Raw genomic sequence first — 72,089 nt, 5'->3', positions numbered from 1 at the left:
TTGTCGGAAGCACATGGATTCAGGGGCACCTGGGTGGCTCAGTTGGTTAAGCATCTGCCTTCTGCTCAGGTCTTAATCCCAGGCTCCTGGGATCGAGCCCCACGTTAGGCTCCTTGCTCAGTGGGGAGCCTGCTTCTCCCTCTCCCTCTACTGCTCCCCTTGCTTGTGTTCTGTTGCTCTCTCTGTCAAATAAATAAAATCTTTAAAAAAAAAAAAGTACATGGATTCAGCATTTTGAACTATGAAATACATAATCTAGGTTTTTGTTTTTTGGATTTTTTTCTTCAATAGCAGTATGATCATCACAAAAATTTCATGAAGATTAAAAAAAACAAAAGCCTACCACTATGTCCAAGTAATCTGTGCCTTCCCTAACATTTTTAGTCACATCCTTCCAATGCTCTTGTCATCATATTTGATTCCTGTAACGTCTTCCTAAGTGGGCTCTCCTCCAGTTTCTCCCATTTCAAATGTATCTAATCTACTTCTAGATTATCCTAAATAATGTTCATGTTACTCCCTTTTAAAAACTGCAATAGTGAACCAATGTCTATAGGATAAAGCTCAAACTCTTTAGCTTCACATAAATATTCTTGAATCTTTGCAACCTTATTTCTTTTTACCCCTAACTCAACTATATGCTCCAGTCAACTCAAATGCTCAGTCTCTTCAAGAAACACCTACTGATTTATCTGCCTAGCAACCCTTTTTCTGAGAACTGTTCCCCTTTTTTTCTAACAACATTCTAGCTGCTATACATGGCCAATATAACTCCGCAGACTCCTGGGCATTGATGGAAGCAGATAGAACCTGAGAAAGATCTCTCTACATTGTCCTTACAAAGTAACCCTGATTACCACTGGTGATTGATCCAAGGGAGACACCTGACCCAAGCTGTTCCAATGAGGAATTTTAAATGGAAACTGAGACAGTCTAGACTCAGTCTGGCTGTCATTTTCTGCCACACAGACCAGGAAGAAGAAAGAGCTGATCTGCAGTAAGAAATGATGCAGATATGTAGAGGAGAGCAAAGACAAGAGATAAAAAGGACTTTAGTTTTCATCTATTCACCTGACCCAGGTGCATTCTGCCGTTGGGGCCCAAGAGACACCGCTGCAGTCATAATAGCAAGTTACCTCCTTTGCTTAGGTTATTTTTTTTATTTTTTTAAAGATTTTATTTATTTATTTGACACAGAGAGAGAGAGAGAGCACAAGCAGGTAGAGCAGTAGGCAGAGGTTAGAAGGAGAAGCAGGCTCCCCACTGAGCAGAGAGCCAGAAATGGGGCTCGATCACAGGACCCTGGGATCATGACCTGAGACAAAGGCAGACACTTAACCAATTGAGCCATCCAGGTGTCCCTGCTTAGGTTATTTTAAATGAATTCTGTTACTTGCATCCCAAAAGAGTTGTAATTAATCTAATGATGTTTGCCTTTTAGAGAGTTCACTCTGTGCACAATGTGGAAGGAAGATGGGCTAATAAGGGAAAAGAGTCAATGAGACCAGACAGGAGGCTACTGGAAGAATCCAAGAACAGAATTTAGTGATGATTGGATGTGGGAGGTGAGCAAATGTGGTGAGAACTGTGGATGACCTAAAGATGGATGAATGGGTGGAGAGTGGGAAAATACTAAAGAATTTGTTGTGTGGTCATGAATTCTGCTATACGTGAGATAATTCTCGTGGAAGCAACTAGGACAATGCCTAGGCCATAGTAGACATTCCATACATGTAAGTGTCCTAGGTTCCACGCCCCACCCCCCACTCCATTTATTTCTGTCTCCCTTATTAGGCTGTATGTAAGCTCTTATAGGGCACAGATTATACACTACTCCATTGCCCTCACAGTAACTACTCAGGTCCTGATACACTGTAAACATTCAGTAAATATTTGTTGATTTCATTTTATTTTTATGTAAGACAGCTTTGTTTTGATTGCTTACAATATATCTTGTCAAAGTGAACACTCAGAATATATTGTATAGACTTGCTTTTTTAGACAAAGAATCAAAAGAATGCTTTCCTCCTATAATCTTGTTTGATTTTGGAGTGGTCTTGAGAAAGTCTGAATTCCAATAAAGGGTCATTTTGTTTTTGATGGGTAAGAAATAAGTAAAATCCAGACACAAAAAGAATAAATAAACAAGCTTTTCATTTATAAATATGTATAAATCTGAAGGTTCTCAGTAAACATCAATGCACAATACTTAAAAATAAATCTGAAAGCTGAATACAGAGCCTGATTCATAATATAAACACAAACTAATCAAAGCCAAGGATTTAGAATTTGAAACAGCTCCTGTTGTTGAATCTCAATCTCTATCTCACATATAACTATAAGGCTTTTTGGAAATTAATTCTTTCCTAATTCTCCATACAAAAGATTATTCTTATTATCTAATATCCATTATCTATATATAGATCTAATATAATAATTATATGGAATATATAATCATATAATAAACGTATACATAAATTCTAATGTGTATTATTATATAGAGACAAAGAGTACAAATGTGGCAAACATTTAAATTAAAGATTTAAAAACTCATCTTAACAAATTCCATTGCTGTAGATATACACAATCAATCTAAGAAAATCATGACTGGATAGCTTTTATTAACCTTAACTGAAGAGGAGAGATGAGCCCATGCATGGCTGCTATACATGGCCAATATACGTCTGCAGACTCCTGGACATTGATGGAAGCAGATACAACCTGGGAAAGAACTCTCTAATGCGGGAAATGTAGGCCAGCCAATGTAAAATGTGATCGGAGAGGCCACCTATCATAGTACCCCAAATTCCACCAGTGGGGCATTCTTTTGAGTTAAGGAGACTTCTCTGGGAGACTTCTGTTACAATGCATGTATTCAGGAAAACTGATAACACATTAACCTGCTGATACCTATAAACACATTTTCATGCTTAGTTTTTTAAGTAGCTCCCTATCACATAACAGAGAACCATGGTTTGGCCCTTTTGGCCCTACCTACCTTCCCAACCTCATTACTTGTCACTCTCCTCTTCCCAGCAGACCCCCACCCCCATGACTAGTGCCTTCTCAGTGCTTCAGGTTTCAAATTAAATGAGATCTCTCATAAAAGCCTTCCCTCACCACTCCCAACCTAAGTAGAGTCCTACTCTATCAGAGCTTCCTTCAGAGCACTACTAACAATATGTTATTCTTTTATCTTTTTTCATTTACTTGTTTATCTGTCCCTCCCTAGGGGCTTATGGTCAAGGATGAGGATTATCCTTTCATCCTTGAATATATTATCCTCCATTATAATCCTAGCCCTTACACAGTATCAAGCACATAGTAAAATCTTGCTAGATATGTAAGAGAGTGAATAAATGATAAAATAATGTAACATTTCTAGAAGTTGATTTGTCTATAAATATCAAGACCTTAAAATGTTGACACAGATTGATCAAATAATTCTTTTTTTAGAGGGGGAAGGGGCAAAGGGAGTGGGAGATGGAAGAAAGAGAGGGAGAATCTTAAGCAGGCTTCACACCCAGTGCTCACCTCAGAGCCCAAACCTGAAATCATGACCTGAAATCAAGAGTGAGAAACTTAACCAACTGAGCCACCCAGGTGCCCCAATCAAATAATTCTTCTTCTAATTTACCTTAAGGAAATAATTGGAAATGTTCAGATTTATGACAGAATTTTCATCACAGACTTGTCTATAAAAGGAAAAAACTGGATCTGAATGCCTCGAAATTAGAAAAAGATTAAATCAGTGACATTTTAGAAGAATACTTAATACCATGATAAAATGCTCATGATAGAATGTTAAATGAAAAAGTAGGATAAAAGAGTTTATAAAGTATGATCACAATTTTGCAAAAAGGAAAAGAGTATATATGTATAGAAAAAAATTGTTATATGTGTCAATGTACCAAAATGTTGATGGTGCTTATCTATAGGTGACAGATATGTGATTTTTATTATTAATGATATTCCTTATTTTTAAAAATTCTCCACATGACTATGTATAACTTTTATGAATGGATAAGAGGAATACATTTCAAATCTAAATAAACACCTAATGTGAGAAAAGCATTCTGCTAATTACTGAAGGATTCAACACTTTCGAATGGATGATCAACACTTCCCCATTTTCCAGCAGTTTGTAATTTCTGACATAAGTAAACTTTTCTCCTAACCCAGATGGGAGCTGGAAATAGGAGCCATTAGCAAGTCGGGAAGAGAATGAATGAAGACGTAAGAATGATAAGATGGAGTGAGGGAACTGGGGCACTACAAAGGAAGAGAAGGGAAACAAGTAGGGAGATGAGAGTATTCCAAAGATAAACTTCAACTGCTTTCATCCTTTCAACAAATACTTTCTGAGTGTCTATTGAGCCAGGTATTTTGCTGGGCCACAGATTAATAAAACACAGTTGCAGCCTGCCCTGAAATTGCAGTGGGGCAGGCAGGTAAGAAAATCAATTACATTAGAGCTCAATTACATGATTATGAACAAGATGTTCTGGGGTATAGACAAGGGGCAACTAACTCATGCTGGAATGGGAGTGGTCAGGCAGCACTTAGAACATACTCATGCTAACTTCCAAAGGACAAAATACAGAATTCCAGGCAAGTGAGACAAAACATAAAAAGGTATAAAAGCATGAAATCAGGGGCACCTGGGTGGCTCAGTCGTTAAGCGTCTGCCTTCAGCTCAGGTCATGATCCCAGAGTCCTGGGATCGAGCCCCACATCGGGCTCCCTGCTCCACAGGAAGCCTGCTTCTCCCTCTCCCACTCCCCCTGCTTGTATTCCCTCTCTCGCTGTCTCTCTCTGTCAAATAAATAAATAAAAATCTTAAAAAAAAAAAAAAAAGCATGAAATCACATGGCTATCAGGACGCTTTAAGCCGCATGCAGCCCTAACCAGGACCCTGGGTATGTGCTGGAAGTTAAATGTCATTGCTATGGGCTCTGTATAAAATACAGTGGCCGAAATGGCAAGTTTGCAAACATCCCTGAACAAGTCTTTCCTAAGCAAGTCCTGATAGAATTAATATTTATGAACAGACCAGTATGTCTCAGATATTTTTACCTGTTATTTTTTTAATACTCTAAAAAGCTCCTTCTCAGCGCAAATAGCATACTAGAATACACAACTGCAGGTGGCGGGTCGTCTGGAGCCACCAGACACAGCAGCAGATCTGAAGGGCACAGAAAAGACTCCTTCATCTGTATCGCCAGCCCTTTCTCTGGGAGGCAGAGGGGAATCAAGCTGACTTAATATACTGGGTACATGGTACCATCAATATATCACGTATTTTTATGTCTCAATTGTCCCTCTTCTGCAGGCTGTTTAAATTCAGTTGGGTGGGGTAGGGAAGGATGGGTGTATGATATAGGTGAAGGGGATGAAGGGTACCCTTGTGATGAGCACAGAGAAATGTATAGAATTGCTGAACCATTATATTGTACACCTAAAACTCATATAACACTGTATGTTAATTATACTTGAATAAATAAATAATAAATTCAGTTTGGTGGGGTTATGTGAGCAAAGCTATACACAGTGATGACCTATTTTCTCACCCCTCTGCCTCATGCAATATCCCAGAGCTACCCTTACATCAAAGCCTGGGAGTAAAGAATTAGAGAATCTGCAGCCACTGCCTCTGCTGTCCAAAATCATCAGATCCCATGTGGACCATAACAATATGTGACATGACTGCCATAGACACCAACTGAATGAATATTTAGTAAATTTAAAAAGGAATAAAATATTTATAGTTTACCAAAAGATCCTCCAGGCTACTTGAAAGAAAAAAAAAAATTTGCTTTCCTTTTATGCCTTAATCTAAAGCTTAAATCATGAGTGCACTTTTAAGTCTCATTTTCAATAATTCAGAGTTTGGGGGAACAACCCATAATGCCAGGATGCCAGTGTAATAGCTAAAGAAGCATTCTTACAAAGTAACAAAATAAATTCGGTTAGCTTCCAAAAGGGAAATCTGCTATATTTTTTAACTATTCATACTTAATATTACATGACTGGGGGCGCCTGGGTGGCTTAGTTGGTTAAGCATTTGCGTCCGGCTCAGGTCATGACCCCAGGGTCCTGGGATTGAGCCCTGAGTCAGGCTCTCTGCTTGGCGGGAAGTCTGCTTCTCTCCCTCCCTCTGCCTGCCACTCCCCCTGCTTGTGCTCTCTCTCTCTCTTTCTGCCAAATAAACAAATAAAATCTTAAAAAGAAAAAAGAAAGGGAAAGAGATTTATTATAAGGAATTGGCGGGGTGTGCGAGTGGCTCAGTTGGTTAAGTGTCTGCCTTTGACTTAGGTCATGATCTCAGGATCCTGAGATCAAACCCCAATTCCGGCTCCCTGCTAAGTGGGGAATCTGCTTCTCCCTCTCCTTCTGCCCCTCCTCTCTGCTTGTGTGCATTCTCTCCCTCTTTCTCTCTCTCAAATAAATAAAACCTAAAAAAAAAAATAATAAAGAATTGGCTTTTGATGTAAGAGGCTGTCAAATCCAAAATCTGCAGGGCTGATGTCCCAGTTCAAATCCAAAAGCCATCAGTCAGAACTCTCACTTACTTGAGGTAGGGTCAGCCTTTTGTTCTAGTCATGTCTTCAACTGACTGGATGAGACCCACCCACATTATGGAGAGCAATCTGCTTTACTCAGTCTACTGATTTAACTGTTAAATCAGTTAAATCTCCTCCAAAAACACCTCACAGAAACACCCAGAATTCTTGACCAAATATCTGGGCACCCCATGGCCTAATCAAGTTGACACATAAAATTAATTACCACATTTATAGTCTAAACCAAGAATATTTCACATGTTGGACTAGATTTATGTCTTTTTAGATTATCTGTCCTTTTCTCTGTTTTGTTTGTATGCTTATAAATTTTGCATTTGCTCAGCAGGACTTTACCTCCATGCCTTTGTTCATGCTGCTCCATGCACATAGAATGTTTTTCCTGTAATTGCCACATTTCTAAATCCTAAATATTTTCAGGCCCTGCTCAAATACCCCATCTTTCAGAAAGCCTTCTCTGATTCCTCCTGTCTGACAGACACGTCAAACTAGGAGTAACTCTTCCTTCCCAATACCCATAGTGCCTGACTCTCCTTCTCTAATGGCATGTCCCACATCTACCTTGTTTTACAGATTTTTATGAATAGGTTTTTTAACTATAGATTTCTTGAGAAAAGAATTCATGTCCAAGTCAGTCTTGAATCTCCTGAGTATCTTACATTGAGTAGATATTCAACATATATTTGTTAAATTAATAGATTTTATATCTTTTCCATATAACTAAGGAGTCAGTAATTTCTTGGATAACAAATAATTCAAGATATTTTTATTTTTAAGATTTTATTTATTTATTCATCAGAGACAGACAGAGAGAGAGAGGCAGAGGGAGAAGCAGGTCCCCCACTGAGCAGGGAGCCCAATACGGGACTCAATCCCAGGACCCTGGGATCATGACCTGAGCCAAAGGCAGACGCTTAACCGACTAAGCCACCCAGGCGTCCTCAAAGATATTTTCTAATGAAGAGTTTAAGAAATTGTCTCTTGATAAATCCATGTATTGAATAGTTTGAGATAACCACACCTTTAGCTGATTAGATTTTCAGCACTTTATAACAACTATGTTCTACATATTTAATATAATTTTAAGTATTAATTGTCAAATTCACTTAATGTAAAGTACAGGGAAATTGTTTTGGTTATAATAGTATTTTTCCTTTACTGCCACTTTTCCCACCAGTGAAGCCTGAAGCAACTAATCCTCTTATCATTCATCCTTAGATATGTTTATTTATTGCACTTACTCTTGGGTTAAGGTACGCACTGAACAAAACTATAATTTAGCTATCAACCACAGAATATGTTGTTCCTCATGCTTTAAAGAAGCCACATCATCTTTCTGTTACATTATTTCTATAGGATCCCATAGAATTGACAGATCTCCAACAGCCAACAGTATCTGTTAATGCCTTCCTTGAATCCTTATTCACTACAATTAATACATTTTGCCACTGGCATGTAACTAATCTCTCAGATTTGTCAAAATTTTCAAAGCTTTTCTTGTTTCTCCCTCTAGTGGTCAATAACATTCATTGACATGGAAACCCAGATAAGGGTGATCTTAGATGTGGGTGAAAGATGGAAATGAACGCTCAATTTTGTTGTAAACAAACGTGAAATGTATTCAAATCTATGTCTCATAATCTGAAAAGAGGTGTATTTGAGATATAATTTCTTTAGATCCACAGATACTGTCTATATTCTTTGAATAATATATATTTCTATTTCATAGTAATCATTTTTTAGACATTCTGTATAATTAATTTCCTATTCATAAAAATGTGATTTTCAACCAAATTATCTAATATATTTGAGTAATAAGCACATCACTAGATAATTTTAATTTTTTTTCCTTAATAGGATAATCCTTCTCCCTCTTCCCTTCCTTAACTTGCACTAGTATCTTCCCCATTTCAAATTCTAATTTCTTGTTTATAAAATGTTATGAAAATTTTGTTTAGTTAGAAGTAAATTTTAAAATTCATGATACTTTTGTGAAATAATGAGATGGTAGAATGTGAGTGAGATGAAGAGAGAATATATGTGTGTATAATAAATTCTGATTTCGGAGGTAGAATTATGGTCAAGTACTTCTGAAGAGAAAAACTTAATTTTTAAAATTTAATTTATTAGGAGTAATAAATAGTGAATCATCTTAAAAGGAACACTGTCAAACATAATGATATAAAAATTGGTCTGCTTTGCCAAGATTCACAAAACAGTACTCTTAAGAATTAGAAAGGCCATTTTATTAAAGATAGAGTGACTATACAATTTGTCATTCAAATCAGGACACTTTTGAGACCGAAAAGGACACTATTAATAACATGAGACAACAGGCATAAACTGGAATCATCCCAGGCAAACTAGAATTAGGTCACTCTAATGATCTCCAATTTATTAAAAATATAAATTATTTGATTTATTAAAAACATAAGGCAAATTGTAGTAGTCCTTTTACTAAGAAGGTTATGATGAGTGAGTCGTGCAGCTTTATGTGCTGTACACTGAAGTTTTTTCTTCTAAGACCACTTAAGGACCAAGGATCCTAGGTCTATTCCAATCTTTTCATTGGGTAGCCAACTCCTAGAAGTTTTCCCAGGACATTTGTAGTTTTAAAACTGAAAGTCCCTCGCCTCAGAAACCCCTCCAGCCTGGACAAACCAGGCAGGGTGGTCACCCTAATTCCTTACAGCTGCCTTTTAGCAAGGTGGTGTCTCCTCCTTGGCCCTTGAAGTCGTGTGAGGAAGGGCACTCAACAAAATCCTATCTTTTACCAGGACTGACCCCGCTCTTCCCCAACCTCTGATTTAGCTCCAGCCTGCCTCCAGCTGCCCCAAAGTTCAGCCTTCATTTCAAGGACTCCACTAACGGTGGCCCTGGTGCCAAAGCCCATGCTGCCTCTTGCCACTGCCCTTCTGCTCCCCATCTACCACTAACACCCTTGCTTCCACTGAGGGGCCTCCAAGTCCCCACAGAGCTGTACTGCCTGGGACTTCATGCTGCCACAAAAAGGCTCTCTGTTCTACCATCTACATCAGAGTTTGACGGACTTCAGACTTCAGGGGCGCCTGGGTGGCTCAGTCGGTTCAGCGTCTGCCTTAGGCTCAAGTCATGATCCTGGGGTCCTGGGACTGAGTCCTGCATTGGGCTCCCTGCTCAGTGGGGAGCCTGCTTCTCCCTCTCCTTTTGCCACTCTCTCTTGTTCTCTCTCTCATGCTCTCTCTCAAATGAATAAATAAAATCTTTTTAAAAAGAGTTCCACGGATTTCATTTTTAGTGTAAGACTTCATCCTTTACTAAGCTCTGGCATGCAGGAAGGAAATGAAAAAAAGATTTGTTTTATCCTCAGGAAAAGGGTATAAACACTAGGCAATTTCTTTAAGTACGTTAAGTCACAAGTCAAGCTAAAAAAAATTGTTAAAGAAATATTCCACAATATTGACTCTAAGAAGCTACTGAACCCTAGTCTAGCAAGCTTTGAGAACAAATTTCTAAGGATGTCGAGCACATTTTTGAAAAAGGCTACAGTGTTTTCCACAGAAAGTAAAATAAGGGCCAGGTAAGAGCAATTTTGTCCGTTATAGATGTTGGTGTATGTAATACTCAGCTCTGTCTGTTACAAAGGTTCATTTCTTCTCCAGTAAACAAACTACTCATCATCTCCACTTGATGAATGACAGGCACCTCAAATTCAACATGAGCAGAACCAAACACATCATCTTCCCCACAAACCACTCTTCTATTTCCCTGCTGTTCTTTATCTAAATAAAGTGCATCACCATCTCACCAGATGCAAAAGGCAGGATGTAGGAGTCATCTTTGACTCCTCCCTCCATCTGACCCTCAGATCCCATCAATATCCCATCAAAATGCTTCTCAGACCTGTTGTCCTGGCTCTGTCTTCACAGAACACACCCTCGTCAGGCCACTGTCATTCTTCTCAATAGTCTCCTAGGGGTCTCCGCTACTGCCCCTCTCCAATCTATTTTCCACACTACAGGCACATTAATAATATATTTTTTAAAGATTTTATTTATTTATTTGACAGAGAGATAGAGAGAGAGAGCACAAGTAGGCAGAGAGGCAGGCAGAGGGAGGGGGAGAAGCAGGCTCTCTGCTGAGCAGGGAGCCCGATGCAGGGCTTGATCCCAGGACCCCGGGATGATGACCTGAGCCGAAGGCAGCCACTTAACCAACTGAGCCACCCAGGCGCCCCACATTAATAATATTATAGGCTGAATTGTGTCCCCCTAAATTCACATGTTGAAGCCCAAATCCCCAATACCTCAGAATGTAAGTGCTTTTGGGGATAAGGCCTTTAAAGAGGCAATTCAGTTAAAATGCAGCTGTATGGTGAACCCTAATCCAGTCTGAATGGTATTCTTATAAGAAGAGGAAATTTCTACACACAAAGAGACCTATGGGGCATATACACACCAAGAAATACCATACGAAGAGGCAGCAAAAGGGCCGCCATCTGCAAACTAAAGAGAGAGACCTCAGAGAAACTGATTCTGCCAACACCTTGATCTTGGACTTTCAGCCTCCAGGACTGTGAAAAAATAAATTTCTATTGTTCAAGCCACCCAGTCTGTAGTATTTTGCTATGGTAGCCCTAGCAAACTAACACATATGGTATCTTCCCTCTTCCTATCACCCCTAAAATAAAATGCAGTGTAATACGCATGGCCGATAAAGCCCTATATGATTTGGTCCTGTGCACATCTCCTGCCTCATCCCTCTCCCTAGCTCTCTGCCCTCTAGCCTTACTGAACTTTTCTCAGTTCTCATACACACCTGGGACTTCTCACAGGTGTTTCATTTGCTGGAAGTGCCAGTCTCCCACTCCCATTACCCACCCAAATCCAAGTCTCAGTTCCAATGTCACTTCCTCAGGGAAATCTTGAATCTGGTCTAGGGAAATTTCCCCTAAACATAGTTGTCATTATTTGCCTCATATCTCCTGTTTCTTCCTCTAATTCAGGAGGTCCACAAGAACTGAACTACTCTTATCTTGTTTACTTCTCTATCTACAGCATCAGCACAGTCCTTGACAAATAGGGGGGCTTCCATAAATATTAGTTGACCATATGACAGGTTCTCTCTTTCAATATTTACAACTACCTCTGTTGAGGAATTGAGACATCAATTGGCTTAGTTGGAGGAGTAGTTGACTTAGTTGACCATCAGATGCCAAATATGCAGCCCTTGTTCCCAACAAGCTCTACTTTCACCAGCACTCATAGCTCAGAGTATCCTTCTCAAGAGACATAGCACAAAGAGGGAAGAGCTAACAATATACCTCAAATTTTCTCTTAGACCCAGTCCCATACAACCTAGGAAACATCATGGAGCGCAGGCCCCAGGATCTGTCTCTATCCCAGACCATCTGAGAGTGCTTCTGTAAAATGGTACTCAGAGGAGGACTAGGAACTAGGCTAGCAAATGCTACATACAGTGTTTTGAATTGCAGCCAAGATCATTTACAAAAATAATTCTTGGAATGTTAAAGAGGGTATTTTAAAACTAGAAATGTAGTAGGAGGAACACATATTTTCAAATAGAAATCTGGAGTGTTCTTCATGTTCTGATAATCTTACTGAAGTGGGAAGGTCATTAACTGATCTTCATTCCACAAGGAAACAAACATGTCCAGGGTTCTGGAAATAAGGGACTTCACAGAAATGAAAATTAATTTTCTGCTCTGAAGAACAATGTCTGAGAAAACCTCTGGGGGTCTGCTGGCCTTCTAAGTTTTGAACTAGTTATAGTACATATTTTCTTTCTCTAAAGAGCCTCAATATTATTCTATTATTTACCATCAGACATACAAACATCTTCTATGCAGGTCCCTAAGTGACCTTCGTTCTGGTGCCTACGTGATGTCTGAGACACATGAATCCTGGTTCTGACGTAGGAAGCAACTCTGTGCGGAGGTCTTGCTTTAAGGTGGCTGGAGATCACCTGCACGATGGTGGCTGGCTAGCAAAGGTCAACCATCAGGCTGATTGGATGAAATCTGAATTTTAATAACATTTATATTCTGTAGTTGTTTTTAAATTATTATATAACAGTTATATTCACATATTTTATCACATTTAATCCTCAAAGTAATTTGAAATGGACTATTACATGATGATATAGATGTATATTTATTAGCATACTAGTTTATTGGTATGGCAAACATTTATAACATATTATTAAATGGGAAAAATTACCAGACAGGATGTATAATGTGGTCCCATTTTTATAGAAATATACATACATACTTAGGCGTATACATCACAGCAACAAATCTAGTGAGTTAAACACTTTTTTAAAAGCTCTTTAAGATAAATAGGGGACATCTGAAACTTAGAGAATCTAAGTAACAGAACTGAGGCCATATCTTATAAAAAGTAAAGCCAGGATTTGATCCAGATGTACCTGAAGCCAAAGATCCAAAGCTTTTTTTATACTTTGTTAGCTTACTTCCTTGGCCACCCTTTGTGTGGTGGCCCAGGCTTCTCAGGGGAATCCTTTATTTATAAAATAAGGAAATCTACTCCACACTTCCTAAAGAGCTCATAAAAATGAGATTTTGATAACTAGTAAATTTATCATCTCCAAATTAGGTATAGCCATAATGACTCCTTACATTGATTAAGCCACTCTAGGCTTGAGTTGCCTTTGTTTTTATACTGTCTTTAAGAACAAATTGGGAGAAAAACATAAATGAACCACATTTGCCCATGGCTGTCATAAAAGTATCTTAAAGGATGCAATTGTATACGTGTAAATATATTAAAATATTTCATCCTATTCATCTCAGTATCTCTGGCCCTCTGATAATTAGGTCATAATCTCAGTCAAGGACCATTTTATATTGTTCTAAGTTATTTCACTGACCCGGCAATAGCAATTTCTCATTCCGGTCATTAAGATGGAGAAAGAGAAGGAGCATGATTCATAAGACAATGAGCTCTGAATTCCAGCCTTATATTACCTGCTGATAATTGTGGTTTTGAAATAAGGAAAGGAAGAGAGGGCCTAAGAGACATGAAAGGACAGTGAACTGTAAAAAGGCTGATTCTGATGTCAAAAACTTAAAGAGGACTTCCTGTCCAACTGGCAAACTATAAGAAATATTTATCTAGGGAGGGGGGAAAGATGGCGGAGGAGTAGGGGACCCTATTTCAACTGGTCCCCGGAATTGAGCTGGATATCTACCAGACCACTCTGAGTACCCACGAAACCAGCCTGAGATGTAAGATCTGGATCTCTACAAACAGAATATCGCAGGCAGTTGGTTTTGAGGTACAAAGCGGGGAGCCGTGATTCTGCGGGCAGATATCGGAGGATAAACGGCAGTGGGAGGGTGCCTGGCCGTGGGGATCCTACACCGCCGGTGAGTGACAGCCTCGCGCGCTGCGGACGGGGCACAGACTCGCAGACCGGTAGTGGCGGGAAAGGACTTTAGGGCAGCCCCCGGGGTGGAAAACCAGAGCTGCGGGGTCGCGCGCACGCGAACTGCAGCCACCCGGACAGAAACCTGGAGCAACGGTCGCGCGCACGCAAACTGCAGCCTCCGAGAGGGAAACCGGGTGCGCCGGGGTCGCGCCGGTGAACTGCAACCCCCGGGGGTGGAAACCCCAAGCGGTGGAGTCGCGCGCGCGCGAACTGGGAGCAGTTGGCGGTTTTAGAAGCACAAAGGGCAGAGATGTGTCCCGACCTGGAGGCAGGACTGGGAGCGCTGCGGAGGGACACACAACCCAGGACGCCGCAGTTTATAGCAGCACGGACAGAAACGGAGACGGTGTGGCCTGGAGAGTGCACTGAAGAACAGACTGCGGTCTCTCTGCTCTGAGGCAGAGGGTTGGAAACGGTCTCTTCTGCTCTGACTCGCGGAAGATACGCGGAAAGCCGCCAGGGAAAGGCGCCAGAGAACAAAAGCCCCAAAGACTGATTCTCACTGAGCCCATCCCCCGCCACAGGGGGCAGGGCAACTCCGCCCAAACAGGGTTGCCTGAGTAACAGCGAGGCAGGCCCCTCCCACAGAAGACAGGCTGGGAAAACAAGAGGCCAGCAACCCTAAGGTCCCAAGAAAACAGTGCATCTTGCTTGGGTTCTGGTCAATAATTTGGACTCTATACATTCCCTCAAACACCCATCAACAGAATGACTAGGAGGAGGAGCCCCCAAAACAGAAAAGACTCAGAGATTATGACTTATGCTGCAGATTTACAAATGGATGCAGATATAACCAAGATGTCGGAGATGGAATTCAGGCTAGCAATTGTGAAGACAATGGCTAGAATGGAGAAATCAATTAATGGCAACATCGAGTCTCTAAGGGCAGAAATAAAAGGTGAATTGGCAGAACTTAAAAATCCTATCAATGAGATCCAATCCAATCTAGATAATCTAACAGCTAGGGTAACTGAGACAGAAGAGAGAATAAGCGACCTGGAAGACAGTATAATAGATAAAAAGGGAAAAGAGGAGGCCAGGGAAAAACAACTCAGAATCCATGAAAATAGAATCAGAGAAATAAGTGACACCATGAGGCGTTCCAACGTCAGAATAATTGGAATCCCGGAGGGAGTGGAGAGAGAGAGAGGGCTAGAAGATGTATTTGAGCAAATCGTAGCTGAGAACTCCCCTAATCTGGGGAATGAAACAAACATTCGAGTCCTAGAGGCAGAGAGGACCCCTCCTAAGATCAAGGAAAACAGGCCAACACCCCGGCATGTAATAGTAAAACTTGCAAATCTTAGAACCAAGGAAACCATCTTAAGGGCGGTTAGGGGGAAGAGAGTCCTTACGTACAGAGGGAGGAACATCAGAATAACGTCACACCTATCTACAGAGACCTGGCAAGCCAGAAAGGCCTGGCAAGACATATTCAGGGTACTAAATGAGAAGAACATGCAGCCAAGAATACTTTATCCGGCAAGGCTTTCATTTAGAATGGATGGAGAGATGCAGAGCTTCCACGACCGGCAGAAGTTGAAAGAATATGTGACCACTAAGCCGGCCCTGCAAGAAATATTAAGGGGGGTTCTATAAAAGGAGAAAGACCCCAAGAGTGATATACAACAGAAATTTATAGGGACAATCTATAAAAACAACGTCTTCACAGGCAACATGATGACAATTAATTCATATCTTTCAATAATCACTCTCAACGTGAATGGCCTAAACGCTCCCATAAAACGGCACAGGGTTGCAGATTGGATAAAAAGACAGGATCCATCCATATGCTGTGTACAAGAGACTCATTTTGAACCTAAAGATACATCCAGACTGAAAGTGAAGGGATGGAGATCCATCTTCCATGCCAGCGGACCTCAAAAGAAAGCTGGGGTAGCAATTCTTATATCAGACAAATTAGATTTTAAACTAAAGTCTGTAATAAGAGACATAGAAGGACACTATATCATTCTTAAAGGGTCTATCCAACAAGAAGATCTAACAATTGTAAATATCTATGCCCCCAACATGGGAGCAGCCATCTACATAAGCCAACTGTTAACCAAAATAAAGAGTCATATTGATAACAATACGTTAATTGTAGGAGACCTCAATACTCCACTCTCAGTAATGGACAGATCATCTAAGCAGAAAATCAACAAGGAAACAAGAGCTTTGAATGATACATTGGACCAGATGGACCTCATAGATATTTACAGAACATTCCACCCTAAAACAACAGAATACTCATTCTTCTCAAGCGCACATGGAACTTTCTCCAGAATAGACCACATACTGGGTCACAAATCAGGTCTCAACCGATACCAAAAGATTGAGATTATTCCCTGCATATTCTCAGACCACAATGCTCTAAAACTGGAACTCAATCACAAGAAAAAATTTGGCAGAAATTCAAACACTTGGAAGCTAAAGACCACTCTGCTCAAGAATGTTTGGGTCTACCAAGAAATCAAAGAAGAACTTAAACAATTCAGGGAAATCAATGAGAACGAAAACACATCGGTCCAAAACCTATGGGATACTGCAAAGGCAGTCCTAAGGGGGAAATACATAGCCATCCAAGCCTCACTCAAAAAAATAGAAAAATCCCAAATTCACCAACTAACTATACACCTTAAAGAACTAGAGAAAAAGCAACAAACGACGCCTAAGCCACGCATTAGAAGAGAAATAATTAAAATTAGAGCAGAAATCAATGAATTAGAAACCAGAAACATAGTAGATCAGATCAACAAAACTAAAAGTTGGTTCTTTGAAAGAATTAATAAGATTGATAAACCACTGGCCAGACTTATCCAAAAGAAGAGAGAAAGGACCCAAATTAATAAAATTATGAATGAAAGGGGAGAGATCATGACTAACACCAAGGAAATAGAAACAATTATTAGAAATTATTATCAACAACTATATGCCAATAAACTGAGCAATCTGGATGAAATGGAGGCCTTCCTGGAAACCGATAAGCTGCCAAGACTGAAACAGGAAGAAATTGACAACCTGAATAGGCCAATAACCAGTAACGAGATTGAAGCAGTGATCAAAAGCCTCCCAAAAAACAAGAGTCCAGGGCCTGATGGATTCCCTGGGGAATTCTACCAAACATTCAAAGAAGAAATAATACCTATTCTACTGAAGCTGTTTCAAAAAATAGAAACAGAAGGAAAACTTCCAAACTCATTCTATGAGGCCAGCATTACCTTAATCCCCAAACCAGGCAAAGACCCCATCAAAAAGGAGAATTTCAGACCGATATCCCTGATGAATATGGATTCCAAAATCCTCAACAAAATCCTAGCTAATAGGATCCAACAATACATTAAAAGGATCATCCACCACGACCAAGTGGGATTTATCCCTGGGATGCAAGGGTGGTTCAACATTCGCAAATCAATCAGTGTGATAGAACACATTAATAAGAGGAGGGAGAAGAACCATATGGTCCTCTCAATTGATGCAGAAAAAGCATTTGACAAAATACAACATCCTTTCCTGATTAAAACTCTCCAGAGTATAGGGATAGAGGGAATATTCCTCAAGCTCATAAAATCCATCTATGAAAAACCCACAGCAAATATCATCCTCAATGGGGAAAAGCTGAGAGCCTTTCCCTTAAGATCAGGAATACGTCAAGGGTGCCCACTCTCACCACTATTGTTCAACATAGTACTAGAAGTTCTAGCAACAGCAATCAGACAACAAAAAGAAATAAAAGGTATTCAAATTGGCAAAGAAGAAGTCAAACTCTCTCTTTTCGCAGACGACAGGATACTTTATGTGGAAAACCCAAAAGATTCCACCCCCAAATTACTAGAACTCATCCAGCAATTCAGTAATGTGGCAGGATACAAAATCAATGCACAGAAATCAGTTGCTTTCTTATACACTAACAACGCAACTGTAGAAAGAGAAATTAAAGAAACGATTCCATTTACAATAGCACCAAAAACCATAAGATACCTCGGAATAAACCTAACCAAAGAGGTAAAGGATCTATACTCTAGGAACTACAAAACACTCATGAAAGAAATTGAAGAAGACACAAAAAGATGGAAAAATATTCCATGCTCATGGATCGGAAGAATAAACATTGTTAAAATGTCTATGCTACCCAGAGCAATCTATACCTTCAATGCCATCCCGATCAAAATTCCAATGACATTTTTCAAAGTGCTGGAACAAACAATCCTAAAATTTGTATGGAATCAGAAAAGACCCCGAATCGCCAAGGACATGTTGAAAAAGAAAAACAAAGCTGGGGGCATCACGTTGCCCGATTTCAAGCTATATTACAAAGCAGTAATCACCAAGACAGCATGGTACTGGCACAAAAACAGACATACAGACCAATGGAACAGAATAGAGAACCCAGATATGGACCCTCAACTCTATGGTCAAATAATCTTTGACAAAGCAGGAAAAAACATGCAATGGAAAAAAGACAGTCTCTTCAATAAATGGTGCTGGGAAAATTGGACAGCCACATGCAGAAGAATGAAACTCGACCATTCTCTAACACCATTCACAAAGATAAACTCAAAGTGGATGAAAGACCTCAATGTGAGACAGGAATCCATCAAAATCCTAGAGGAGAACATAGGCAGTAACCTCTTTGACATCGGCCACAGCAACTTCTTTCAAGATACATCTCCAAAAGCTAGTGAAACAAAAGCAAAAATGAACTTTTGGGACTTCATCAAGATAAAAAGCTTCTGCACAGCAAAGGAAACAGTCAACAAAACAAAGAGGCAACCCACAGAATGATATTTGCAAATGACACTACAGATAAAGGGCTGGTATCCAAGATCTGTAAAGAACTTCTCAAACTCAACACCCAAAAAAGAAATAATCAAGTCAAAAAGTGGGCAGAAGAGATGAACAGACACTTCTCTGAAGAAGACATACAAATGGCTAACAGACACATGAAAAAATGTTCATCATCATTAGCCATTAGGGAAATCCAAATCAAAACCACCCTGAGATACCACCTTACACCAGTTAGAATGGCAAAAATGGACAGGGAAAGAAACAACAAATGTTGGAGAGGTTGTGGGGAAAGGGGAACCCTCTTACACTGTTGGTGGGAATGCAAGTTGGTACAGCCACTTTGGAAAACAGTGTGGAGGTTCCTCAAAAATTTAAAAATAGAGCTACCCTATGACCCAGCAATTGCACTCCTGGGTATTTACCCCAAAGACACAGATGTAGTGAAAAGAAGGGCCATATGCACCCCAATGTTCATAGCAGCAATGTCCGCAATAGCCAAACTGTGGAAAGAGCCGAGATGCCCTTCAACAGATGAATGGATAAAGAAGATGTGGTCCATATATACAATGGAATATTACTCAGCCATCAGAAAGGATGAATACCCAACTTTTACCTCAACATGGATGGGACTGGAGGAGATTATGCTAAGTGAAATAAGTCAAGCAGAGAAAGTCAATTATCATATGGTTTCACTTATTTGTGGAACATAAGGAATAACATGGAGGACATTAGGAGAAGGAAGGGAAAAATGGGCGGGGGGAATTGGAGGGAGAGATGAACCATGAGAGACTATGGACCTGAGAAACAAACAGGGTTTTAGAGGGGAGGGGGGAGGGGGGATTGATTAGCCCGGTGATGGGTATTAAGGAGGGCACGTACTACATGGAGCACTGGGTGTTATACGAAAACAATGGATCGTGGATCACTACATCAAAAACTAATGATGTATTGTATGGTGACTAACATAACATAATAAAATTAAAAACTACAAAAAAAAAAAAAAAAGAAAAAGAAATATTTATCTAGGGATGCCTGGCTGGCTCAGTCAGTTAAGTGTCTGCCGTCAGCTCAGGTCATGATCCCAGGGTCCTGGAATCGAGCTCCCTGCTCAGCTTGGGAGTCTCCCTCTCCTTCTCCTTCTCCTTCTGCCTCTGCTTCTCCCTCTCCTCCTGCCCCTCCCCCTGCTCATTCTCTCTCTCTCTGACAAATAAATAAAATCTTTAAAAAAAAAAAGAAAGAAAGAAATATTTATCTTCAGGAAGCCACCCTTACTAGTTATTTTAAAGTCAAAAAGGTTTGTTAAGAAAGTCATCACTCTAGTTGTCTAGTTCTCATTTGTAGAAACCTAAACTAAGTTTAGAAATTATATCTTCTACTTGGAGTGGAGGAGGGTGGGAGGGATGGGGTGGCTGGCTGATGGACATTGGGAGGGTAAATACTATGGTGAGCGCTATGAATTGTGTAAGACTGATGAATCACAGACCTGTACCCCTGAAACAAATAATACATTATATGTTAATAAAAAAATTTTTTTTTAATTATATCTTCTACTTGATTTGGAAGTATCAAAATAATATATGTGGAGAAAAGTCAGAAACCTTATTAATATTGCCTCTTTTATTTTAGTTATAACATTCAATACTTAAATGCAAAATATTTTCCTTCTACTAGGTAGTGGCTATTTACAGCACACTGTAAAAGAACGCATTTCTTTTTTTTTTTTTTTTAAGATTTTATTTATTTATTTGACAGAGACACAGCGAGAGAGGGAACACAAGTAGGGGGAGTGGGAGAGGGAGAAGCAGGCTTCCCGCGGAGCAGGAAGCCCGATGTGGGACTCAATCTCAGGACCCTGGGATCATGACCCGAGCTGAAGGCAAACGCTTAACCAACTGAGCCACCCAGGTGCCCCAAAGAATGCATTTCTTAAACAAGCCATACTCTAGACCTGTACTGTCCAATATAGCAGCTATTGAGTGCTAGAAGTTGGGCTAGTTCAAATTAAGATGTGCATTAAATGTAAAATACACATAAATTTTAAAGACTTAGCACAAAACAAGAATATAAACTACTTCATTAATAATCTTTGTATTGAAAAAAAGGGGGGTCCCTGGGAGGCTCAGTCCATTAAGCATCGAACTCTTCGGTTCAGGTCATGATCCCAGGGTCATGAGATCGAGCCCCATGTCATTTAAGATTCTCTCTCTCCCTCTGCCCCTGCCCCACCCCCTAAATGATAATAATAATAATTTTTATACTGATTATATGTTGAAATGATAAAATACTTGAATATGTTGGGTTAAATGAAGTATATTGCTAAAATGAACTCTACGTATTTCTTTTTACCTTTTTAATGTGGCTCCTAAAGAATTTTTAAAGAAGCTTGTATAATATTTCTATTTGGTAGCACAGCCTTAGATTTTTACCTTTAAATAATTAGTGTCCTGAGTCAGGAGTAAGAGTATCAGACTTTATTCCTGTGTTTTTGGGATATCTTGGGCTTACAATTTACTTTAGCGGATTGAAAATGTAAAACCTTTACCAGTATGATTAACAAAATGAAGAGCATGAAATTAATGTGCACAAAAGTAGTATACACACAGGGCACCTGGGTGGCTCAGTCGGTTAAGCATTCAACTCTTGATTTCAGCTCAGGTCATGATCTCAGGGTTGTGAGATTGAGCCCTGTGTTGGACTCCAGACACAGCACAGAGTCTGCTCAGGATTCTCTCTCCCTTTCCCTCTGCCCTTCCCCCCCACTCCCCAGCGTGTGCACACACTCTCTCGCTCCAAAAAAAAAAAAAAGTAGTACACACACATGTCTTAAATCCTTTGACTTCTCTCTGTCTCCATCACCACTAGCCAAGTCCTACCTTTGTCTCTTGCCTGGACTAATAAAACAGTTTTAAAGATTTTATTTATTTATTTATTTAAGAGAGAGAGTGAGCAAGAGAGAGAGAGCACAAGCAGGGGTAGGGGTAGGGACAGAGGGAGAGGGAGAAACAGGCTCTCTACTGAGCAGGGGACCCAACTATGGGCTCGATCCCAAGACTCTGGGATCATGACCTGAGCTGAAGGCAGACACTTAACTGACTGAGTCACGGAGGCACCTCTAAAATAGCCTTTTAACAGATAGCAGATCCTCTTTGATGCCTACCCATAACTCCTTGACTTTACCATATCAGTCCTTGCTAGCCAGACTTCCTTCTGACAAAATCTACTTCCCACTTTTCTTCCCCCAAAGCTTTCTCTGACCACAGGATCCCACTCTGTTCATATGTGTGGCAGAGGAAGTACCAAAAATTAACATCCCCTGAGAGGATCCCTCAACCAATAACTGACAGGAGTTGATATATAAATACCCCAGCTCCTTGTCTTTGGATGGGGTAACCCAGCATTATGTGTTCTACACCATTCCCAGAGTTCTACAGTGGGCTTATGTGTTAAGATAACCAAAGCTACATCTGGTTTAATAATTCACCTTTTATTTGCTCTGCCCTTCCCTATCTCTCTTCCTCTCCCTTTACCCAGGTTTCCTGGGATTGTTTTGTGAATAAACTACTTGCCCTAGAATCCTGTTTCAGAACTCAGACTAAGTGAATTGGTTTTCCTACTTTCACTCTCACCTCTCACCAAGCCGTTCCCCATCTCAAAAGTCAGGTTATCTTTTTAAACTGCCACTGTGACCATGTCACTTCTTACCTAAAACCTGTCAACTTCCCACCACTCTTAGGAGAAAGACCATCCAGTACCTTAGTTTCAAGTTTCTTGATGTCAATTCCATTGACTGCTTTACTACTTGAGTTTTGCTACATTAGAGACCTTACCATCACACAGAACTGCTACATCTTGGAAATTGAAATTTCCAATATCTCACAGTCTGGCCATAATCTTCCATCCTCATACAAACACTACTACTCTGCCAGCACCAGCCCTCAAGTTCCTCAATCCTTTCTTCTCACCTATCAAACTGATCATGGCTTTGCACACTCCCTATTCTACCTGAACCCCCAGCAACATTGTTTCTACTGCTCTCTTATCGGCACTGTTAATTCTGCTAGCCTCCTCCCCTGGTAGTATCAGCTTGGAAACCACCAGCCCTGAATATTTTGAGGAAACCATTAGCCCTGAATATTTTGACAATCTGCTTCAGCTTCTGTACCCAGGCTGGAAGTAAATGTAACAGCAGTAAATTACTGCTCAGAATTTAAAATTTGCACAATGAGGTAATTTCCCCCTTCCCAGGAGGGTAAATCCACAAATGAGTGGCCCCTAACCTCAAACAGACCCTTAACACCACTCATTATTTTTTATATGTCTCATTACTTTCATAGGAAATTCTAAACCTTCATCGCTTTCCAACATCCTTCCTCTGTTCACTTTCAGCAGATTACCCTGGGTCTGAATTTGCTTGCGGGGTAACAAATCTATCCAAGGTCTTAACTCTTTCACTCCTGTAGAAAACCTCTCTCTCCACTTGTGCTCCAAACCCCAAACTTATCTCCCTCAAGGCTGAACCTGAATCTAAGTCCTTTCATAATCAAGATCTGGGCCAACTTCCCAACCTCACTTTCAGCTTCTCCTCCAGATACATCCTACCTGTAGTTCCAGGAATGCAGTCCAGACATGGAGAGGATCTGGAGCCTGACAAGGTGAATGGTATCCAACGAGGCTGGGAGCAGAACCCAGAAGTCTCCTGAATAAAGCATTCCATGAATGCTGTCAAAGCAAGGACCCTGCCAAGGAGGAGAATGCAAGCCATAAACCATGGAATAAAGTTAAAAAGTCATGAGCCAAAGATTCCAATAAATGGAGAGACCCAATTAGGAGAGCAAGAGCGGATAAGAAATAGAAAGTGGCCAATACAGAAACAATAGATATGGAGCAAGACATAAGTTAGGTCCAAGGTAATGCTCCTCCCCTCTCTCTCTCTCTCTCTCTCTCTCTTTTTTTTTTTTTTTTTGGTTTGGAATGGTAATTTATTTAAGTTTTTATTTTAATTCCAGTTAGTTAACATACAGATATTAGTTTCAGGTGTACAAAATAGTGATTCAACAATTCCATACATCACCCAGTGCTCATCATAAACGTACTCTTTAATCCCCATCACCTATTTCACCCTTCCCCCGCCCACCTCCCTCTGATAACCATCAGTTTGTTCTCTATAGTTAAGAGTCTTTTACTTGGTTTGTCTCTCCCTCTCTTTTTTCCCTTTGCTCATTTATTTCTTAAATTCCACATATGAGTGAAATTATATGATAATTATCTTTCTCTGACTTATTTTGCTTAGCATTATACTCTCTAGCTCCATCCACATCATTGCAAATGGCAAGGTTTCATTCCTTTTTATGGCTGAATAATATTCCATTCCATTCCATTCTATACATATATATACCACATCATTCAACAATCGATGGACACAGGCTGCTTCCATATTTTGGCTATTGTAAATAATGCTGTTATAAATATAGGGGTGCGTGAATCTCTTTGAATTAGTGTTTTGGTAATGGTATTTTGGTAATGGTAATTTTTAATGTTTTTTGATGGTTCAACATTTGAAACCCAGAATTAATTTTTTTAAAAAAGCAAACCATTGAAATCACCATCATTGAAAAGCCATTAGGTACCAAAAAAAAATGCAGTATGCATTTCTCTAACAGAGAAATAAATCACTCCAGTGGTAATCTATTAAAAGTAACTTTTCTTGGGCACCTACATGGCTCAGTCAGTTAGGCATCTGCCTTCGGCTCAGGTCATGATCCCAGGGTCCTGGGATGGAGCCCTGCATCAGGCTCCCGGCTCAGCAGGGAGCCTGCTTTTCCCTCTGCCTCTGCCTGCCACTCCCTCTGCTTGTGTGCTCTCTCTCTGTGTCAAATAAATAAATAAAAATATTTTAAATAAATAAATATAAAAGTAACTTTTCTTAAACAAATAGTGTTCTGTTTGTATAAAATGGGAATAAAATAGGATAGTGTTACCTTATGTAATGACATATGTCTGCCTATTTAAATAATAAAAGAATTCACGTTTTTATACAGAGTCCAATATACTTAGGTCTATGATAAAACAGTATTCTGAGGAAATGGTCTTTTATAACTTTAATGATAAACTGGTGGTCTAAATGGTTGTAATTATAAAGAAAAGTTATCCACTAAAAAGGACAGTAGAGGACATAAAGGATAAAATGAAAAATTTTCCTTTTTAGAAAAATTTTTTATTATTGAAGTGTTGTTGACATACAATGTTGTATTAGTTTCAGGTGTACAACAGCAATTCAACAATTCTATACATTTCTCAGTGCTCATCACGATGTGTTGTCACCATACATTATTACAATATGATTGACCATATTTTGTATGCTGTACTTTTCGTCTCCGTGACTTAGTTATTTTAGAACTGGGAGTTTGTACCTCTTCATCCCTGTCATTGATTTCACCCATTCCCCCACCCTGCTTTTCCTCTTAATCACTGTACAGTTGGCTCCTTCATATCATTCCAATCCCATTAAATGTCATCTACTGAAAGGTCCCCCCAACTGCCCTATCTAGAATAGCCAATTAGTTATTCATCACATCTCCATGTTTCATACTCTGCATAATACTGTAGTGCTAGCTAAGACTTCTTTATTAACTGGATTATTGTCCATTTCTCCCCACTAGAATGTAAGGCCCACGGGAACAAAGCTCTTCTCATTTATTCTCTAGCCCCAATGGCAAGAACAGTCTTCCAAATACATTAAGTATTTGATAAATACTAGATGAATGAATTAAATCTCAGGGATACTCTGCATTTTTCTTAAAGACCTCCAAGTGATTCTGACATCAACCAGAATGGAAACCACTGGGCTAATACCAGCCTTGTTATCCCCACTACGCTGGGACATAGAGGGTGGTGAGAAGTGACTTTGAAAAAATGCAAAACCAGGCCAAACAAACGAAGCATTGCTCTATTTTGCTAGGCCTTTAACCATACTGATTCCAAGACCTAGTATATGTTCTCCTCAACATTCCTAAGCTAGTCAGTTCAGGAACTGTCTTCTTTAATAACTACAAACACTGAAGACAATTATTTTGAATTATTTACTTTCTTTCCACAGTCTCAAACATTCTGGCATGCATTAGATCCTCAATACATATTTCTTGAATTACACTGCTCAGAGATTTGCTCCAGCCCACTGGGCTTGCTACAACTTACATATTAATATTAGCTATCAGGGCGCCTGGGTGGCTCAGTCGTTAAGCGTCTGCCTTCGGCTCAGGTCATGATCCCAGTGTCCTGGAATCAAGTCCCACATCGGGCTCCCTGCTCGGCAGGAAGTCTGCTTCTCCCTCTCCCACTCCCCCTGCTTGTGTTCCTGCTCTCACTATCTCTCTCTCTGTCAAATAAATAAATAAAATCTTTAAAAAATAATAATAATAATAATATTAGCTATCATTTATTTAACACTTACCATGTGCCAGGAACAATGCTAAGCCCTTACCTATAATATCTCATTTATTCCTCAAAAGACTACTTCAAAAGAGGTGTTTTCTTTCTTTCTTTCTTTCTTTCTTTCTTTCTTTCTTTCTTTCTTTCTTTCTTTCTTTCTTTTACACCAACAAATGACAAAAGAGACTCAGAGAGGTTATACATATGTAAGTAGAAAAATTGAGATTTATATCTAGGGTGGTTTTTTTTCCTATCCTATACTGTCTTATGCAATCAATGTAATGCATCAGTATTTTTAGTGTACCTTATTTCTGCCCCAAGTCATTTATTAACTAATAATGGAACCTATGAGAAGCTCTCAAATATCTCTATGAGTCTTAGTCTCTTCACCTACAGAATCAGGAATTAGATGAAATTAATTCCTTGGCCTCTTCCAGCTCTAAAAACTATATATGCAAATATGAGTTCCTAGACTTTTGAGCATTTGATTTTGCAACATCATTTGCTTCTGCTTTTTTATATATTTCATACTGTGTTTATATCAAAACAACATAAAACAGTTTCCATTTCCATGACCTCTTTTCTTGAAACCACCTGACTTCTTTGAAATATGAAAAGTGAAATGAATGAAGTCACATCACCAAAGCCACAGAAGAGAAGACACTTCCTCAAACAGAGTCCGCATATTTCCAACAGAGTTAATATCACTGATTTAACTACCTATTCGAAGAAAATGCTCACTAATTAGAGTATTTTTGAAGACAGTTATGAAAGAGTTAAATTTTAGGCTATCTAATGGTGGTACTAGCCCTTGTGCATTTGGGGGGTGTTCAACACTAGTGCCTAATATATTTGTTATTTATGAATTTTACTAATTGTAAAATTTGAAAATACAGAGTAAAAGAGAGAGGAGGAGAAACCTAGTCCACACCCCCCACCTTTTTTATTAATAAAACAGCATAGGGCAGTGGAAGGAGCCCTTGTTCTTTTGTTGGTGAAAACTACTGTCAGGGCCCCTGGGTGGCTCAGTTAAGTGTCCGCCTTTGGCTCAGGTCATGATCCCAGGGTCCAGGGATCGAGTCCCTGTATCCATTATTACAATCATATTGTAATAATGTATGGTGACAACACTTATCATGAGCCAGCGGGCAGCCTGTTTCTCCTTCTCCCTCTGCTGTACCCACTGCTTATGCTCTTTCTCTTTTTCTGTCAAATAAATAAATCAAATTTTTAAAAAAACTGTGAATCACTTAACTCTGCATCTCAGTTTGCTAATATTCAAAATTAGCAGGTTTGAACCAAATAATATTTCAGGTTGTTTCCAGTTATGTGAATTAACCCAAAGGGCATGAAAACTGAGCAAGAAATCGCTCTTAAAATGCAGTAGCAAGTTTGAAAACCTACCCTGAAGCAAAGAAGATTAGTTCTTAGGGTGAAGGTCACAGTCCCAAATGAATTAAGAACTAAAATTTAAGCCTATTTCTAATAAGGCTACAGTAGCAATGAAAGCTTTAAAATTCTAACACCAAATAGAGAACTGATTCCTCAGCTTCAACACTGAAGACACACTGAGGTTTTGATGTATTTTTCTCTACTGGCAGTGCAGAGATCAAGAGGAAACTGAGCAGGAAAAAAATCAGGACACTGAGGTCAGCACAGAAGCTAATCCTGAAAAATGTCAGAGATGGACTGGGGAGAGGAAAATAGAAAATGTAGGACTCGGTTCATAAATGTATTACCTGTGTTGCAGGATTTCCTTATAATGAGATTGTCTTCCATGATATGGTACCCAACTCTGTTCTTTCCAACCATTCTCAACAATTGTACAGATGCAAATGACAGATAAAAGTCTTCATCTTTCCCAACTAAATAATATTAAATTTTGCCCTGTCTTCACACATTTCATTTTAATGTGAAATTCAGTGTTTGTTTTTCCTCCTGACCATTTTCACTCCAGCAGGATTAGGTAGCTCGTTTCCAGACTCACTTTTTTCCATGCTTGATATTTACCGCTTCCCTATGTACCCAGCACCATGCTCCGTATGCTAATGACCATGCTCCACTCAAGGTAGAGTGGGTGCCTGGTGGGACGACCACACATGAGAAGGTCATTTTTCATCAGTGTTTTAACACCTGCAACAAGCTTATCAACCTTACATAGAATGACTCTGTTTATGGATTTTTTTAATCTCTTCTTAAAATGGAGAAATGATTTGAAGAAGTTCTCCTTTCTCTATCTCCCTCTTAAGCACACATTTCACAGAAAAAGGAACCAGGAAAGAACAAGACCTCACAGAATATTTAAATAGTAGGTTCAAAGTTGGGGAATAGGATCAGCAAGAAGAAAGGCAGATGAAATGAAGTCAAAGTTTCACTGATTTTGTCTCTGTCCATGGAGAGAAGACTGCTGGTTAAGAGTCACTCTGGCCTGCCTTAGACCACCTGACACGCAGATATAACTCCAAGGTAAGATTCCCTGGGCCAGCAGGTTTTATCCTGGTGCTATCATCTGAATAAACCCTCTAGGCTTACTCCAGATCAGCTTTCTGACCCCAGAAACTACACAGGTGGCATCTCCTTATGATTCACTGAATCATATGAATCACTTGATGATTAAAACTGAATCACTTGCTGCAAGGAAATTTGGGGAAAATGCGTGTAGGTTTTTCTAGTCCCTGTGGTGGGCAGTGAGGAGGAGACTGTAAGTGGCTGTGCTATTTGCCAGAGAACAGTGCCCGCTGCAGCAACTAACTCAACCGGAAACCCAGGTGCAGGGCCTAGAGACCCTGCGCCCTCCAATATGTATCAAAAATCCCCAGATGTGAGCATTATAAAGGAAAAGTATCATTTGGGGGAAGGCCAGGGCTTTGTTTTTTTAATTAAATGCTGTTGCATTAAATGGATAGGTCTTTGCTAATGATGAACACACTGTTTGAGAGAACATTCAATGAATTCGATTAATTCTTAGGAAAGCTTTTAGAGCTTCAGTAGAAAAGTTAGAAAAGAACATACCACTTAATGTCACTTCTGTACTACTACATTACAATGAAATATCTATTTTTTTTTTATTTTTAAGATTTTATTTATTTGCGAGAGAGAGAATGAGAGACAGAGAGCATGAGAGGGAGGAGGGTCAGAGGGAGAAGCAGACTCCCTGCTGAGCAGGGAGCCCGATGTGGGACCCGATCCCGGGACTCCAGGATCATGACCTGAGCCGAAGGCAGTCGCTTAACCAACTGAGCCACCCAGGCGCCCACAATGAAGTATCTAAATTAACACAGATCAGCTTCCCGAAGTTCTCATGCCCCCACCCCACAGGAGCACAGCGTCCCCAAGCAGAGAGGGGGGTCTACCTGAAAGACCCTGTGCCAAAGGTGTCTTTATAGCAAGACCTCAAAGTAACTCGAAATCTGGGAACTTCTGCCCCAATAGATGAACATTTAGATTTTTTTTTCAGAAATCCCTGCTGGTCCTCTGGAATTCAGTAGGGAGGCTTTGAGGAGGAAAGGAACGTGGCCTGTAGTACTAAAACGGCAAAATGACGTACTTGCTAGCTTTCGTATAACAAGTTGAGCAAAATAGTAGGTAAAAAGTTATTGAGTGCTTAATGTGTGCCATGAAGGGAGCTAAGTTTTATATACATTATGTAATTTCATCCTCATAAAAACTCATTGGGGTTTAGAAAGTGAAAGGGGTTCAGAATTAAGAGTCCACAGAATTAAGAGTCCACAGAGCTGGTAAGTGGTCGAGAGAGAGCGAACACCCAGTTCTGTGGGACGCCAGAGCCCAGCTTCTGCCCCACTAATTTATACGCAAGCACTTTAAGACCACATTAAAAGCTCTCTAAGAATGAAGAAATCTCCTGGGTTATGTGCAATAAATCAAAGCTCCTAGGAAACTTTATATGCTATTCAGAACCACTACCTGTGTTGATTTTGCTCAAGTCCTACATTACTTTCAGATGCCCTTCTAGAGCTCAGGCACACAATTGTTTAAAAAAAAAACAAACTTCCCTATAATTCAGGTATCCAGTGTTTTATATGCACATACACAAAAAGATCACACACACACACCTCCATGCACACCCCACAGATTCAAACACACACCACAGAGACACACAAGACTATATATCCACATACATGCAGACAAATACACCACAGATATACAGGCAGACCAAAGACACACCACACAGACACAAAGACAGACACACATACACAGAGAGATGTACAAAGGCCACCCACACACAGTATCAGGAATTCTTCATGCAATTTTGTTTCTCCTTTTCTACTCATGCCCCAGTCTCTCTCCCATTTCCACCATATTCATCATCTCATTCCCATCTCACCTCCTGCTGCTGGTCTGTTCTCTCCATCCCACTGCATCCCAAGTCAGGAACACAAGCTCTTTTCCTTCAATTCCCCAAGGCAACCACCAATACAAGACAGTTGTGATTAATGAGAAGGGACATTACACCATGTCAAAGCATAGCCAATGGATTAAAATTGAATATGAGACAATTCCTCATTTTAAATCCTCTGCATCATTTCTGCTCCTCAGAATATCTCATTGATCTTTTCTCCTCATCAAGCCTCCTCACCTCCCACGGTGTTTTTCCTGTGCCCCCTTCTCTGAAGACCACCCTCACTCCTCCCTCTTCTCACGGTCCCAGGCCCTTCACACAGCCTCTTTCCCAGGTCCCCACTCTTCCACTCACCATGGCCACCCATTCCATGCTTAGACTTCACTTTTTATTCAAAGCAGGCTACTAAGGTATTTTCCTGAAGAGGGCCATTTTTCTACCTTGGAGAAAAATTTTGCAATTCCCTTAGAAGGCAGAATTAACTTAAAGCAATTGTGGTTTTAATAGCAATTATTTTATTTCTTCTCTCCATATATTCTTAGAATGTTTTTGCTTAGTGAAAAAAAAAATCACTAGCAATTTCCATTAAAGCAATTTATCCAATTTATCAAAAACCAATTTGTTGATATGACTGTTATATATAATAGCTATTTTCCAAAACATTCTCAGGTTCATATTTTCAATACTATAGGAATCATTATCCAAGAAATAGGATAGTTTGGATCATCAAATACTCTGATTCATGGAGGATTATCAAAACACTACACATGAATTACCGATTTTCAAAGAAGTAACATAAAACACTGGCAGGGTTCTCCACCTGCCACAACGGAGGCACAGTGGGAAATGTTGATAAATAAGAAATTTAACCCTGTAAGCCTCACTTTATCTTCTGTTTAAATATTTGTCTTTATTAGGAAAAAAATAAATGACTTTTTTATAAAGCTCCTGGCATATAAAAAGTATAAGATAAATATCAATTCCTTGACCTCTCTCCCTCTTTTCCTTCCCCAAGTAAGTAAGAACTACCACTATATTCAACAGTACATGTTCCTCTTTGATTGGTGATTTTGAAGGCACTTTACAATCTTTTGGGGGGGGGTGGCTAGAGGGAGAGGGAGAGAGAGAGTCTTAAGCAGGCTCTCCATGCCCAGAGTAGAGCCCAAGATGGGGCTCAATCTCACGACCCTGAGATCATGATCTGAGCCAAAATCGAGTCAGATCCTTAACTGACTGAGCGGCCCAGACACCCCAGCATGTCACCCTCTTATGGTGCCCTAGCCTAGGGCTCCCAAATGAATATCAGTTCTTACCACATGCTAAAATACTAGCATTTACTACATATAATAATTAGCTCATGGGAGAAATCTAATTATAGCTCTGAATGATTACTGATTTGCAGCAGTTGTTAATTTTGTTACTCAATTTCATTAGCAACATTTGCCCTGACCAAGCCTTAGTCAGGTAAAACTGATCCTACATTGCCTTATTCAAGAAGTTATGACCATCAAGGAGGGTCAGACCTATGGTTCATTTCTTAGAAGATATTTAGCTACCTAAATTCATTACTTCAAGTCAAAATATCCCAAACATTATTTCTTTCACATTAATTTCATCTGTAGTATTTCTATCTTGGATGCTCAAATTAATCTGATCTTAATTCTTCATACAAAATAAAAATATAAAGCTTAGGGAAACATCTGATTTGTATTATTATGGAAATATTATGTTGGACATTTTATAATTTTTTTTAGGTAGGCTCCACGCCCAATGTGGGTTTTGAACTCAAGACCCTGAATTCAAGAGTCACATGTTCTACCAACTGAGCCAGCCAGGGGCCCTTACATTTGCGTTTTTAAAAATAGTGTCATTTTGACCGTTACTATGCGAAAATTAACTTTTTTTTTTTTTTTTGCTTCTTTTTTACGGTTATTTTCTGTTTCTCTCTCTACAGGTAATTATGGATCTGGTCAACTTTACTGATTTGCTCAATGTCTCTACTTTAGTAAGAAACAGCACTCACTTTCTAGTTCCTGCCTCAAACGTGATCACTGCCTTTCTGCTGTGCATGTCAGTTATAATTGGCACCATGACCAATGGTCTCTACCTGTGGGTACTAAAATTCAAGATGAAAAAGACTGTCAATACGCTCTTATTTTTTCATCTCATTCTCTCCTATTTTATTTCAACATTGATTCTACCATTTATAGCCACCACCTACCTTCAGGACAATCACTGGAGCTTTGGAACTGCCATGTGCAAGGTCTTCAATGCCACTTTGTCAGCAGGGATGTTCGCCTCTATTTTCTTCCTCTCGGCCATCAGTGTTGACCGCTACCTTCTCACTCTTCACCCGGTGTGGTCACAGCTGCACCGAACCCCACGCTGGGCTACCGGCATCATCCTGGGAATCTGGCTCTCTGCCACTGCCCTCGGCATGCCCTATTTGGTTTTCAGGGAGACAGAGGATGACCATAAAGGAAGAGTGACCTGCCAAAATAACTATGCTGCATCTCCTAACTGGGAAAGCAAAAAGATGCAAACTTTAGGGAAAGGGATTCACGTAGCCTGTTTCATCAGCCGCTTCTTGCTGGGTTTCCTTCTGCCTTTCTTTATCATCAGTCTTTGTTACAAAAGAGTAGCCAACAAGATGAAAGAGAGGGGCCTGTTTAAATCCACTAAGCCCTTCAAAGTCATGGTGACTGCCATTCTCTCTTTCTTTGTGTGCTGGATGCCCTACCATGTACACCAGGGCTTACTTCTCACTAAGCACCCATCAGTACTTTTACAGGTGACTCAGATACTGACAGCGATAACCATTTCTTTCAATGCGCTCTTTTCTCCTACACTCTACCTGTTTACTGGGGAGAACTTCAAAAATGTTTTCAAGAAGTCCATTCTTGCCCTGTTTGAGTCAACATTCAGTGAGGACTCTTTGGCAGAAAGGACACAAAACCTAAATTCAGAAGCCTACATCTAAATTTTGGATCCCAGAGGAAACAATGGATCTTAGTCAATTTTACCACCAGAGAGGTACCCTCTGCTTTTGTAGAATATAATCCCTATATTAGAGAGACATCTAGGCTGTACCATGGCTACATCTATGAATATTAAAAGAGCTGTAAGAAAGCAAGCAATGGGTGATGTTGCAAATATAATTATTTTTACTCTGTTTTTATTGTGGTAAAATATATATAACAAAATTTGCCATTTTCACCATTTTAAAATGTGCATTTCAGTGGCATTAACTACATTCACAGTGTTTTGCAACCACCACCACTATTTCCAAAAATTTTTATTACCCCAAAGAGAAACTCTGCACTGATTGACTAATAACTCCTCATATCCCCCTCCCTACAACCCCTCATAACTTCCAATCTACTTTCTGTCTCTGTGAATTGGCTATTCTAGATATTCCATGTAAGTGGATTCAGACAACATTTCTTATTTCGTGTCTGGCCTATTTCACTTAACATGATGTTTTCAAGCTTCACCCATGTTGTAACACATATCAGAACCTTATTCTTTATGGTTAAATAATAGTCCATTGTATGTTTATTCCATTGTATGTTTTGCTAATCCATTCTTATGTTAAGGGACATTGGGGTTGTTTCTACATTTGCTATTGTAAATAATGCTACTGTGAACACTGATATACAAGTAGGTGTTTGAGTCCTTGTTTTCAATTATCTTGAATTATTTTGAATTACTGGGTCATATGGCAATTATATGTTTAACTTTTTGAGGAACCGCCCACACTTTTCCACAGCAGCTGTACTGTGTTACACTCCCACCAGCAATGTGCAAAATTTCCACTTTCTCCACACCCTTACCCACACTTATTATTTTCCTTTTTTTTTCAATGATAGCCATCCCAGTTGGTGTAAAATGGTGCAAATGTGATTCTTAACCTCTGATTTTTGAGGCTATAGGAATATCAATTTCTAAATAGCAATAGTGTCTATTGATCTGACTTTTCTGTCACAAAATCTTCTAGCAAATAGACATTTGGAACAAGATCCCTCTTTATTTACATAGCTCCTAAATTATTTAATTGGTATGGACAAAATTTAACACGGGGATGACAAAACACTGATCTTTTCATATCTATGTTAAAGGATAAAGAATTTATACTATAATGTTTTCAATGTAAAGGTATCTTAAATGTCTCTTTTCAAAACCTATAGATTGAACTGTCTCAGAAATATGTGACTAAGATAATTATAAATGTTTAAGAATCTACCTGGGTAGAGGGGGGAAAGATGGCGGAGGAGTAGGGGACCCTATTTCAGCTGGTCCCCGGGATTGAGCTGGATATCTACCAGACCACTCTGAGCACCCACGAAACCAGCCTGAGATGTAAGAAGATCTGGATCTCTACAAACAGAATATCGCAGGCAGTTGGTTTTGAGGTACAAAGCGGGGAGCCGTAATTCTGCGGGCAGATATCGGAGGATAAACAGCGGTGGGAGGGTGCCTGGCCGTGGGGATCCTACACCGCCGGTGAGCGACATCCTCGCGCACCGCGGATGGGGCACAGACTCGCAGACCGGTAGCATCGGGAAAGGACTTTAGGGCAGCCCCGGGGGTGGAAAACCAGAGCTGCGGGGACGCGCGCACGCGAACTGCAGCCCCCGGGGCGGAAACCCGGAGCGACGGAGTCACGCGCACGCAAACTGCAGCCTCCGAGAGGGAAATCCGGAGCGCCGGGGTCGTGCAGGTGAACTGTAGCCCCCGGGGTGGAAACCCCGAGCGGTGGAGTGGCGCGCACGCGAACTGCAGTCCCCGGACGGAATCCCAAGCGGCGGAGTCGCGCGCACGAACTGGGAGCAGCTGGCGGTTTTATTTATTTTTTTTTTTTTAAAGATTTTATTTATTTATTTGAGAGAGAGAATGAGATAGAGAGAGAGAGCATGAGGGGGGAGGGTCAGAGGGAGAAGCAGACTCCCTGCTGACAGCAGGGAGCCCGATGTGGGACTCGATCCCGGGACTCCAGGATCATGACCTGAGCCGAAGGCAGTCACTTAACCAACTGAGCCACCCAGGCGCCCGCGGCTGGCGGTTTTAGAAGCACAAAGGGCAGAGACGTGTCCCGACCTGGAGGCAGGACTGGGGGCGCTGTGGAGGGGCGCACAACCCAGGACGCCGCAGTTTATAGCAGCACGGACAGAAACGGAGACGGTGTGGCCTGGAGAGCGCACTGAAGAACAGACTGCGGTCTCTCTGCTCTGAGGCAGAGGGTGGGAAACAGTCTCTTCTGCTCTGACTGGTGGAAGAGACACGGAAAGCCGCCAGGGAAAGGCGCCAGAGAACAAAAGCCCCAAAGACTGATTCTCACTGAGCCCATCCCCCGCCACAGGGGCGCAGGGCAACCCCGCCCAAACAGGGTTGCCTGAGTAACAGGCGGCAGGCCCCTCCCGCAGAAGACAGGCTGGGAAAACAAGAGGCCAGCAACCCTAAGGTCCCAAGAAAACAGTGCATCTTGCTTGGGTTCTGGTCAATAATTTGGACTCTACACATTCCCTCAAACACCCATCAACAGAATGACTAGGAGGAGGAGCCCCCAAAACAGAAAAGACTCAGAGATTATGACTTATGCTGCAGATTTACAAATGGATGCAGATATAACCAAGATGTCGGAGATGGAATTCAGGCTAGCAATTGTGAAGACAATGGCTAGAATGGAGAAATCAATTAATGGCAACAAAGAGTCTCTGGGGGCAGAAATAAAAGGTGAATTGGCAGAACTTAAAAATCCTATCAATGAGATCCAATCCAATCTAGATAATCTAACAACTAGGGTAACTGAGACAGAAGAGAGAATAAGCGACCTGGAAGACAGTATAATAGATAAAAAGGGAAAAGAGGAGGCCAGGGAAAAACAACTCAGAATCCATGAAAATAGAATCAGAGAAATAAGTGACACCATGAGGCGTTCCAATGTCAGAATAATTGGAATCTCGGAGGGAGTGGAGAGAGAGAGAGGGCTAGAAGATGTATTTGAGCAAATCATAGCTGAGAACTTCCCTAATCTGGGGAATGAAACAAACATTCGGGCTCCCTGCTCGGCGGGGAGTCTGCTTCTCCCTTTCCTCCCTACCTGTGCTCTCTCTTGCTGCATGAGAGAGAGAGAGAGTGCAAGTATGAGTGGGGGGGTGGGGGGGAAGAGGGACAGAGGGAGAGGGAGAAGCAGACTCCCCGCTGAGCAGGGAGCCTGATGCGGGGCTCAATCCCAGGACCCTGGGATCATGACCGGAGCCAAAGGCAGACGCTTAACTGACTGAGCCACCCAGACGTCCTGTCGCTCGTGTTCTCTACTTCAGTGAATGGAGCCAATTTCTGCTACTTCTCCCACTGAGCCTCGAACCCCAGCAACCTGGTTTTACTGCAGCTGCTGCCGACACCAATGGCACTTCTGCATCGAGTCTAGAACTGTACCTTCCTGGGAGCTCTACCAACACCGCCATGAGCAACATGGAAGCCCCATGCAGAGCCTGTTTATTCACATTGCTCACTTCCAAATTTAATCTTGCATGAAGGTATCTAATTGGCATGCCTGCATCCTAGCTGCAAAGGAGGCTGGGGAGCTGAGTTCTGGTTTCTACCTGAGAGGGGAAAAGGATGCTCCTATCATAGGAGTTTCCCCAAATATAAAAGCTATTCAAAAGATGATGATGTCCATTGAATTTAACCTAAAAAGCTTTTCAAAATGATTAGCTTCAGGAAGAGAAACAAAATTGCATCGTGCTGAGTCGTGTCTCGGAGGTGAGAATCCAGAGGCTCTGGGAGTAGCAGCTCTTTTAAACTTGGAGAATTAAGGAGTAATTCCACCTCCTTCTTCCCACAGAAAGTAACTTTCACACATTCTACTAATTAGAGATTAATTTGAATTAAGGGACTGCCATTAAAATGCAAATATACCTTTTAAGGTTACATTTCATTCACAAGTTAATGGGAATTACTTTAATCAGCTTCACACCCAGCAGAGTGCGCCTAAACACAGTACTTAGAATATTAGACTTTGGGGGGTGGCTGGGTGGCTCAGCTGGTTAAGAGTCAGGTCATGATCCCAGGGTCCTGGGATTGAGTCCCGCATCCCCCTCATTGGACTCCCAGAAGCCTGCTTCTCCCTCTGTCCCCCCTCCCCCCCCTCCCTGAGTGCACTCTCTCTCTCAAATAAATAAAATCTTAAAAAAAAAAAGAAAATAGAATATTAGACTTTGGATTGTGGCCTAAAGGAAGGAAACCTTTTGAGTTGGAGGTCAAGCCTGGAGCGTACTTTAGAGACACTGAAGGTCACATAAGTCCTGCATAGGGAAAGGTATTCCGAAGGCAGAGTCAGCTGGTGACTAAGAAAAAAGGTGCCTAGTTGTGATACGGCCCAGAAAATTCAGTTTATGCCAAATTGTTTGGGTCGAAGACCTTATCTTCCTTCCAGTTAAGGCCAGTCACCAGTTTAGTTTAACTCGGGGTTTCCAGGAGGTGGTTTCCCTTTCAAGTCCTGTCCTTCCCCTATTGGGAGGGAAAGAACACACTGTTGGAAAGAGAAACAGTTTTTCTGATGCTCCCCATTGTTTTCCTTGTCTCTTCACTACGTTCTGAGCTCCTTGAGAGTAAAACCTGTATCTTATTCCTCATGTATTTCCAGCATCTAACTTGGTATCTAACATGATAGATAAATGTTTATAAACCATTGGATAAATACATGCATGCACCTATAAATTAATTCTGGAGTTGGAAGTCTCTCTATTTGTGAGGTTTTTAGAATGTTCTTCCTTAAGCAAACTAAGAATCTACAGTATTTCTTTCACTTCACTTGTCAAAAGGAACAGACAACTAGGGAGCTGCCATCTGAGAACACTAGCTTTCCCTTTTCCATCTCAAGCAAATGCAATGGAAGATTAAGGTGTATATGAATAATTCATTATTGAAATCTCTATTATTTATTCACTTGCTGCTGGAGTCGGTACAAACTTTATTTAGTTACAACACTCAGAAACAGTAAACGTGATTCTTTATTTTTTCTATATCAAGTCAAATCTGATCCTGAGTCCCTTTCCTCATGGTCCAAAGGATTCCATGAGAGCTTAAGGACTTGGGTCTTTAATGGTCCCCTGTGACAAGCCTCTTATCCAATTCTGTAAGACCCCTTAGAAGCAGCAGCTCCATCTCTTCCTGCCATGCAAGTTGGTCTGTGTAGAGGGCATTTTCACCAAGGCAAGGATCCCAGCAAACCTTCTTCCCTGATGTCTTAGCCATACCTCCAATGACTGGAAAAAAGGGGCAGCAGGGGGAGGGTAATGCAAGGACCTTGGCTCATCTTACACTGATAACTCACAAAGTGTAACTTCACTTCTCTAAACTCTTAGAGAAATTAAGGAGTTCCATTAGAAATGTTAACTCAGCTATCTGTCTCCACAGCTGTCATCTTCCAACAAAAAGATGACAAAAGAGTCCCCACTGTGGCCTTTAAAACCTCTTCAGTCAGTGAGCTTGGTGTCTTTTGCTTACCTTCCAGATCCACATTCAAGCATTCTCCACCCTGCCTTCTGCCCTGGAGCCTGGGTCAGCAACAGGTCCCCTGCTTCCTAGCTTCTGGTAGGGTTTGCCAATGGGGAGCTCTGGCAGAAAATGCAAGGAAGATGGAGAATGGGGTCAGGTATTTATTTCCCTAACTGCCTCCTGGAAAGGTCAACTGGAGTTGGCTGAGCTTCTTGGCAGAAGGTCAACTCCTTCCCTTAAGGGTCTACGTAAGTCTCTACCTCTTGATTCCAGACTCCCTCCCTTTCTCCCTTCAGACCAAGGGGCGTGTACCAAACATATCAGCTGCCACCATGCCCTGGGGTTACTACACTACCCCTGTGGTTCCCCTACACCCACACCTTTGTAAATAGTCCCCTTGTAAATAACACGTTCCCAGATTATCCTATTTAGAATGTATTTGATTCCTGATGGGACCCTGACTGATACAGTTAGTGTGATAAAATAATTTATATTTTTTCTTTGACTATAAATAATATTCCGTATTTTCTTTTCAAAATAATATATTTGTGTATGGCATTTACTCATGGATGTCAAAGAACTATATAAAAGATAATTCCCACCACATTTCTTGGTAGAGGAATATGAGAGGATAAGTTTTAAAAGAATAAAGTTGCAACTCTCATACAAATATAAAATCGACATGTGTCAAAGATTTTTATTTCATTAATATTTAACTCAGTAAGGAAGAAACCAGTAAGATATTACAACCAGTTCAAAAGAGGGCTCAAATCTCCTGTATGAAGAATTCCAAATAATTTATGCAGATATCCCCCACTCAAAAATGTGGATAGTAACACCCCTTGGGTATGGGCTGTGTTAAGGGATTTGCTTCCAAAGAGCATATTGTGAAAGGGGGAGGAAGGTTTAACTTTATACTGGAGAAACCTGGCAAACACCACCTTAGCCAGGTGATCAAGGTTAATATCATCAGCAAAAAAAGACATGTTGTCTGCGTGTACCCTTGATATGATGTAATAAGAATGGCACTTCAACTCCGTGATCGTCCTTCAAAAACCCATAACCTTGGTCTAATCATGAGAAAATACCAAATTCCAATAGAAGGGCATCTTACAATGTAGCTGACCAGTATTCCCCAAAACTGCCAAGGTCATCAAAAACAAGAAAAATCTGAGAAACAGCCACAGCCTGAGGAAACATGATAACTAAATGTAATGTGGTATCCTGGATGGAATCCAGAAAAAGGATTTAGTGGAAAAACGAATGAAATCTGAATAAAGGATGGAGTTTAATTAACATACCAGTGCTGTTTCCTCAGTTTTGACAAACATACCATAGTAATTTGAGATGTGAATAAAAGGGGGAATTGGGTGAGGGGTATATAAAAACTCTGTACTATTTTTGCATCTTTCTACAAATCTAAATCTGCTGTGCAATTTAAAGTTTATTTTCAAAAGAGAGAGAAAACTCAAAGTGCTATACATGTATGGTCAGGAAAGGAACGCTGAAACGAATTTACAAAGGGATGCAAAACAGGCAAAATCAGCCCGCATCCACAGAGTAATAATCAAATTTTACATTTTTATGGACAGGAATGATTTGCTTACGATTTGTGTTCGACAAGTTAACTTCTATCTCTAAAGAGCTGTAAGACAGCCCTAGTCAAAGACAAATCCTATATAGCTCTATAGGACCAAAGGAATCCGCAGAGGCTCCAGCATTCCCTTAAAAGGATATCTAGAAATCTCTTCTGCCCATTCAAAATCTGCCATAGTTTTTTCCTACAAAGGATGCAGGTGTCCAAATTATAAAAAGCCCTTACAGGGGTGCCTGGTTGGTGCAGTCAGTTAAGCATCTGACTCTTGGTTTCGGCTCAGGCCATGATCTCAAGGTCGTGAGACTGAGTCCTGCATCGGGCTCCCTGCTCAGCGTGGAGTCCGCTTGAGTTTCTCTCTGCCTCTCCCTCTGCCCCTCCCCCCTCTCTAAAATAAATGAATAAATCTTAAAAAAAAAAAAAAAAAACCCTTACAACAGCTGGCCTGACTTGACAAAATGGCTAACATGAGTATACAAATATTCAAACGGTTATGCAATGCTTTGCTGTTATTACAACACTATGGACTGAAAAATAACCCGAAGATCAAGATAATTTATCAGCCTACCAGGGGGAAACCCTACAGACTGCCAGATATCCATCACTGCCTTAGAGTTAAAGCACTTGCAATATCAAGCAACATACCAGCAAATGGTGCAGTAACAAAATAATTTTAAAAAGCAAATTGAACAAAAGAACAATCAATATCAAGTTCCAAATCCCATCCCCTACCTGGTTGTACAAATTATTCATGTTAAAGATAGACTCAGCTCTTAGGTAGGGAACTGTCATTTTCCCAAGGCCTCGTATTTCTATATAGAGGGGCTTCGACTGGATTAACATTCCTGGCCTCGGTTTCTGCCTGTGTAGGAAGACGCTCCATGACAAAATATATACCTGCAGTTTGGAGCATTTACCTTTGGACTTTTTGTTTCAGGCTCTTATTTAAATATGTTTGCTTCCTCTTTCCTCACAGTTTTAATGCATGTAGCAAGTGTCTTAAAGCCAGAATCCACAAGGATCTTTCCAACCTCAGTTTCCTATGTGCTGGTAGAAGAGTGACTATCTCTTATAGTAAATTAGTTAAGAGACTTTGAATATGACCTAGTATACATGCTTGAACGCAAGGGGAAAGGTGTCGATCATGTCCTATGTGAGAATTTCCACTCTGTGTCACAGCAATATTTATTATAAATGAATTAGTATTCTGGTTCTACCCCAATTCATGTCCATTTTAGTTGGTGTGAACTAATTTCTCAGAACCTGATCACCTCACTAACCACTGAAAAAATTAAATCTTGGAGCTTTCAAGTGGGGGGCTAGATTTCTTCCAGCCTCTGTAAGATTAAAACATCTACCTCGGGGCACCTGGGTGGCTCAGTCAGTTAAGCATCTGCCTTTGGCTCAGGTCATGATCCCAGGGTCCTGGGATTGAGCCCCACATCAGGCTCCCTGCTCAGTGGGGAGTCTGCTTCTCTCTCCCCCTCTCCCCAGCTCATGCTCTCTATCTCAAATAAATAAATAACATCTTTTAAAAAAAAAAACTCTAAATCAATCACTGTACCATATCAGAGGGCCTAGAATACATTCCTACATAACCCACTAACCGTACAGTCCCCTTTCAGCACTGTAACAGTTCAAGAACTATTCCTGCTCAGTGATTTCTTGCCTACTCTTATGTTCTTGTTCAACCACCACCCTCCTCTAGAGCCAACTTAATGATGCACTTCACCTTTTACTTCTTTTTTTTAAAAAGATTTTATTTATTTGACAGAGAAAGAGAAAGAGCACAAGCAGGGGGAAAGGCAGGCAGAGGGAGAGGGAGAAGCAGGCTCTCCGCTGAGCAGGGAGCCCAATGTGGGGCTCGATCCCAGGACCCTGGGAGATCATGACCTGAGCTGAAGGCAGATGCTTAACTGACTGAGCCACCCGGGTGCCCCTCACCTTTTACTTCTAACTTGAAGGAAATTGTACAACGTGCGCCACCTCAACATTACATACGATGTTATGAAAGAAAATTCCAAAGTGAAGTAAACATTGCTAAGAGAGTCACTCAAAAATAGGGTCAGGGGAGTATGGAAGAAGCAAGGCATATGCACATCTGTTTCAATTTTTGGAACACTCTGGACTTTAGATTTTTGTCAATTGCACCTCTGCCACCTTCCAGAACACATCCTTCTACTTTGGACTGGAATAGAGATAATGTAACCTCTATCAGCTAAATAGCCCATTGTTTATTAGATAGTTTAACTCTGTCAGCACCAATCACAATTCAATCAAAGGAAGTCATATAACCTCCTGGGCTTTGCCTTTATACGTCTGCACTTTCCACTTACAATTCTGAACACACTTTCAATTTCAGTCCACTCTGTGGCTCCAGGATTGTAATCCCTAAGACCCCAAAATAAATGCTCCTGGCTGCTTTATAGCCTCTTCTTCTTGACTGACAATGGGTATAACCGTTTTGTAACAAAAAGTGATGTATCTGTAAAGACTGCTGCATACTATATCATCTCAGCACTCCAGGCAAGAACCACTGTTTATCTATTTGTTTTCAATTTCCCCCACTGGGACTTACTGATAAAACTCTATTTTCTTTACTCCTAGTGCTTTATGTTTATTCACATTCTACTATTTTATTGCATGTATGTCTTGCCTTCTTAAATTCTTTGTGGAAAGAGACTAGAAGGTCAAAAAATAAAATACAGAAAGGAATACTTTAGTGCCTACTCTCTACCGCCCTCTGCAGGTGGAAGGAAAGAAGTGAGTCACAACCTATACTACCTGCAGTAGTGTCCAAGAGATTCTCACCTAACAGAAAGGTTTAAAGCAATCGGTGACTTTTGAGAGATTAACCATTACCAACCAGCCTCCACCTATTCACAGGATGGATGTCCCAATTTGCTAAAGTCCCTTCACTGTGGAAAGATCTCTAGGAACCATATATCCTATTTTCAAGAAAACTTGCTGTCTCCCGTACTCATATACAAATGGACATCATAGTCCTCTCTTACTCTGGGTCAAGGCTAAGGGCCTTTATGTCAAAGTCCCTTACAGCCCTGTAAAACTTGAGTCCGGGAATGAAGAGAAAAGAGATTCAATAGTTATAACGACATAAAGGCACCAACAATGCAACTTGTCTGTGCTTTGCCAACAAATGTCAACTAACGCAGGAACCCCTGCAATGCAGCAGAGATAATGTGAGATTTTGCTTTTGGTTTTTAAAGAAAGTGTAAATCAGCCTGCAAGATGACCAGCAAACAGGCAGCTTCAATTTTGTGTAGAAAGGACCGTTGATTATGCATGGGTTATTTTCTTCAGTCACACTACTTTATATGGATAGCAACACTGTCAGTGATGTCATCTTCTAAAACAACAGACCCAAATGTATAGGCATATTGTGCCAACTGAGCCCAAATCAATGACCTGAGTAATGCAATCATGGTAGCACTATTATTCCTCATCTAAACCCTCCAAGCCCATAGAAAAATAATGCTAATCTGATGCATATTCAAGGAATAGGTTGTGTGGGAAAGAAGATCAAGCCTTTGTCTAATTTTTATTTACATTCTAATATGTATTTACAGGAAACCCCACAAAATTTAGCATCATTATGTGCATCAGAATATGTCATTTTATTTTTGCATTAGCAGCAGGTTAAAAAATTTATTAACAATGACACACTCTCTTGGATAAGAATATTTTTAGCGAGGGTATTTTCTAAAGAACTGCACTCCAACTGTGCATTCACATAGCATACCAACATTTTTCCGAAACTGCAGCGTCAGAATGATTAATAGCATTCCTGACAGACGAGGTATCGTTGTTTTATTGATTGGAGTAAGGACATTTTTGAAAGATTTATAGCTTTTAGTTCCACTTCTGCTTGTTTTATGATTCAATTGATTCATTCTATTTACCTACCTTCATAATGGGCATAATAAGGACTTAAGCAGATTTAAAATTTCTCAACGTCTGGAAACTTAAGCTTTCTGAGCTGAGCTAAGTTTCTTTAAAGGGTGTGTATGGAAGAGTTCCAATGAGTCTTCCCACTCGTTTAAAGTATACACTGAGCGCTCTCTACAAAGTTGGAGAGGTTCATCGGAGGAGTCAATACACTGCCTTCGAAGATCACACATCCGGGTCACCTTGGAGCCAGGCAGAGGCCCCGCCCCTCTAGGGGTGGAGCCACGGGCCCGTGGAACGTCCCGCTGCCACGATCCGCCACGTCCTCCCCGCGCGCTGAAGGCGGGGCTTGCGCAGCGCGATCCTCGAACGTATCGGATTGCCACGCGGGTTCAAACCATGTCTGAGAGCGGCCGGATACCTCAGGCCCGGGCGCTTCTGCAGCAGTGCCTGCACGCCAGGCTGCAAGTACGTCCAGCCGAGGGAGACGCCGAGAGCCAGTGGGTGGAGGTAACGTCAGCCCCGCCACTCGCGGTACCGCGTGCAGGGGCGGGCCTTCCTGCGTTCTTTTGGTGATCTCCCTCCCTCTCCCCCCCACGTCTCCCTCCCGGCCCCCGCCCACGTCTCCCTCCGTCCCCCCTCCCCGCCCACGTCTCCCTCCGCGCTGGCGGTGCGTGGCGCCCGCACGTGCCGTGGGCGGTGCGGACCGCCGCTCGGCCCACCCACCTCCTGCCGCAGAGGCCTGGCACTTCCCTTTCTCCCTCAGACGTATTGCGCCGGCGGAAGAGAGTGTGCACTGCCTAGGACCGCGGGAATTTGAACTTCGTCTCACCTTCTGCCTACCTGAGCTTGGTGGACTTGAGGCCTAATTGTCTCAGATCTCTTGCTTTCAAAAGAGCGAGGGCCTTGCCACGTCCTTTGCTTTGCTCGGGCTGCTGGTGGCTAGTGCTGGTCTGGTTCGAGCTTGTAGGTTAGATTAGTTGCTAACGTTCAAGACCTGTTTTACCTTGCGCTCCAGATTCTGTGGAATTCCCTGTTATGTAGCCTGCAGCTAGGCACAGAAATGAGACTTCCCGTGAAACAATTCTTTTTCCAAGAAACTTAAAAATTTTGCGTATTTGCAACCAGAAACAAAGACGACTACTTTTATTATAATGTTGCGTTGTTGTTGAACACAATTCCTCCGGAGAATTTAAAACACACCGATAGGAGTTCCTTCTACTTTAGTATTTGCCCTTTTTTTTTTTTTAAAGATTTTATTTATTTATTTGACAGAGAGAGATACAGCGGGAGAGGGAGAGCACAAGCGGGGGCAGAGGAAGAGGGAGAAGCAGGCTTCCCGCCGAGCAGGGAGCCGGATATGGGGCTCGATCCCAGGACCCTGGGATCATGACCTGAGCCGAAGGCAGACACCCAACCACTGAGCCACCCAGGCACCCCTAGTATTTGCCCTTTAAAGACAGCCTGCCCCAAGTCTATGCAAAAACAAAATGTTCTTTTTTTCTTTTTTTTTTTAAAGATTTTTTTTTTATTTATTTATTTGACAGAGAGAGACATAGCGAGAGCAGGAACACAAGCAGGGGGAGTGGGAGAGGGAGAAGCAGGCTTCCCGCAGAGCAGGGAGCCCGATGAGGGGCTCGATCCCAGGACCCTGGGATCATGACCTGAGCCGAAGGCAGACGCTTAACGACTGAGCCACCCAGGCGCCCAAAAAAACAAAATGTTCTTTAACGCTCCTGACCTATTTTTGGAGTAAGTTAAAATGAAGAAAAATTAGTTGCTAATTAAGGCTTTTGGAGATACTCGAAAACTTAATGTAGGAGCATCTTTTTCACTCATCTGCTGGATTCAGTCCCAGATCTAGCATTCCTTAACACAGCCCTAGTCATTATGTTAAATATTACGCATAAACTGTGTATGTGGGTAGTTATTCTTAAATCAGAAGCTATTACTCTCTGCTAATTTAGGAATATTTATAAACACAAATATTCCTATATTTCCCCCTACCCATTTCTTTCTCAAAAATTCATGTTTCTTGTTTTTGTTATGCACCCCCCCCCCCTTTTTGAGGTCTTGATTTGTCTTCTGTATTGTGGAATTTGGTTCTTTTCATATTTGTCATCCTATCAAAAGAATTGCCTATTTTTTATAGTTAACTCTTGGGACTATAAATTCCAAACTATTAATCATTTAGATTTCCTTTTTTTTTTTTTTTTTTTTTTGACCAATCTAAGTTATTTATTTAAGCCATCTCCTGCCATAAGCAAAAGGATGGAAGATCAGTATACTGGTCATCATTTGATGCAAGTAAGGAAGGTGAGCTTAAGGTCCCATAGACTTTTCTTTTTTCTGGTCCGTGTGCAGAGTCATGGTCCAAACCAGTGCTGTGGTCCCCACTGGGTGGTGGTCCAGGTTCTCTTCATTCATCTTCATAGCCGGTTGGAAGTGGATTCACGTGAGAGTTATGGAATAGACTATGATTACCATCTCCCCAGGGAAAGGGCTTGGACCTGATGCGGAGATGGGGGTAGGCGACGAACTCGGGTCTCTCGTGCTCTCCGTGAGGCGACTTCAGGAAGACATTCAGCATGCTCACACCCACGCCAGGGAGCGCTACGAAGTAGGTGAGAGCCTTCCACATGCGAGCTGAGCCCTCCTCGCCGTGGGCGCCACTCGACGTGGAACGCCCCAGCTGTGCCCCGGACCGACCTAGGAGCCCAGACAGCCGGGACACAGATGCCGCCGCCGCCATTTTCGACCTGGACCCGATTTCTTCCATTTTTTAAATCTTTTTATATTCTTCATGCCACAGTTCTTTATGCAAAATCATATTTTATTGCATCCTTCCAAACTATCAGTTTGTGTTGATAAACTCTAAAAGCTATTCTAAAGCTTTCCCTTTCACTCCCACACATAAAGAACTGACAATTAATTAGATAGAAAGTAAATTTTTTCCTCCTTTTCAAACATCCTCTTCCCTATTCTATTAAAAGTTATAATTTTTTTTAAAAGAAATATTGTTATGTCAAAAGATTTGAAGGTTACTTTGTGTTCTCAGTTTTATTCATTTAGACCATTGCTGTCACAGGCTAATGTTTTTCTTCCCGAAAAGGTGAGCTTTTTAAAATTACGGTGAGAGGGGTGCCTGGGTGTTTCAATTGGTTAAGCCTCTGACTCTTGGTTTCAGCTCTGGTCATGATCTCATGAGTGGTGGTATCCAGCCCTGCATTGGGCTCGGAGCTCAGCAGAGAGATTCTGCTTGAAGATTCTCTCCCTCTGCCTGTTCCCCTGCTCATGCATGTGCTTGCTCTCTGTCTCTGCTCTCTAAAATAAATAAATAAATCTTAAAAATTAAAAAAAAAAAACTATAGTGAGAATTATATGTAATTTCCTATATATTTAAAATGTTTTCTACCATAAGAAGCTAAAAGAAAAGTGGTTCTGACTTGAAGAGGAATTTGTAGGTCACAACTAAGATCTATTATTGGAATAAACTAAAAAAAAATACCTTAACGAGGAGGTAGTATGGTGGGTGGAAGGAACAGGTGTCTATTTCTGCATATCATTACATACTTAATTCTGACATTGCAAGTGTCCAAATACGAATATGCCTGAGATTTTGACTGAATGTGCTTGAGATTTGGGCTGGTACTAAAACAATCCCAGTGGAGTGACCTGTGGCAGTGGTGCAAATATCTGTATCATTCATCCTGCCTGCTCCTTACTATGGGTGTGCTTTGGAGACCTTTGCTTGTTCCAGAAGCACATTTGCACTTCTTAAAAGTTACTTATTTCCAGCAAATCAAGAGTGAGTGCAAAGCTGCATTTATGTTTATATAGAAGACTATTTAGATAACACATAGAGGCTGTAAGATACAGTTGAACTTAAATGCAAACAACAGATAAATTGAGTCCCTATCATGTCTGTAAAGTGCTTTGGGAATTAAAATGTAAAATAAATTGTGCTTCAGCCCTTAAATTTATTTTTACATACTAATTTAATAAACACTTATGTAGCTGTTACTATGAGCTAGGCACTGTTTTAAGCACTTTACAAATATTAATTAATCTTTATAATAGCTCTTGGACTCAACAAGGTTAATCTACAAAATAAGAAATTTAATGATTCACTCAGCAGCAAAATCAGAGTCATTTATCATTTCTCTCTTTCCCATATATATCCTACAAGAGCCAATAAAGAAATATCCAAGTCATTATATTTAAAAGTTTACATTCCTGAGGCACCTGGGTGGCTCAGCCAGTTGGGCGTCCAATTCAGTTTCAGCTCAGGTCATGATCTCAGGGTCGTGGGATTGAGTTCCTCTTAGGTGGGCTCTGCACTGGGGGTGGAGCCTGCCTGAGATTCTCTCTGTCCCTCTCCCCTTCAAGCTCGCTCTCTTAAAAAATAAAAAACTTACATTCCTGTTAACAGACAACCTCATGATGTAGAACTTAATATCATAAATGCAGTATCAAGGCTTAATCACTGTTGATTTAAAGCATTGACAATAACAAAAAATAATTGGACAATTTCTTGGAATTTAGTGAAGTAGAGTCAGACCCTTAGTTTTATTACCTGCAAGTAAATGGATTTGGAAGAATAAAGAGTAATGATGTCAAAAGACATCAGTCACGCTGTTGCTTATACATCAGCCATATCTAATATAATGTGAATTCATTTGGTGTTGAATAAATGGGGCTCAGCAAACTACACATTTCTAAGTGTCAGCCTTACTTAAGGGAGAGGAGGCTGGTTCATACTCATAATGACTTTGACTAGAAGTAAATGTTTGAGGGTACAACTTGTGGTCTTCACTGCTCTTGGTTATATCTTAAACTTAATTTTTGTAAGAAATGATAATTGAGGTGATTAAATATTGGAAAAGATTTTGTTTTCTCACATATTTAAAAAATCAAATCTGTTATAAAAATATATTTCTCTTCCTATGGGTTTAATCTCCATATAGCAGTTTTAAAACTTTATTCATTTACTTCTGTATCGCTATGTAGTTTTTTTCTAATTTGAGTTTTCTCTGGTGATTTCTCATAGGTTCAGAGAGGATTAGTAATCTACGTGTGTTTTTTCAAGGGAGCTAATAAAGAACTTCTTCCCAAAATGGGTACGTACTTGATGTTTGTTTTTTTAAAAGTAAAAATGAGTAGGAACAGATAGATGAACCAGAAGAGGTAAAAACCACAATCTTAAGTTTTACTGGTAAGTTTTAAATGAGTTAACTCTACAGTTGTTGGCTTTAGCTACTTTTGCCTTTTCCAAAGTTTAAAGTAAGCAAGTGTGGTGGGATTCTTTCAAAACATCTGCACCATTTCAGATGGCTTATAGATTAGTTTAGAAGAGTATACACACACGCGTGCGCACACAGCACAATTGAGATTCAGCCACATTTCTAACAGAAACTTGTTAGAAGCAGGGTGGCCACATAGGAAGAAGCAGATGCTTCATTTCTTTTCTTTTCTTTTTTTTAAGATTTTATTTTTTTATTTGACACAACAAGTAGGCAGAGCGGCAGGCGGAGGGAGAGGGAGAAGCAGGCTTCCTGCTGAGCAAGGAGCCCAATGCGGGGCTTCATCCCAGGACTCTTGATCCCGTGACCTGAGCCGAAGGCAACTGCTTTAACTAACTGAGCCACCCAGGCGCCCCAGATGCTTCATTTCTTAATATAGTTTCCTTATCTCCCACAGCCCCTGACGGGGTCATGTTGGTGACACTGTATGTGCAAGATGTGGGTCCCATCAAATCTGGACAGCTAAGTCTTATTATTATGGAAAATTTTAAATTAACTATTTATGCACCTTTTTTTAAATAAGAAATGTATATAAATATAAGGTTTTCCTGATCTTGAACAAGGTTCAGTGTCATCACAACCATACCTCCTCCAGGGACAGAAAAGCTGGGTTAGTGTTCAGTTATCTCTGAACACTAATTTACCTGCCTGCAGTTCTCCACTGTCCCTGATAGTCCATAGCACTGCACATTTCTTGTGATAATTACATAGTTTCAGATACACCACATCAAATACTAGATAGTATTTGATAAAATAATTATGTACAAAAAAAACCTGAATTAATGAAGCTATCCCTAAGGTTGGGGACAGGTTATATTCTCTTTATTAGTAGCGGACAGCACCCATTAGTTGGATTAATAAGAAATATAAATTACACAAATGGGTAGTTGCAACATGCAGAAGTTAACCTAGAAGAGCTTCAAGTAGTGGCACTCCAGGGTAAATAGCCCAATGAGGAACCTCTGGGGCAAAAGGCTAAAAACTCCCAGAGGTAATTTTATACCAAGACATCAAACATGTTTGACAACTTTGTCAGGGGATGAAAACTAGACTTAAAGGACTATGATAGGTAAGGGGGAAAGCCAATAACTGATGGTTTGAAATTTGATTCTGGAAGATAATAGGGAGCTTTCTAGGGTTTAAAGAGAAAATGAGGGGTGCCTGGCTGGCTCAGTCAGTGGAGCATGCAACTCTTGATCTCAGGATCATGAGTTCGAGCCCCATGTTGGGATATAGAGATTACTTTAAAAAAAAAGCGGGGGGGCGGCGCCTGGGTGGCTCAGTCGTTTTAAGCGTCTGCCTTCAGCTCAGGTCATGATCCCAGGGTCCTGGGATCGAGCCCCGCATTGGGCTCCCTGCTCAGCGGGAAGCCTGCTTCTCCCTCTCTCACTCCCCTTGCTTATGTTCCTTCTCTCCCTGTGTCTCTCTCTGTCAAATAAATAAATAAAATCCTAAAAAAATAAAATAATAGAGCAAATGAAATGAAGGCTCCTATTACAGAGGATGATTTGCCAAGACCTATTGCTTGGGTACTGGACATTCTGTCCATTTTCCTAAGTTAATATTTTGCCTTGAATTAAATCTTTATTGACCATAGAAAGTGTAGTAGAAATCTACAAAAACAGGAAGAGAATTTTTGTCATTGTGACTTAAGATTGACTCCTAAAGTTGTTTCATACTTTCTTAAGTGACTCTTAAGCATAATAAAGTGAAATGAGTCAACCAAATCCAAGCTACATTTTGTGTAATAGTAAATAAATCCTGTGCGCTTCCATCTATGTCTAAGTTCACTCTGAATACATACATTAAGACTGTGATGAATTAGGAGGTCCACCTTAGCTCTTTTAGTGGACAATCGAAAATAAAACTGTATATATCATGATTCTCAGTAAAGAACAGAGATTCTATCCCATTCTGCTGGTTGGTGTGAGTTATAAAGAAAAAAAAAAGTCCATCTGTTATTGATAGCATTAGCTTGTACTTCCTTTATTCCAGGAGGCAAAGTAAGCCTGTGTGATGGGCTTCTCTTAAACCCCACCTCATACTTTTACATGGATTCAGATCTTTCTAATCAAATCATATACCCCTTGGGAACATAACCAGTTATATCCATAAAGTCTGAAGTTACATGGCTAACATAGAGATGTGCAGAATCTTTCTCAATTCATTTTCAGTATAATTGAACTGAGATCCAGGAACCTGTCAAAGCTTAACTTCCCGTATACATCGTTGGAGATACTTGATTGATAACCTGTCTTAAGATCTTTGAGGTTCCAACATACCATTGATTCCTTGTCTCATTTTAATTCTACTTACTGACAGTTGTATTTGTATTATATTTATTTCTACATACTGATATTTGTATACCAACAACATTAATTGAATTCTCAGTTATAGCCAGTAGAGGGAGGTGTGAGGAAGTATAATAAATTGTACTTACCTCGCTCGCCTGTTATTCCAAAATTGTCTACTTAGTCTGTCACTAGCCTGAGGCCTGGCTAGCTGGATAGAGATTTCCCTTGGAACGAAGTGCCCTGGAGAGTTACAGTTTCCTTAGAAGCAATCAATAACAACTGCTGGCTATATAGCAAAGTCCTATTCATAATAGAGAAAATTAGAGGTATTTTAAAATAGATGTTAGTTGAAAATTGAAAATGCTTAATGCATACTTTAGGAATTCATTTGGGTGTTCATCTTGGCAGGTTTCTACCAGGTCAATTCCCTGATCTGTAGAGTGGGGCAACCAGACTGAGTCTTTCCTAATATTTACTACAAACCCTCCAATACTTGAAACCATTGACAACCCTACTAGAAAGCATACCTTTTCAAGCCTAATTATTGGGTAGGTGTGTGAGATCTATATAGTTTCTTTTACCATTTGTCCTCTGAGGAATATTTTATTTTTAAGATTTTATTTATTTGAGAGAGAGAGAGAGTGTGTATGTGTGTGTGTGTGCAAGCATGGGAAGGGGCAGAGGAAGAGGAGAGAGAATCTCAAGCAGACTCCATGCCAAGCATGGAGCCCAAATGAGGGCTTGATCTCACCACCCTGAGATCATGACCTGAGCTGAAATCAAGAGTTAGATGCTTAACCGACAAACCACCCAAGCGCCCCTGAGGAATATTCTTTATAAGCAGAAGTTATTTATACCCTTTATGGAGTCAAGAAGACCCTAAGGCTATTCATATTAGGTGTTTCTTTTGTTTATTGTTTTGAAAATAGCTAATGTTGAGATGTAAAGGTTTTCTAAGTTTAGATTTTTAGCTAGACATAGATATTTATGGCTTTTTTGACAGTTCTTAATAGCTATAAGAGTATAGTGTCATAAATGCCATAAAAATAATAACACCATGTTTTCTTGTGTGTTTATGAACATAATGCCAGTATACCTTTTGATTTACTTTTTTGGTTGTAACTGAATTTCTGATGATGCTTGTTTTCAGCTTTACTCCTCTCCCATGGGTTATATTTGTCATATGATTAGACTGTGTTACATAGTGCCTTTGAGATTATGCAACTGCAAAATTATCTGGTTTATAATCATAATAAACCTGGAACCTTTGTCTCAGTTTAGAACTCTAGGCAATTAAGTTACTCTAAGATTTCTATTTAATATTCTTTGTTATAAAGCAGAATTTGGTGTGAGGAGGATTCATCATGGCCTTTTTCCAATGAGATTTGCTTATGGAATATAAAAAGGAACAAAAATGCAAAATCTTCTCATGTATCCCCCTGGGGCAACAGTATTTTGAGGTTTCAATATACAGTTACTTTTTAGTCCTTACTGCATGAATTTATTGTTAGTAATCTTGACTGCCCAGTTGGATTTAAAACATCATGCCATTTTTTGCATGAAATTTGCCTTATTTTCCTGCTTAGGTCATTTAGCTTAGTGAAGCAGTTCTTTAAATCTGAGTAGAGATTTTGGGTAAAAAGCATGAGCCAACAAACTAGATTTTAAACATGAGATTTGCTGACTAGATGATTATTGGTTTTCTTCATGTTTCTGACTCCAAGATGTTTTGCCTTTCTTCCCCACCCAGTTAATACACTGTTAAATGTGAAGTTAAGTGAAACAGAAAATGGTAAGCACGTGTCTATATTGGACCTACCTGGCAATGTTCTAATCATCCCTCAAGCCACCCTTGGGGGGAGAGTAAAAGGAAGAAACATGCAGTATCACTCTAACTCTGGAAAAGAAGAAGGCTTGGAACTTTATTCCCAATTTGTGATTCTATGTGAAAAAGAACTGGCTGCCAACAGCAAGTGTGCCGAAGCTGGGGTTGTGGTGGAGCATGGTACATACGGGAACAGGCAGGTGTTACAGCTGGATACCAACGGACCATACACACACCTAATTGAGTTTTGAAAAATTAAAAGTTTCTACAGTTGTTTTCTGGTATAAAATGATCTCAACTATAATTCGATTTTCTTCCTCTTCTTGAATACACTAATCTGCAGCATTTTTAGACAAGAAAATCCTGGGTCCTATCCAGACCTCTGCAACCTGTTAATTGGATGACCTTGCCTTGCCAAGTCACCAAACTCTGGATCTCAGTCACCTTTCGTCCTGCTTTCCCCTACACTTCCACTTGAAAACTTGAAAAATGCTTTCTATTCACCTTATAGTCACTGTGGAAATGTTCTTAGAGAGCTGTATTTAAGTATTTTGCATGAAGAATTTTGTGCGATCAAGAAAAATATTTCTTATACCCTCAAATGTATGAAGTATGTAATAAAAATAACTTTGTATTAAAATTAGGTAAAATCCCACGCAAACCGATTACAGTTTTGTCAATTTTGTTTTACTATTTCAGTTTTCCATATTCTGAATGAAAACAATATGTTACTTACTATTCTTTTTAATAATATCTGTGAAAATGTAGTCTAGAAATGTTATTGTGCATTATATTACTTTCCAAGGACATCCAAGTGCTTTAAATCATTTTAAGAATCTTTAGTTGAGGGGTGCCTGGGTGGTTCAGTCGGTTAAGCGTCTGCCTTCTGCTCAGGTCATGATCCCAGGGTCCTGGGATCAAGTTCCACATCAGGCTCCTTGCTCAGCAGGGAGCCTGCTTCTCCCTCTGCCTACCACTCCCCCTGCTTGTGCTCTCTCTCACTCGCTCGCTCGCTCTGACAAATAAAAAAATCTTTTAAAAAAAAGAATCTTTAGTTGAGGGGTGCCTGGGTGGCTCAGTCGTTAAGCATCTGCCTTCAGCTCAGGTTGTGATCTCGGAGTCCTGGGATGGAGCCCTGCACAGGCTCTGTGCTCAGCGAGGGGTCTCCATCTCCCTCTGCCTCTGTGCTCTCTCGCTCTCTCTCACTCTCAAGCAAATAAGTAAAATCTTTAAAAAAAATCTTAAGTTGATACAAGAACAAGGTATGAAGATTAAAAAATGTTTTTATTTGGGGCGCCTGGGTGGCTCAGTCGTTAGGCGTCTGCCTTTAGCTCAGGTCGTGATCCCAGAGTTCTGGGATTGAACCCCACATCGGGCTCCCTGCTCAGTGGGAAGCCTGCTTCTCCTTCTCCCACTCCTCCTGCTTGTGTTCCCTCTCTCGCTGTGTCTCTCTCTGTCAAATAAAATCTTTAAAAAAAAGTTTTTATTTAATATACCAATTGGTTAATTAATACTTCTGTTTCTCAGTTTTTTTACCAAAATAATGTATGTCTCATTTTCTGTCCTTGGTTTTTAAAAGTTACTGCTTTGTGAAATTATGTTCATAAGTTTTCTAGGAAGTCCTTTCTTACTTAGATTGCCACAAAAGGAAGAAAAAAAAAGGGAAGCTTTCTACTGCAATTATTTGGAAACAAGCTGACTTGTTCTTTTCCATATTATTTAACGATTTCGAGCCAGTGTTTTTTCTGTTAGTGAATGTTTGTGCCCCACCCCCATTCACATGTTGAAGTCCCCCAATTTAATGGTATTTGGAGATGGGGCTTTGGGAAGTAATTAGGGTTAATGAGATCATAAGAGTGGGTCCCTCATGATGGGATTAGAATCTTCATAAGAAGAGTAACCAGAGAGCTTGCTTGCTCGTTCTCTTTGCTCCCACCATGTGAGGATGCAATAGGAAGGGGGCTATCTACAAACTAGGAAGAGAACCCTTATCAGAAACTGACCATGTTGACACCTTGATCTTGAACTTGCAGCCTCCAGACTGTGAGAAAATAATTTTCTGTTGTTCAAGCCACTCAGTCTATGGTATTTTGTTAGGACAACCTGAGCTGATGAAGATAGTGATACAAGATAGACAGCTAATGAGGTAGATTTTTCAGTCAAGAGAAAAAGATATATGAGAAACTGAAAGAATAAATGAATCAATAAAAGATAATCAGTTTTTGCAAACTCCTCTGACTTTATTTGAAAAGATATTTTGAAGTGTAAACACCAAATAATATTTCTAATTAGCAAAAGATGAAGAAAATAACTTGAATAAACATCTTAAGTAGCTGCTAAAAATTCCTTTGTGTCATCATTCCTTTAGGTCTGTCCTCCTAAGATAGTTAAAATTTTTGTTATCATGAAAATCCTATTACTCTGTATCCTTCCTGTACTATTCTATTTTGGAACTTGAGAATCAATAACTGGCTTGGTAATGAGCTCATTGTCCTTAACTCTTGCTTTATTGATTCATGATACACTTATTGAAATGTAATAAACTATTCATAAACTTTTGAACTCCAATTTTCTCAAAGCTTTTCTGAGAAGGTGTATATGTCTTTTGGAAAAGATTATGTGTTACCTATTTTAAATCATTTTGATTTTGTGTGTAGGTGAAATGCTGACTCATAGCCCTAGATTGCTGTTTTATAGTTTTTTTTAAAAAATTTGCTTGAGGTACTTGTGGAGAATAGCAATTTCAACTACATGAAGAGTTATTAAGCAGAAAGTGATGGCCAACTTTCATTTCCAAGGAGGCTAGGACAAGAGAATTAAGACAGGAGAAATAGTGGATATGAAAATAAATACATCTTGGCTTTCTGTAGCTCTTCTGGCCCAAGGTGCTCAAAGAACCTTCAATAGATCCCTCCTTTTATCTTCCCAGTGTATAATGAGGATAGTGCTGTGGAAAGTAAGACAGTGCTTATTTTTCCCAAGATCATACTATAGGGAGGAATAATGTCCATCTTTCTACTTTTCCTTAAATGAGAATTGTTAAAACTGACATTGATCTTGGTAAAGGCTTAGCATCTCCCAGTGTGGATCACTTGAGAAAGAACAGCCAATAAATTGGTTTACTTACAGAATTAGGTGGCAGTAGGGTTGCACCTAATTTATGTGCCTTCTGCCTCTGTTTTTCTAAGATTCTAGAATGTCTCAGAATTTCTAAGTATTATTTTATCTGCCCATTTAGAAACAATATGGGTTCAGTTACAGAAAATACTGTATATAAGACATTACTGATGGGGCGCCTGGGTGGCTCAGTTGGTTAAGCGACTGCCTTCGGCTCAGGTCATGATCCTGGAGTCCCGGGATCGAGTCCCACATCGGGCTCCCTGCTCAGCAGGGGGTCTGCTTCTCCCTCTGCCCTCTTCCCTCTCGTGCTCTCTGTCTCTCATTCTCTCTCTCTCAAATAAATAAATAAAATCTTTAAAAAAAAAAAAAAAAAAGACATTACTGATGAATGTGGTTTTAATATCTTGAATATACTCATACAAAGTAAAATCAAACACACTTACCATTCCTTCATTAGTTCAAGTAAAAAAAGGCCCACCGTTAATGAATCATATCTGTATTAATGATGATTTATTGACTCCATAATGAAAGAAGTCAACTTATCAATTATAAAGATCAAATGCTATGGAGTCCTATGCCACTTGTTTTGTAGAATAAGAATTCACATTGGTGTTTTAAGACAGTGACATGTCCTATTTTTAATATCTATGGTTAATATTGCACAGGGCCTGATTTGTTATATGTAGATATAGTTAGGGCACCTGGGTAGCTCAGTGGGTTAAGTGTCCAACTCTTAGTTTTGGCTCAGATCATGGTCGCACGGTTGTGAGATCAAGCCCCCGTCAGGCTGTGGAGTCTGCTTGAGATTCTCTGCCTCTCCCTCTCCTCTGCCCCTCCTCCCATTCACATGCATGCTCTCTCTCACTTTGGCTCTCTAAATAAAATCTTATGTATTTATTAAGTTTAATCATTCCCAAACTTACTGAATTAAAAAAAAAAACTAGAAATGCCTTACCTATTAATTTATTGAAATAATACTAGTTTCAGAAAGGGAAGATCTACAGAAAAGTAACATTTTCATTCTGAAGCCACACTGTAGTGACGACTTTAAATGTTTGATAGTCTCCTAATTATTCTCCCTTCCTCCTATTTCTCCTGCCTCTAATCCTTTTTGCAGACCATCTCCAAGGTAATGATCCTAGAACAGTCTTTTCTCCATGATATTCCACAGTTCAGAAACTTTTTTTTATTAAGTTGTTTATTCTAACCCCAGGATAGTTAAACATACAGTGTTATATTACCGTTCAGAAACTTTTATAACCTTTTAACTACGGGTCAAAGTCTAAACTTCTGAAGTTGGAATGAAAGTTCTCCATACTCCTTGGGAGTGAATGAAATCATGCAGGGAGAACTGTAGAGAGGACCAATGTCAGAATCGTGGGAAAACATAAAGGAAGAGCAAAAAAATGAGAGGCCAGAGGACACTATAGAGATCAGAAATGCAGAGAGAACCCAAAAAACACAGTATTAAGATAATTTTCAAGATGTAAACGGTGACAAAATCAGTGCCACATACTGAAGAAAAACTGGATAACACAAAGACTGAGGAGAGACCTCTAGGCCTAGCAGTTAGGTATTTTCAAGCTTCTGGAAAATTGGTGTTAATTTTACAAGATTCAGTAGAAGTAGAAAAAGATTCTTAATCTTTTGTCCTTGGGCAGAGTGTCTCAAAGTGTGCCAGTGGACCAGGAATCACCTGGGAGCCTAATATTTTAACAAAATGCAGTTTTTGAGGACCATCCCAAACATACTCTATTAGAATCTCAGGACTTAGAATCTATCTACTCAGCAGTGTCCCCCTGGTGATTCTCATGAACACGGGAATCCCAGAACCACCGTTGCTCGGAATGAAGTGCAGACTTACTGCTATCACAGTTTTATACTCTGGCTCCAGCTTGACTTTTTTTTTTTTTTTTTAAGATTTTATTTGAGACACAGAGCAAGAGAGAGAAAGCACGCACGCGTGTGCACGGGGGAGGGGGAGGGGCAGAGGGAGAGGGAAACGCAGACTCCCCGCTGAGCAGGGAGCCCAGTGCTGGGCTCCATCTTAGGACCCTGAGATCAGGACCTGAGCCTAAGGCAGACATTTAACTGACTGAGCCACCCAGGCGCCCCTCCAGCTTGACTTTCTAACCCTTTCTCCCACTACTCTTAATAGAAATTCCCCAATGTAACTCTTAATAAGTTTTTCTTAAATCATGCCCATGCCTGAGTTGCCCTGTGCTTTCCTAAATCCATCACCATTCGATATCTAGCTCAATCTCTTCTGATCCCAGAGTAGTTTGTCCTGCCTCTACCTTCCTCCGAATTGTGGTTGTCCCACTCTTGACACTTGTGATGGGTCTTACGAGGTTGAGTACTTTGGCTTTAAATATTTTGTTTTATGTGTCTTAACTGTAAGAGTATAACTCACATTGGGCAGAACCAATATAATAGCGAGCATACATAACATAGTATAATGTTTTTTGTAATCTCTCACGGTACTTCCACAGAGCTATTTTTGTTGTCCATGCTCATAATTCTCAGTAAATATTACCTAATCAATATGAACATATGTCGGGCGCCTGTGTGGCTCAGTCGGTTAAGTGTCTGTCTTTGGCTCAGGTCATGATCTCAGGGTCCTGGGGTCGAGTCCTGCATCGGGCTCCTTGCTCAGTGGGGAGTCTGCTTCTCCCTCTCCCTCTGCTGCTCCCACTGCTTGTGCTCTCTTTGTCTCTCTCTCTCAAATAAATAAATAAAATCTGGTCGCCTGGGTGGCTCAGATGGTTAAGCATCTGCCTTCGGCTCAGGTCATGATCCCGGGGTCCTGGGATGGAGCCCCGCATCGGGCTCCCTGCTCTGTGGGAAGCCTGCTTCTCCCTCTCCCACTCCCCCTGCTTGTGTTCCCTCTCTCACTGTGTCTCTCTCTGTCAAATAAATAAATAAAATCTTTAAAAAAATTAAAAATTAAAATAAAAAAATAAAATTTGACCTATTACATCAGCTTTTTTCTGAATGTGAAAAGAATTTATGTAGAGGATGCACCACACTCTATTTAACAGTATCTGAGAAACACTAGCTATAAACAGTTGGCGTTGGGAAAGTAATTGTGGACTTTTTTGAAGGGGGGGATGTTAGAGTTTTTTAGGGAACATCTGACTGCAAAAATGCCATCCTTGACTCCAACTTAGAGATATTGTTTACTTAGCTTTGTTCTCACATAGATAAACTAAGGCACTTTCTACAGAAAGCATTCTTTTTTTTTTTTTTGAGAGAGAGCTGGGGGAGGGGCAGAGGGAGAGAGAGAATCTTAAGCAGGCTCCACGCCCAACATGTCCCACAACCCTGAGATCATGACCTCATGACCTGAGCCGAAATCAAGAAATCAGGAGTCTGAGGCTTAACTGACTGAGCCACCCAGGCACCCCTCAAGGCATTCCTTTAATCTACTTCTCAGCCCCAAGGAAGTCTCTTCATGAGTAGATATGATCATCTTCAAAGTTTAGTTTGCTCAGTGCCTGGATTAATTTATTTCCTCATTACATTCAGATAGTCCTCATGGCTTTGATTTCTTTTCACAGTATGCATGCTTGCCTTTTTTAAGCCAGATGTTGAAAATGTTCTTTTTTTAAAAAAGATTTTATTTGTCAGAGAGAGAGAAAGAGAGCACAAGCAGGGGGAGTGGCAGGCAGAGGGAGAAGCAGACCCCGTCTGAGTGGGGAGCCTGATGCAGGACTCGATCCCAGGACCTTGGGATCATGACCTGAGCCAAAGGTAGATGCTTAACCACTGAACCACCCAGGCATCCCAAAAATGTTCTTTTAACATTTGCTTAATACCTCATCCTGGGTAGTTGCTCTCCACTTAAAGGTTGTAGTCTTTAGAATCTGCGGGTCAGCAGTCGAGCTGAGAGCTGTGTGAAATACATATTGTTTATTTTATTTTTAAGATTTATTTATTTATTTATTTGACAGAGACAGAGAGAGCAGGAACACAAGCAGGGGGAGTGGGAGAGGGAGAAGCAGGCTTCCCGCAGAGCAGGGAGCCCGATGCGGGGCTCGATCCCAGGACCCTGGGACCATGACCTGAGCCGAAGGCAGATGCTTAACAACTGAGCCACCCAAGCGCCCCAATACATATTGTTTAAACATGATCCTTAATCTCAAGGAGTTTACCATGTAGTAGGGGACATGATAGACACAAATATACTAGGTAATATGATGTGGTCAGTGATATCCAGATGATGCTATCTATGAACTATAGAGTAGCAGCAGATAGAGAAGATATTCTGGCTGGAGTGGTGAATCCCTGTTGTTAACAAAGGCAGGACAATTTGAGCTATCCCTTGAAGAATGGGTAGAATTTCTATAGGCCCAGGGGTGGGGAAGGGGGGCATTTCAAATGTTGGACTAATAGATAGTAAGATGTCATTGGAGGCTTTTGAAGAGAAGAGTGACATAATTAAAACAATTTTAAGGAGTGGTACCACTGGCAGTGGTAATAAGAATTTCAAAGAGATGAAAATTTGGCGGCAGGAAGACGTTTTTTTTAGTTGTACAGACATAAGGAGATTAGTGCTAACTTAGAACAATGATAGCGGCTGTGAACATGGAAATAAACATAACTGGAGATACTGAAAGGTGTTTGAAAACAAATACACTTCAAGGCAGCTGACTGGTTGTCGTGGAGCTAAAGGGAGGAATCAGAAATTAAAATCTCACATATGGGTTACTGAAGAAGATGAATTCAGATTTTAATATGTTGAGGTTGAGAGACCTGAAGGTTTATCCAAGTGGAAATACCAAGCAGATTTGTTACTCAGGGCAGAGAGTGTACAGATTTGGAAGTCTTATTTATGAAAGTGATAGTTGAAGCCCCAGAAATAGACAACATTTAATCATCCAATATTCACTGAGTGCCTACTCTGGTAAGTATAAGAAGTACACTAAAAAAGAAAAGGGCAGTTTCTGTCCTCTTGGAGATCATAACAACTGGTGTGTTAAGACAGTTAAGTGGAACACAGAGAAACTGGGGTGCCAAAAGAAAGATAAAAACAGTACTGTGGAGATTGGAGAGAGAGATTTCATCTAGTTAGGGGAGCACTAACATTTCCGTATAATTTTGAAGATTAAAAGATATAAGAGGGTCGCCTGGGTGGCTCAGTCAGTTAAGCATCTGCCTTCAGCTCAGGTCATGATCTCAGGGTCCTGGGATCGAGCCCCACATTGGGCTCCCTGCTCAGTGGGGAGCCTGCTTTTCCCTCTCCCTCCACCTGCCGCTCCCCCTGCTTGAGCTTTCTCTCTCTCTCTGTCAAATAAATAAGTTTAAAAACTTTTTTTAAAAAAGAGATATGAGAGAGAGGATGTAGAGAACAACAAAGCGCTTGAGTTTCAACCAGATTTAGAGCAACAGACGGAAGAGGAAAAATTGACAAAGAAAGAGCAGACAGACAGAGATAGGTGGAGAAAGTGGAAAAAATAAGTGGAAACACCAGTATCCTGGAGTTCAAGGTTTCAAGAATTGGGGAAGTGGATACAAACATATAGAAATTTGAAAGAATTATATGCTTAACATCTGTATGCCCACAACCTGGATTCTGTAGTTAGCATCTTGCTATATTTGCTTTAATACCTATCTATCTATCTGTCCATTTCAAGAATGAGACTATTTTGTTTTGCCAAGAGTTTTAATTTATTCCTCCTCTTTCCTCACTTTTTGCCTCTACTGATTAAGCCTCTCCCCTCAGAAGTGCAGGTTGTTGTGAGCCTGCTGCATTTCACTGTATGCCCAGATTCACTATACTTACTTCATGGGAAAACCTCTCTACTCCATGTGCCTTTTTTGTCTTTAAAGAAAGGTCCTGAATGATGGTTCACGGGAGAAATAATATCCCCACCCTTCAAGTTAGTTTAGTTAGCTTTCCCTGGAGGTCTGAATCTGAGAATAGAGAAGAAGCTGTTTCTAAATGACTCCATGATTTGTCTAGCTTTCTAGCAGTTTATCAAAAGATGGTTTGAGGACCACCTTCGTTGGAATGACTAGAAAAACTTGTTAAAATGCAAATTCCTGCATCTCATCCTGGAACTACTGAATCAGAATTTCTGATGTGAGGCCTGGGAATCTGCATTTTAAAAGTCGCTGTTCCCCATCTGCGACTCCCATACAGACCAGCATCTGAGAATTGCTTGTATAGTGGTAATATCTCCAAACCGAGAGTCAGGAGACTTCTGTTGGAGTCTCAGCTTTCCCATGGACTGTGTGTGTTATCCAACCCTAGGGTAACTCAATCCCTCTAGGACGTATGGTGAAAGGGAAAGAATTGAACTTGGTCTAAGATTCGTGTTCTCTTGATTCTATGATGCTGTTCAGCTCTACCATTTTGTGGAACTCTTAAAACTGAATGCAGTAAATTAGAAGCTCTTGGTGAAACTTTAATCAGATGAACTGAAAAGATGTTTAGGCTTATATTCATTTGAGCCATAGTTGTTTCCTTCCCTTCAACTGGTGCATGAGTTACTCATCACAATAACTAAATTCTTGCCTCTCATGAGTTTTCATTTGGTTTTTCAAAGCTGAACCTTGAAATGAGCTTCGGGCATTTCACTCAGTCTTTTGCCATTTCATAGCTCCGTGTTTCCTTGGTGATTCCAGTGTTCATAGTCCGCCAGGTCCACTCTGAGCTGTTGCCACTCTGCATTCCTTTTACATTGTTGATAAGAACCTTCTCTTTCCTATAAAGAAAGTGACTTATTTTCTCAGGGCTCTGAATTGGCAGAAGTTAATGCAAGTTTTAAAGCTGTATTTAGCAGGGAAAGAGAAAAACGTCTGATTGTCTTAAGCAACAATTAAATTTTGTGCCCTCAATCACCTTGATTTGGGGTAGGATTTTTTTTCCATTATAAATCTGGGCCTGATTTTAGTTTCAAGATGATTTCAGAATATTATTTTAAATGTTGCTCAGTGTTCTTGCTATCATCTCATAAATAATAATGATGAGTGCCCAGATCCTCCAACAACATTGTTTTTAATCTTTTTCTTTCAGTGGTATTACAAATTTGCTATTTGCTAAACTTTTCCAAAAATGTTATTGGCAAATCTTATTTACTGAGGTCATGTGATCAGAATAAAGTCCATCCAGTATATAGCCCACGTATTTGTGTTTATCCTAAAATATGTGTAGGAGTATAGTAATGGCATATTAATTCTCATATTTTCTCCTCTTTTTTTCCCTTGATATTTTCATTTAGAAATAAGAAATTATGCAAGCATTTTAATACTGAGCCACTGCTACCCTCGGTTTGATTAATATTTGAGATTATTTAATTAACGAGATCCTTACTACTTAGTATGTGCAAAGCAGCGGTTGACATTACAAGCAAACAGCTACGTATATTGCAAGATACCTACCATTAAGCTTACATACTGATTCATCCTGAATTACACAGTAATCAGTAGAAAACATATTGGATTTTAGCCCTCCTAGGAGTTCTTTGTTGGATACACTCAGAATCCAAAAGACATAGTCTTTTAAATAAGAATTGATTTAGGGAACCCCTGGGTGGCTCAGTCTGTTAAGTGTCTGCCTTTGGCTCAGGTCATGATCCCAGGGTCCTGGGATCGAGTCCCACAGCAGGCTCCTTGCTCAAGGGGGAGCCTGCTTCTCCCTCTGCCTGATAAATAAATAAAATCTTAAAAAAAAAAAAAAAAGAATTGATTTAGAATCTGCTATATACACAGTTTTGGGAAGCACAGGGGATAAAAATATAAAATGTGTTCCCTTCTTTTGTAGGTTCATATCTTTATATATTTAAGGAGACAGAGAAATTGGGGCAAGTAACATAAATCTGAAAGTTAGTTGCACATATGTGGTAGTTAAATCCACCAAAGCTAATAGTACGGGGTTCTTCAAAAAAAAATAATAACAGAGCTACCATATGATTTAGCAGTCCCACTTCTAGGTATATATCCAAAAGAATTGAAAGCAGATTCTCAAAGAAATATTTGGACACCCATGTGCATAGCAGTATTATTAATAGCCCGGGCATCTGGGTGGCTCAGTCAGTTGAGCGTTCAACTCTTGATTTTGGCTCAGCTTGTGATCTCGGGGTCTTGGGATCGAGCCCCACATAGGGTACCCCTGGGCATGGAACCTGCTTGGGATTCTCTCTCTCCCTTTCCCTCTGCTCCTCCCCCCACTCACATGTTCTCTCTCTCAAATAAATAAATAAATCTTAAAAAAAAAAAAAAGAAACAATAGCCAAGAGGTAGAAGCAGCCCAATGTCCCTTGAAGAATGAATGGATAAACAAAACTGGCTATCTGAGTATACTTAAACCACTGAACTATAAACTTTTTAAAAAGTCACCAAGGTGGAGGACATTGTCTAAGAGTGTGTAGAAAAGATGTCAAGAAACAGTAGGAAGCTGGGGGCGCCTGGGTGGGTCAGTCGGTTAAGCAGCTGCCTTCAGCTCAGGTCATGATCCCAGAGTCCTGGGATCGAGCCCCACGTCGGGCTCCCTGCTCAGTGGAGAGCCTGCTTCTCCCTCTCCCTCTGCCTGCCTCTCTGCCTACTTGTGTTCTCTCTCTCTCTCTCTGTCAAATAAATAAATAAAATCTTTAAAAAAAAAAAAAAAACAGTAGGAAGCTGAATATTTAAGAAACAGGCAGATTAAGACACCATCAATAGCTAACAAAGGGTGGGAAGAGAGGAGGCAGAAAAATTAAGAGTATTATGTCATGGAATCCAAGAGAAGGGAGAAGTTCTATTCAAGGACATTGTAGTGAAAAATATCCAGTCCACTAGAGAGGACAAATAGGAAAGGACTTTTAAAAAGCTGTTTGAATTGACAGTTAGGAAGTCACTGAACGGTACCAAATACAGATTCCTTGGAATTAGGTAAGCCAAATTCCTTTCAAGGAAGTTGAGGATGAAGGGAGTCAAAGAGCTATAATTTTGTATGAAAGCAATATTAAGGAATTTTTTTAAGATCCAGAAAATCTGAGCATGTTTTTAAAGGAAGAAGAAGTAGGGAGAGAAATTGAAGGGAAAAAAAGGGAGGCTTATGGAGCAAAATCCCATATCAAAAGCATAGGTAGACAGATGCTTTTGGAAAACTTTGGGTATCCTCCGAGATAAGAGGAAAAGATTGCTGGAAGTAGTATGAAAAGGAGAGTTCTAATGGAGCTCAGACATCATGCCCTCTACTTTTGCTATAAAACATAAGACTTGATTATCTGGGAGAGAGGAAGATGGCGCAGAGTAGCAGCTGAAGAACAGTAGTGCATGTTTGACAAAGCCACTTTAGGAATGGGGTAAGTGAGCCAACTAGTTGAGGCTAGAAATCATAAATAATGCAGCAAATTAGAAAACAAAGTTATGTAATTCTCTTGGCAGTCCAAGATCAGAAAAAGCAGATGGTTGGGTTGATCCACATTCAGGGATTGGCAGGGGAGGTGCAGTGTATTACGGTCATGGAGTGGAAGGAATTGGGAGTACAAGTAAGAAAATAGTTGAAACAGCTGACCTCAGAAACCAAACTGGACAAGGAAAAGATAAAAAAATAAAATCAGCTAGGAACTAACAGATTAGATGACAGAAGAGGTCAAGAAGACTAGAAGGGAAAGAAGTTAGCAGGGGAAGTTCAAAGAAAGGGAACTATGGAAGGATTGGAGACTGGGCACAGTATGAGATCTGTGAGGTAGAGCCATTATGAGTCATAACATGATCTAGGATGAGGCCATGGAAATGCGTAGCTTCAGTGGAGGTGTCAAGGAATTTAAAAGGTGGTGTGTCTGGGCTGGGGGAGAGTCTGGATGGCTCAGTCAGTTAAGTGGCTGACTGGATTTCGACTAGGTCATGATTTCAGGGTCATGGGATTGAGCCCCACATGGGGCTCTGCACTCAGTATGGAGTCTGCTTGTTCTTCTCTCTCTGCTCCACCCCCCCAACTCACGCACTCTGTCTCTCACTCTCTCTACCTCTAAAATAGATAAATAAATAAAATCTTTAAAAAAAAATTTTAAAGGTAATGTGTTGGAGGACTACTTCATCTAGACAATAAAGGTAACCCAGAATGATAAGACTCAGAATAGACAGAAATACCCACAACCCTGTGCCCAAATGTGTAATCACTGTGTGAGTATAATATGAAGGTCAGCAAAAATGCAGAGTTGGGGATGGGAAGAGAGTAATGTTCCAAGAGGATGTGAGCTTCGGAGGAGGACCACAAGAGAACTAGTCTGAAAACCCTGGGAGAGCCGGGAAATGTCAGCTCCATTTCCTGGCCTTGAAATAGGAATCACCTTCACTTAAATGGAACCGTGTGGTTGGGTTTCCACTATGGCAAAGAGATCAAAAGATTGTTAAGGACAGGTTTATTAAAAGTTTATTAAAGTTTATTAGAAATAGGATGGTATTTTAGAAAATAAAGTGGGATTAGTAGGAGAATAAGCAAACTAAGTTGTATGGCAAAGAGCAGATAAAAGAAAAAGTGACTAGACAAACTTACATAATGAGGGGACAGGGCCTAAGAGTTGCAGGGAGGTGAGAGAGGAAATGTGAATGGAATTATAATGCTAATTTTTGGCTGAATATTGCTTGTCAGAAATGATGCAAAAGAAATTGAGAGAGAGAGACCAAAAACACTAATAATGCCTGAATATTGTCTAGGAGAGATGAAGCAAAATGGGGATGATCTAGGTGTGATATCTAATATTAGCGTATCCTCTCCTTTAAAGTTTTAGTTTTCAGGTTTAAACATTTTGTTCTGGGAAAAAACATCTAGGCATCTTCTCCAACCCCGACTTTTTCCAAGTATTTATTTATCTTTCAGGATTGGAAATACATTGAATGCCTGATCTACGATGAGCATAATTCAATTCCAGTCCACCCCATTATCCCAGCCTGCTTTATCTATCTATCTATCTATCTATCTATCTATCTATCTATCTATTTTTGAAGTATAATTCATATGCCATAACACTCACCTAAAGTGTCTAATTCAACGGTTTTTAGTGTATTCACGAGGTTGTTCAATATTCTTGTATTGCACAATATTGCAATAAGTTTGTATGTATATCACCACTCTCTAATTCCAAAATATTTTCATTTTATTTCTTTATTTATTTTTGAATATTTTCATTTATTTTCTTTTTTAGAGGGGCAGGGGAAGAAGGAAACGAGAATCTTAAGCAGACTCCACGCCCAGTCCACAGCCCAACACAGGGCTCAATCTCATAACCCTGAGATCATGACCTGAAATGAAATCAGGAGTCAGACACTTAATCGACTGAACCATTTTAAAATGAAGTTTTATACCATTAAATTCATTCTCCGTTTCCACTCTACCACAAACCCTTGGCAAACACTACCTTGGTCTCTGGATTTGCCTATTCTGGACATTTTATATAAATGGAATCATACACTATTTCACCTATTATGTCTGGTGTCTTTCACTAAGCATAATGTTTTCAAGGTTCATCCATGTTGCAGCACGAATCGGAACTTCATTCCTTTTTATGACTAAATAGTGTTCTATTGTATGGATATACCACATTTTTGTTTATCCAATTCTGTAATGGATAGATGTTTGCCTTGTTTCCACTTTTTAGCTACCATGAATAATGCTGCTATAGACACTGAAGTACAGGTTTTTGTGTGGACATATATTTTCATTTGTCTTGATTATATAAGTAGGAGTGGAATTGCTGGGTCGTACAATAACTGTAACTTTTTGGGAAACTACCAAACTGTTTTCCAAAGCAGGTGCACCATTTTATATTCCCACTAGAAGTATATGAGGGTTCCAGTTTCTCCACTTTCTCACCAACACTTCCTGTTTTCAAGTTTTTTTATTATAGCCATCCTAGTGCCTGTGAAGTGGTATGTCATTTTGGTTTTTGTTTGCATTTCCCTAATGACCAGTGTTGAGCATATTTGCATGTGCTGATTTCCCTTTTGTATATCATCTTTGGAGAGATGTCATTTAAATTATTTTTCCATTTTCTAGTTGGGTTGTCTTTTTATTGTTGATTATAAGAGTTTTTTATATATTCTGGATACTAGACCCTTGTCACTAAATGATTTGCAAATATTTTTTCCCATTTATGGGTTATCTTTTTATTTCCTTGATAATGTCCTTTGAATAACAAAAGTTTTTAATTTTGATAAAGTCCAACATATCTTTTTCTTTGGTTGCTTATGCTTTAGATGCCATATCTAAGAACTCAGCATATTTATAAATAGCAACTCTTTTCACTCTCAAAAGTGTCCTGGTAGACAACAATTTATATAGACAATCTACAAATAACAATCTCAAGGATAGGTAGTTAGAAGGCCCTGGGCAGGTGGTTGAGTAAATACTGACTTATTTTATCCTTACCTCAACATAGCTAGTGCTATCATTTGGCTTCTTCCTAAAGGAAATCTGTTGTAGTTGCCATTTTGTATACTTACTCAACAAATTTATGTTGAGCCTTACTATGTGTCAGGTACCTTTCCAAAAGGCAGAAAATAGCACCAGGAGATTGCAAAGAGAAAACTTTAAAAAATGCCTCCCTTTCTTTCTTTCTTTCTTTCTTTCTTTCTTTCTTTCTTTCTTTCTTTCTTTCTTTCCAGGAGATTGCAAAGAGAAAACTTTAAAAAATGCCTCCCTTTCTTTCTTTCTTTCTTTCTTTCTTTTTCTTTCTTTCTTTCTTTCTTTCTTTCTTTCTTTCTTTCTTTCTTTCTTTCTTCCTTCCTTCCTTCCTTCCTTCCTTCCTTCCTTCCTTCCTTCTTTCCTTCCTTCCTTCCTTCCTTCCTTCCTTCCTTTCTTTCTTTCTTTCTTTTTTGTAAAAGCAATATAAATAATTAGGTATATCAAAAAGATAAAAAGGCCTGTAATCTCATTGTTCAAATACAATAATTTTATTTTTATTTATTCCCTTATAATCTTTGTTCATAACCACACACATATTTTAACATGGCTGAGGTATAAAGGGATTTTATATTTTGCTTTTGCTTTTTTACAGCTTAATATTTTATCTTAAATATATAAGAAACTTTTTTTTTTTAAGTTTTGATCTCAGAGAGCGTAAGGGAAAGGAAGCAGACAAAAGGAGAAGATGTGTAAACCAATAAGATACGATTAAGATGAGCAAGTATGGTCTATAAATGGATTTGTGCTCTGGTCTGTGAATGCCTGTAGGTTGGCAAATTGAGTTCAGGAGTATATAATTCTATTCCATATTATTAACATTTTTCTTTTTCTTCCTGATCTATGACTCTGGCTCCACTGATTACGATAATCAGATTATATGGTTAATTTAATGTGAGTTATTGTTCATACTGGTCAGTTCAATATTTGCATCTAGATAATATTCTCCCTTCTAAGTTTGTAGCTAAGCAAGAAGTTTGACATATAAACTAATTTTTATTAGAATTTATTTCAAGAATAACATGTCCCAAAGAAGTTAATAATAGACATATATATATAAATACAGTAACTGGTAAGAACTATCATAAGTATATCATATAATATTGTATATAGTTTTTCCTCACATGTGATAATTCAGTAGGAATATTATTTATCAACCAGGTAGAGTTTGCCCTTTTACTAGGGAAGTTCAATTTCTTATTAGACAAATAATCTTAGATTATGAATTTTACAACAAATTATATGGCTCTTAATATTATCATGTTATCGTGTATAATTATTGTTCCAATATATTTCATTTTTAAGTAGATAATTATCCATCATCAGTTTTTACATTCGTATGTCTCCAACTGATGAATAAGGTTTTTGTGGGATGGCTTATATGCTATTTATAAAGAACAAAATATCCCTAAATGAAAGCACTAAATTATTCTCTTAAGTTACCTGTATACAGGTAAACAGTTTACTTGTCTAAAGAGCTTGCAGCTAAAGTTGACAGTTTGTGTAATATTTAGTAACACAGCCCTCCTCTTCAGTCCTAGTTCTGGCTTGACCTATCCCATTCCTTGGGTTTTGGCTCATGTTTAGAACCAAGCTGCTAATGACATTAAATTTTTTTCCTTCACCTTGATAGATTAACTACATGATTAATTTGGCTTATGATGGTGCTTCCTGTGGTTCCCATCAGGAACTTTCTGGCAGGGAAAAATTGACAAGCTGACCAAGGACTCTCATCTAAATCCTCTCAGCCCCATTTTTATTGATTCCCCACAGACACCTCCTCCCCTCTTCCCGGAATCTGCTCTGGATCCCATCAACCAGAATGTTCTTTCCCTGGCTACTGAAGATTTCTTGCTGCCCAGTCCTCCCCCTTACCATGGAAATCTTCCTGTCTGGCTGCTCAAATCTTTCAGGGTCACATTCTCCCTATCTTCCAAGGTAAAACTGTACTAAAGGAATAAGCCAGAAGAGATCTCCAGGATTTTCTCTCCCACCCCAGGTAAAAGCATCTTAACATCAACCTCCTGAAGTCTCTTTCCTTATCTTATGAAAACCAGAAGAATGATTCTAATCATGAGATTTTAAAGCCAGAAGTGAATTGAAAAAGAGTATCATAGTAAACTCTAGAGTCATTTTAGGTCCTTTTCACTCCTTGCCAATTATACTTACCTACAAGTAGGAGATAGCAGTTTTTCATCTCCCCTCAGGTCCATATAACTAAATGCTAGCAATATTATAACCAGGAACTGATGTTTAGATGGCTATGTGTAATGAAATGACTATGAATGCGAATTTGATATGCCGTATGTATGTGGCTTTACTTAGACATGTGAGTAAGAGTTGAAAGAAAACCAAATAAATGAAAATGGTTGTCATGTGGAGGTAGTAGGATTATGTTTTTGTTTCGTTGAGTTTTAAAAAGTTGTATTTTTAAGCTGATGTGAATAACAATATTTTAAAATAAATATGACTACATATGTATAAAAGAAAAACTTTTAAAAGTACTGTTTAGTTTAACATATTTTGTATAGTTCTGAATATATATGGT

The 72,089-nt window shown here is 40.0% G+C and overlaps 3 protein-coding genes across 3 annotated transcripts; 2 read left to right on the top strand and 1 right to left on the bottom strand.

The window, feature by feature from the left end:
* Positions 1-32,566: 32,566 nt before the first annotated feature.
* GPR33 (G protein-coupled receptor 33) lies at positions 32,567-33,684 on the top strand. Its single transcript, XM_032404562.1, has one exon. The coding sequence runs from the start codon at positions 32,567-32,569 to the stop codon at positions 33,584-33,586; it is 1,020 nt and encodes a 339-aa protein (XP_032260453.1). The 3' UTR covers positions 33,587-33,684.
* An 11,193-nt stretch (positions 33,685-44,877) lies between these two features.
* DTD2 (D-aminoacyl-tRNA deacylase 2) lies at positions 44,878-54,910 on the top strand. The gene is made up of 3 exons (XM_032404560.1): positions 44,878-45,118; positions 49,659-49,728; positions 53,956-54,910. Exons 1-3 carry the CDS (start codon positions 45,008-45,010, stop codon positions 54,279-54,281), a joined length of 507 nt encoding a protein of 168 aa, XP_032260451.1. The 5' UTR covers positions 44,878-45,007; the 3' UTR covers positions 54,282-54,910.
* LOC116632612 (cytochrome c oxidase subunit 6A1, mitochondrial-like) lies at positions 46,914-47,362 on the bottom strand. Its single transcript, XM_032404561.1, has one exon. The coding sequence runs from the start codon at positions 47,358-47,360 to the stop codon at positions 47,028-47,030; it is 333 nt and encodes a 110-aa protein (XP_032260452.1). The 5' UTR covers positions 47,361-47,362; the 3' UTR covers positions 46,914-47,027.
* Positions 54,911-72,089: the final 17,179 nt, after the last annotated feature.

The sequence above is a fragment of the Phoca vitulina genome, unplaced genomic scaffold (genome assembly GCF_004348235.1).
Source record: "Phoca vitulina isolate PV1807 unplaced genomic scaffold, GSC_HSeal_1.0 scaffold7, whole genome shotgun sequence".
In the NCBI taxonomy this organism is placed as follows: domain Eukaryota; kingdom Metazoa; phylum Chordata; class Mammalia; order Carnivora; family Phocidae; genus Phoca; species Phoca vitulina.
Note: the sequence above shows the minus strand (reverse complement) of the source record. Positions and strands in the feature narration are given on the sequence as shown.

What these genes read in the sequence shown, in the direction of transcription:
- GPR33 (XM_032404562.1), top strand. Translation starts at nt 32,567, where the DNA reads ATGGATCTGGTCAACTTTACTGATTTGCTCAATGTCTCTACTTTAGTA.
- DTD2 (XM_032404560.1), top strand. Translation starts at nt 45,008, where the DNA reads ATGTCTGAGAGCGGCCGGATACCTCAGGCCCGGGCGCTTCTGCAGCAG. An exon ending in CCGAGAGCCAGTGGGTGGAG is followed by an intron (nt 45,119 to 49,658) that starts GTAACGTCAGCC and finishes GATTTCTCATAG; the next exon opens with GTTCAGAGAGGATTAGTAAT. An exon ending in AGAACTTCTTCCCAAAATGG is followed by an intron (nt 49,729 to 53,955) that starts GTACGTACTTGA and finishes TTCCCCACCCAG; the next exon opens with TTAATACACTGTTAAATGTG.
- LOC116632612 (XM_032404561.1), bottom strand. Translation starts at nt 47,360, where the DNA reads ATGGCGGCGGCGGCATCTGTGTCCCGGCTGTCTGGGCTCCTAGGTCGG.